Source organism: Cucumis sativus, chromosome 2 (genome assembly GCF_000004075.3).
Source record: "Cucumis sativus cultivar 9930 chromosome 2, Cucumber_9930_V3, whole genome shotgun sequence".
Lineage (NCBI taxonomy): Eukaryota > Viridiplantae > Streptophyta > Magnoliopsida > Cucurbitales > Cucurbitaceae > Cucumis > Cucumis sativus.
In genome coordinates this window covers 22,705,066-22,774,025 of record NC_026656.2, presented here as the reverse complement: position 1 = coordinate 22,774,025, position 68,960 = coordinate 22,705,066, and the positions used below count along the sequence as shown (strand labels likewise).

General features: G+C 33.9%; 9 protein-coding genes and 1 long non-coding RNA gene across 25 annotated transcripts in view; 7 read left to right on the top strand and 3 right to left on the bottom strand.

Annotated features, from left to right (window-relative positions):
- LOC105434683 (protein NUCLEAR FUSION DEFECTIVE 6, chloroplastic/mitochondrial) overlaps positions 1-2,200 on the top strand; it is a 6,454-nt gene extending 4,254 nt beyond the window's left edge. The window contains exons 3-4 of one of the 4 annotated variants that reach the window (XR_968795.2): positions 264-317; positions 1,814-2,200. Coding sequence is in view for 2 of the 4 variants with exons in the window: in XM_011651671.2 (XP_011649973.1) it covers positions 1,814-1,833 (20 nt within the window). In the remaining 2 variants the exon portion in view is untranslated. Of the gene's footprint in view, positions 1-263; positions 318-664; positions 1,010-1,813 lie in introns of those variants that run through there. The other 3 variants (XR_968794.2, XM_011651671.2, XM_011651670.2) reach the window with 3 other exon arrangements.
- Positions 2,201-4,193: 1,993 nt separating this feature from the next.
- On the top strand, positions 4,194-7,563 carry LOC105434684 (protein NUCLEAR FUSION DEFECTIVE 6, chloroplastic/mitochondrial). Of its 6 annotated transcripts, XR_968797.2 has the most exons (5): positions 4,194-4,477; positions 4,673-4,794; positions 5,504-5,559; positions 6,654-7,130; positions 7,213-7,563. XR_968797.2 is itself a non-coding variant. In XM_011651674.2 (3 exons), the coding sequence occupies exons 1-3, from the start codon at positions 4,329-4,331 to the stop codon at positions 7,218-7,220; spliced, it is 279 nt and encodes a 92-aa protein (XP_011649976.1). In that variant the 5' UTR covers positions 4,200-4,328; the 3' UTR covers positions 7,221-7,563. The 6 variants fall into 6 exon arrangements, 3 of the variants coding, with proteins under 3 accessions (XP_011649976.1, XP_011649975.1, XP_011649974.1); XR_004214305.1 differs by lacking the exon at positions 6,654-7,130 and having other exon boundaries at positions 4,200-4,477; XR_968796.2 differs by lacking the exons at positions 6,654-7,130; positions 7,213-7,563 and adding an exon at positions 5,913-6,278 and having other exon boundaries at positions 4,200-4,477.
- A 7,108-nt stretch (positions 7,564-14,671) lies between these two features.
- On the top strand, positions 14,672-18,891 carry LOC105434685 (protein NUCLEAR FUSION DEFECTIVE 6, chloroplastic/mitochondrial). 3 transcript variants are annotated; one of them, XR_004214304.1, is made up of 3 exons: positions 14,672-15,050; positions 15,242-15,363; positions 15,792-17,945. XR_004214304.1 is itself a non-coding variant. In XM_011651676.2 (3 exons), exons 1-3 carry the CDS (start codon positions 14,902-14,904, stop codon positions 18,636-18,638), a joined length of 279 nt encoding a protein of 92 aa, XP_011649978.1. In that variant the 5' UTR covers positions 14,688-14,901; the 3' UTR covers positions 18,639-18,891. The 3 variants fall into 3 exon arrangements, 2 of the variants coding, with proteins under 2 accessions (XP_011649978.1, XP_011649977.1); XM_011651676.2 differs by lacking the exon at positions 15,792-17,945 and adding an exon at positions 18,631-18,891 and having other exon boundaries at positions 14,688-15,050; XM_011651675.2 differs by lacking the exon at positions 15,792-17,945 and adding an exon at positions 18,102-18,547 and having other exon boundaries at positions 14,690-15,050.
- Positions 18,892-19,430: 539 nt separating this feature from the next.
- Positions 19,431-23,660, bottom strand: LOC101207821 (putative BPI/LBP family protein At1g04970). The gene is made up of 6 exons (XM_004138556.3): positions 23,109-23,660; positions 22,165-22,304; positions 21,514-21,862; positions 21,173-21,421; positions 20,041-20,166; positions 19,431-19,943 (listed from the first exon to the last, which is right to left on the bottom strand). The coding sequence occupies exons 1-6, from the start codon at positions 23,634-23,636 to the stop codon at positions 19,740-19,742; spliced, it is 1,596 nt and encodes a 531-aa protein (XP_004138604.3). The 5' UTR covers positions 23,637-23,660; the 3' UTR covers positions 19,431-19,739.
- A 447-nt stretch (positions 23,661-24,107) lies between these two features.
- On the top strand, positions 24,108-29,852 carry LOC101208062. Of its 3 annotated transcripts, none has more exons than XM_004138557.3 (10): positions 24,108-24,319; positions 24,577-24,716; positions 25,056-25,137; positions 28,120-28,190; positions 28,283-28,384; positions 28,481-28,570; positions 28,963-29,037; positions 29,139-29,252; positions 29,342-29,395; positions 29,477-29,852. In XM_004138557.3, exons 1-10 carry the CDS (start codon positions 24,262-24,264, stop codon positions 29,633-29,635), a joined length of 945 nt encoding a protein of 314 aa, XP_004138605.1. In that variant the 5' UTR covers positions 24,108-24,261; the 3' UTR covers positions 29,636-29,852. The 3 variants fall into 3 exon arrangements, with proteins under 3 accessions (XP_004138605.1, XP_031736731.1, XP_031736732.1); XM_031880871.1 differs by having other exon boundaries at positions 24,121-24,319; positions 28,054-28,190; XM_031880872.1 differs by having other exon boundaries at positions 24,122-24,319; positions 28,150-28,190.
- A 10,212-nt stretch (positions 29,853-40,064) lies between these two features.
- On the top strand, positions 40,065-41,366 carry LOC116402198 (late embryogenesis abundant protein M17-like). 2 transcript variants are annotated; one of them, XM_031881394.1, is made up of 2 exons: positions 40,065-40,235; positions 40,851-41,366. In XM_031881394.1, exons 1-2 carry the CDS (start codon positions 40,133-40,135, stop codon positions 41,150-41,152), a joined length of 405 nt encoding a protein of 134 aa, XP_031737254.1. In that variant the 5' UTR covers positions 40,065-40,132; the 3' UTR covers positions 41,153-41,366. The 2 variants fall into 2 exon arrangements, with proteins under 2 accessions (XP_031737254.1, XP_031737253.1); XM_031881393.1 differs by having other exon boundaries at positions 40,845-41,366.
- A 2,907-nt stretch (positions 41,367-44,273) lies between these two features.
- Positions 44,274-46,532, bottom strand: LOC116402040. Its single transcript, XR_004214394.1, has 2 exons — positions 44,739-46,532; positions 44,274-44,520 (listed from the first exon to the last, which is right to left on the bottom strand). It is a non-coding gene; the product is annotated as an uncharacterized LOC116402040 (long non-coding RNA).
- A 1,129-nt stretch (positions 46,533-47,661) lies between these two features.
- On the top strand, positions 47,662-49,371 carry LOC105434765 (acanthoscurrin-2). The gene is made up of 2 exons (XM_031881207.1): positions 47,662-47,796; positions 48,740-49,371. The coding sequence occupies exons 1-2, from the start codon at positions 47,691-47,693 to the stop codon at positions 49,369-49,371; spliced, it is 738 nt and encodes a 245-aa protein (XP_031737067.1). The 5' UTR covers positions 47,662-47,690.
- Positions 49,372-53,231: 3,860 nt separating this feature from the next.
- Positions 53,232-56,107, bottom strand: LOC105434682 (coilin-like). 3 transcript variants are annotated; one of them, XM_031880688.1, is made up of 6 exons: positions 55,659-56,107; positions 55,065-55,136; positions 54,648-54,777; positions 54,421-54,467; positions 54,124-54,333; positions 53,232-53,367 (listed from the first exon to the last, which is right to left on the bottom strand). In XM_031880688.1, the coding sequence occupies exons 3-6, from the start codon at positions 54,712-54,714 to the stop codon at positions 53,317-53,319; spliced, it is 375 nt and encodes a 124-aa protein (XP_031736548.1). In that variant the 5' UTR covers positions 54,715-54,777; positions 55,065-55,136; positions 55,659-56,107; the 3' UTR covers positions 53,232-53,316. The 3 variants fall into 3 exon arrangements, with proteins under 3 accessions (XP_031736548.1, XP_031736546.1, XP_031736547.1); XM_031880686.1 differs by lacking the exon at positions 53,232-53,367 and having other exon boundaries at positions 53,873-54,333; XM_031880687.1 differs by lacking the exon at positions 53,232-53,367 and having other exon boundaries at positions 53,873-54,333; positions 54,648-54,771.
- A 330-nt stretch (positions 56,108-56,437) lies between these two features.
- LOC105434764 (acanthoscurrin-1) lies at positions 56,438-58,087 on the top strand. The gene is made up of 2 exons (XM_011651907.2): positions 56,438-56,560; positions 57,579-58,087. The coding sequence occupies exons 1-2, from the start codon at positions 56,455-56,457 to the stop codon at positions 58,055-58,057; spliced, it is 585 nt and encodes a 194-aa protein (XP_011650209.2). The 5' UTR covers positions 56,438-56,454; the 3' UTR covers positions 58,058-58,087.
- The last annotated feature ends 10,873 nt before the right edge of the window (positions 58,088-68,960 follow it).

Below are 68,960 nucleotides of genomic sequence, written 5' to 3'. Positions count from 1 at the left end.
TACTTTCTGTTCATCACGTGATCATAGTTGGTCTGTCTTGCCATTGTTGGAATTTTTCTGTGTTTCAGGTTGAGAATCTTAACACATTTCTCAAGCTTTATTCTTATGAATGACTATTTCTTGTTTCTCCACTCGATATAAAACTTGTAAACATAGAGATACCTGATCCGGTTCCATAAGTTTCTTTATTTTTTTTGTTTTGAAAGGAGAAGTGGATCTGCTTCTAGGCTGTCTAACTAGTGGATTTTTTACTCTTGAATTAGGTAGCTAGCACACTTTATAGGCCCATTGATGCTTCTTGCCTTCTTGTTGCTCTGGTGAGTTGGTGCCTGTAAACTCATATAGAAATGATAAAATTGAACGAAATTGTATAATAACATGTGTGCACAACAAACTCAGTCATTTCCCCACTATTGGACAAGTTATTACATCAAGCTTATACTCTTCAAACTAGGATGCAAACAAGCTTAACAGACAAGATTGATTCATTCTCTTTCCTCCACCTCTCATTACCATTTGTCGATCAGAGTTCAAGTCCTTTTGCTGAACTCGGATGTTTTAAATCTTTTTGTTCTATTACTAGAATGAGTCATTTATGCAAAAGCCTTCCATTTCTGATTCAAATTGTAAATTAAAAAAGCACATTCCCCTGTTTTCAATGTAGGCAAAGACAAGACTAGATGAAGATCGAGAAGCAGGAAGAAATGACTTGTATTGTTTCTTGAGTTTCCACTTTTAAGCCCTAGCGATGCTACCTTACCCCCCTTGGTCCACCCCCAAGACAAAGTAAAGAAAGAAAAAGAAAACATCTCGAGAGGGTTCCATCAATAGGTTAAATGAGATGATTGTATTTGGAATGGAATAATAAACTATGATACTCTATTTCGTTCACTTCGTTTGTAGATGATTGTTTTTAACATGTTGAAAGATTATATATTCAATTTTATTCTGCAACTATATCAGACTACAGCCTACTAGATCGTTGTAGAATAAATTTGACTTCTACATAGTTTAAATATTGTTTTGCAAAATTTACTTTGTTAATCAAGTATTTGGGTTCTGTTGTTTTGTTGTTATCTTTTCATTTGCACAACTTCATAAAGATGGAAGTTACAAATTCATATATTTCTGTCCATAAGTAGCATGGAAAGAAGTTTGAAGTAGTCCGTGGAAAGTTGAAGTCTTCTTTACGAATGTGTAAAGATTCTAAACCTGAAATTAAGAAAGATCTCAACAAAAGGACTAAATAGAGACAATACTCTGTAGTAGTATATTAATAAAATGATACAAGATTCATAGACAAACAAGAATAAAAAATAACAAGTAATATAGGTAACCCAAATGATAGGAATAGTAAAAGAAAAATCCAGCTCCTTCGAGAATGGCCGGCAACTTCTCCTAAAAGCCTATAGCAGCTTTCACCGAAATCCAGACCTAGTTTTCATACCCAAAATATTCCTTATTTATATCCATGTCTCTAGTGGGCTAATAGGTGTTTCTTTCCCTCTCTCAGCTTTCCCTTGGCTATTTCGTGAGTTTCCCCTTTTTACCCTTTCTTTTATATGTATGAAGGACTGGGGATCTAACAGAATGATACACTGAAACATCCTTTGCTTCCAACTAGAATGAATGTTTTGTAGTTTCCATGACCCAAAGTTCGGTCCTAAATTTCCATTTTTTCAAGTTCAAACTTGGAAAATGTCAGTCTACACATCTCTTTGATGAGCATGCTCATCAGCTACCAAATTATTTCTTGTTTTGATTAAAATATCAAACTGTCATTAGTAACACACTGGTCACTTGTGTTCATCAGCATGCAATGATGATAAGTGACAAGAAGAACTATACTGATGGTGACGTCTATTAAGTAGAAGCTTCCATGCTCCAAATGGTGGTTTGTGAAGAAGAGCTTCCGATGAATGGCTATGGATTATTGTTATTTGAAGACTGATTTAATTTTAATTTTTAGTGTTGATTCTCTATTTCGGACCCTTTTATTGTTAACAATTGTATGTGATCATGTTAATTTTTTCGTTGAATATTTCATTGAGCAATTGACAACTTCGTCTTCTTACTGGAAAAATGGGTTTGTATTTTGTATCAGCTTCGATATCAGTGACTTGAAATATGTGCTAGTGATGCGTGGTTGAATACTAGTGTCTTTAAACTTAGTTAAAATATCAAAGTGAAGATTTTCAAACCAGAAAGCACAGGTTTTTCTATTGCTCCCTCATTGATCATTGTAGTCTATATATACTGCTAGCCAACTTTGTTTTTCAGTTGAGGCCTCAAGTCCATTAGGAAACTTGTCTTTACAATGTTGAGTTCTTGCTGTCCGACTGCCTCTTGTTTTGTTTTGTTTTCTAGCATGAAGGGTTACAACTATGTTGAATTTGTCAGTCATTGCTTATTTGTACCTCAAATTCAGATTCTTCATTAGAAACATACTAGTTTTGCCTTGGATTATCTGAAACTCTTTCATGGCTTTCAATTGGATTATTGGTATAATAACCAAAATCAGAATCTAGATGTGAGAACGTTTTGTTAGTGATTTGCCAAGTTTAAAGCATGAGAACAGATATTGTTTGTTTGGTTTTCGCTCAAATCATGTTCTAATTTTGTAAAGGAGTAGGAAGTTTCATGTTGAAATTGGCCTTCACCAACATTGAACAAACTAAACAAATTGCTCGAAAATTTTATCGAAAATAGTAAAATATCTATAAAGTTAGAGTGAAACTACTAGTGCAAACCAAAATGCCCTAAATTAACTCAATTTTTTTAAAAAAAATTAGTCAAATAATCTATAAAGTCAATGTGAAATTATTAGTGGAAATTAAAATGCACTAAATTAACTTAACCCAAATTGGTTCATATATATTTTGTTATACAATGGATAGATGGTATGATTTGCTTGGTTTTCTTCGTGTCTTTTCTTAATAGGAAAAAAAGTTCGATTAAAGTGGGTTGAGAGAGATCTAGACATGTGATGAATAATGTGGTGCAATTCTTTGAGATTTTAGAAATTGTACTTTAAATTTGTGTACGATAGTTACTAAGATATAAATAAAATTTGAACTTGGTAATGTTGACAAATAAAATGGTCTTTATCATTTTTTTGAGGGAATCAAAGATTTTTATTGCATAGTACTTTTAATTTTGTTGCAAGAGTAATAATTGTTGTTAGTGAACGAGATGATGTATTTTTCTTAATGCAACAGATATGACAACTAAATGTGATCAATTGAATTAAACAAGAAGAAAATCATGAGTAATCTAAAGAAGGATAATGGTTGCACGGTGGAGATAGAAAATGTGTGAGATCTAGGGACTTTGATGTTTAAAAATATAAACATATATGTATATAATATTGTTTCTTTATAATACATGAGTATTATTTATAAAATACGTGGTCATGCAAATAATTATTTTCCTTTAGGACCTCAAGCTACAACTCGTTATAAATGCAAATTAAAAAAATGCAGTTTCAAAGCCTTGTGCATATTTTCTTTAGTAAAAATATATAAAAAAAATATTCATAAGGTAGGATTAAAATTTAAATTAACTTTTGACAAATGTAGAGAACTTTTGAATATTTACAAAATATGATTAGATATTTGTTCAAGTACTCATTAATGATAATATCGAATGACATTTTTAACAAAATTAATATAATTATAATATTTATTTTATTGAATCATTTGCTTTTAGAGTAATTGTGCATGGGTTGAAATATATAATTTCACACTTACATTAAAAAAAGTATAATTTTATTTTAAATTATAATTAAAATAAAATATAAATTTTGAGATAATATATTATGAAATCTCTAAATTTACTATTTATTTTTTACTTATTATAAAAGTTAATATAAAAATGTATTGTGAAAGTTAAATTAAAACTATAATTAAAAAAAATCAAAATCGTAATTACATTATTTAAATAAAACAAAGGAATAAAAATATTATTAATTGAATTAAAAACAAAATATTTTTGAGTAATACATTTTCTTTTAAACCTTTTCGTGAAAATAAGTTTAAAATTTAGATTTGATTAGACTTTTTATAAATGTTTATAATTTTCGTTTAAAGATTTGTGTAAAATAGATTATTTTATAAATGAATAGTTAGAATACATATTATTTAATTAGAAAGTGCCATTTTTTTCAAAAGATATTTGGAAATTACGCAAGTATAGTAGTAACCCCTCAGGACCCAAAGTAGGGTTTTAGCTTTAGCCCTCAGCAGCCAGGCAAGAGGCAGTTCTCTCTTGTTCATATTCCGAAACCAAGAAGAACAACCTTCTGAATCTACCATTTCTTCTCATAATCAATGGCCTCAATTGGTGCTCGGTCTGCTTTCCGCTCATTCTCCGGTTCGGCACGCCGTGCTGCTGCTCACATCGGTTCTCAACCCAAGGCCTCATCATCCTCTCCCTTTCGCATGGCAACTAACAAACCCCTCTCTCATCGTACTTTCAGGTTCGTTTCTTAATGCTTTTGCATCCGTTTTAAGTGCGAAAAGTTTCTGAATCTAGAGCTCTTTCAGTTTTTTTCTTTTGTTCTCCCCAGAAGTAGAACAACGAAAACAGTGTTCAATCTTCATCTTTATTTCTCTCTTCAGTGTTTTAGTTGTGAAACGTTTCAGTAAAATAAGGTAATCTATTTTGCTTGAAGGTGTGCGCCTGAGATGAGCTTCTGTTTGGAGTCAATGATGCCATTTCACTCTGTGTCGTCCTCAGCTTTGATGACTTCAATGCTCTCTATCTCACGCCACAGCTGTGGTTGGCTCCCCGAAGGTGCATAACTGATAATTTAATTCTTTACTTTCTTGATCTGTTATGAGCCAAGAAAGAATTTAGACCACATCCATAATTTCAGAATGAATTCTTCCGTTGACAAGAAAGAGTTGATAATTTTCTGGAAGCTGATTTTCTATTTGCATTTGTTTTTCGTTGGATGAATTTTATCTTTATAACTATTTTCTTGAATCAGGAAAAATCAAGTTTGAGTGGGAATAATGATCAACTGTAATTTGAAATAGTGATATCCATATTTAGGTTTAGGGGTCACATTAGCCACAGTGATCTGATGTTTTTGGCGGATGAAATATCTATGCTTGTATTCTATAATTAAGGTAGTTAATGTGTTTGAATCATGAGAGGCTACACCATGAAAAGCTTTCTTTTGCCTAAATTTAAGTACTGATGTGTATAAATATGTCAGTTTTCTGATCACTTCTTGAGCTTTTTTCTTACGAATGACTATTTCTTGTTTCTCCACTCGATATAAAACCTGTAAACATAGAGATACCTGGTCCGGTTCCACCATTTTCTTTATTTTTTGTTTTGAAAGGAGAATTGGATCTGCTCCTTTTAACATAACTTGATGTGATAAATTGTTAATTGAAAAAGCACATTCCCCGTTTTTCAAGTTATTATACAATTTGATAACTTGTGTACAAACAAGAAGGCTATCTAACTAGTGGATTTTTTACTCTTGAATTAGGTAGCTAGCACAATTTATAGGCCCATTGATGTTCTTCTTGCCTTCTTGTTGCTCTGGTGAGTTGGTGCCTATAAACTCGTATAGGACTGATAAAATTGAACGAAATTGTATAATAACATGCATGCACAACAAACTCGATCATTTCCCTCTATTAGACAGGTTATCACATCAAGTAGATACTCTTCAAACTAGGATGCAAACAAGCTTAACAAACAAGATCGATTCATTCTTTCTTTCCTCCACCCACCAATTACCATTTGTCGATCAGAGTTTAAGTCCTCTTGCTGAACGCGGGTGTTTTAAATGTTTTTGTAATGTATGGTACTAGAATGAGTCATTTATGCAAAAACCTTCCATTTCTGATTCAAATTGTTAATTGAAAAGGCACGTTCCCCTTTTTTCAATGTAGGCAAAGACAAGACTAGATGAGGATCGAGAAGCAGGAAGGAATGACTTGATTTGTTTTTTGAGTTTCCCCTTCTAAGTCCTAGCGATGCCACCCCCCCTTGGCCCACCCCCAGGACAAAGAAAAGAAAGCAAAAAAAGAAAAACATCTAGAGATGATTCCATCAATAGGTTAAATGAGATGATTGTATTTGGAATGAAATAATAAACTATGATACACTATTTCGTTCACTTCGTTCGTAGATGATTGTTTTTAACATGTTGAAAGATTATATATTCAATTTTATTCTGCAACTATATTGGACTACAGCCTACTAGATCCTTGTAGAATAAATTTGGCTTCTACATAGTTTAAATATTGTTTTGCAAAGTTTGCTTTGTTAATCAAGTATTTGGGTCTGTTGATTTGTTGTCATCTTTTCATTTCCACTACTTTATAAAGATGGAAGTTGCAAAGTCATATATTACTCTGTCATAAGTACCATGGGAAGAAGTTTGAAGTGGTCAGTGAAAAGTTGAAGTTTTCTTTATGAATGATACGCTGAAACATCCTTTGCTTCCAAATAGAATGAATGTTTGTAGTTTCCATGACCCAAAATTAGGTCCTAAATTTCCATCTCTTAAGTTTAAACTTGGAAAATGTCAATCTACACATCTCTTTGATGAGCATGCTCATCACCTCCCAAATTGTTTCTTGTTTCGATTAAAATATCAAACTGACACACTGGTCACTTGTGTTCATCAGCATGCAATGACGATCTATGATAAATTACCAAGAGGATCTATACGGGCAGTGACTTCTATTAAGTAGAAGCTTCCATGCTCCAAATGGTGGTTTGTGAAGAAGAGCTTCCGATCAATGGCAATGGATTATTGTTATTTGAAGACTGATTTAATTTTAATTTTTTAGTATTTATTCTCTATTTCGTACTCATTGATTGTTAACAATTGTATGTGATAATGCTAATTTTTTCATTGAATTTGCTTTGAGCAGTTGACAACTTCGTCTTGTTACTGGAAAGTAGGGTTTGTATTTTGTAGCTGCTTCGATATTATTGACTTGAAATATGTGCTAAGATGAGTGGTTGAAATACAAGTGTCTTCAATCATCATGGTTAAAATATCAAAGAGAAGATTTTCAATCCAAAAGGCACACTTTTTTCTACTGCTCCCTCCTTGATCATTATAGCCTATATATACTGCTAGCCAGCTTTGCTTTTCAGTTGAGGCCTCAAGTCTATTGAGAAACTTGTCTTTACAATGTGAGTTCTAGCTGTCTGACTGCGTCTTGTTTTGTTTTCTAGGGCGGTGATATTCAATCAGCATGTCTAGCATGAAGGTTTGCAACAATGTTGAATTTGCCATTTCCATTGCTTGTTTGTACCTCAAATTCAGATTCTTCATCAGAGATATCATAGTTGTGCCTAGATTTTCCTATGACTTTCAATTGGATTATTGGTATAACCCAAATCAGAATGTAGATGTGAACGTCTAGTTAGTCATTTGCCAAGTTTAAAGCATGGTAACAAATATTGTTTGTTTGGTTTTCGATCAACCATGTTTTAATTCTGTAATGGAGTATGAATATCATGTTGAAATTGGCCTTTCACGAACATTGAAGAAGCTAAATAAATGGCTCCAAAATTTTATTGAAATTAGTTAAATAATCTATGAAGTAAAATTGAAACTAGTAGAGCAAACCAAAATGCACTAGAGTAACTTGAACCAAATTGGTTTGTATATAGCACACAACGGGTAGATTGTATGGTTTGGTTGGTTTGCTTGATTGTCTCGGTTTCTTTTCATAATTTCCATTTGCATTTGGATAAATAGTTAGACATGCAACGAACATAAAAAAACAAATAAAATTTGAACTTAACATTGACAAATAAAATGATCGTTCTTTTGACAATACAGAGGTGAAGGGAATCAAATTTTTTATTTTAAAATTACTAATACAAATATTACGTGAATCGAGTTATGTTTATTTTTTACAAATAGTTTTTACTATTGATTGCAAAGTATGGAGACACTCAAAGAGGTGGAATCACGTCATTCCTCCTTGAATCATTAATCTAATACAAATTGTTGTGTTGGGTGTGAAGATGTAAAGTTATGCGTTGCGTGAATATGATAAAATGAGTTGGCAATATGTCTTGCAGTACGAGTTTTCCTAATCCAATCCAAGTGTAAACTAAACTAGGTCCTAGTGAGTTCAGAGACGAATACAAGGAAATATTGCTATTGAATTGTGAATTAATCGTCACTCTCTTGCTCAGAACTTGGTGGGAAATAATAATGAAATTGATGGAGAATGGACCTATGTTATGCTACGCAAAATGAAATGCGATGGAAGTAGTTTAGGTGACTTAGAACTTTATCTAATTGTTTACAAGTATGTGGTAAGTCGGGACAAGAGGTTTCTTCAATCCTGTATCTCTAAACGTGATTTATGCGTTCACGTACTAATTAAGACAAGCAACCTTTCAATGCCACATTGCTTGCTCGTTTGGAATTCTGCATTGTTATTACTTTATTATCCAAAATTCGTTCGTGGATGTATCATGAAAGGTTCTAATAATGCAACTAATACATGGATCTAGGCTAGGATTATGCAATAAAAGATGCATGTTCTATCTATGTGTTGCTAATTTTATCATGATCTACGTTGAGTATAAGTTTTCCTCACGCTTGTCCAAGTGTAAGCAAAGCGAGAGGTTTCCTAGGTAAGCCAGAGTTGAACACAAGGAATTGCTATCAAAACTTAGCTATAACGCTTATTTCTCAACTAGGCAGTATAAATTCTATACAGTATGCGTATAAAACTACACTAATCTATTTATTTACACAGAGGAGTTTTGTAGAGGGAAATGGAATGAGATGTTTATGGAATGTGAACTAACTTGCGTTAAGAGAGATGAAGAAAAGCCTTAGTATTCTAGGCAATATAAGTTATGTGGCATGTCTTTGAAGCAATATAGATCACTTTACCATCTTATATTTAAGACAAGCAACTTTTTGGCGCTTAAACACCACACTTGTTCTCCTTTTCGGACACAAATAATTGGAGTTAAAACACCAGAATAGAGTTTGTTTCCAAACTCCCTCATGTATGTGTTTAGCTATGTCCTTTGGTATTTACTCTCTAGAGCAGTTGACGATCAATGCTAGCCAAGCGATTGAGTTAAACTCAACTAAAGACAACGAGACTTATAGCCAAAGAATCCTTATTAAGTACAAAACTTAAACTTAAACTACTTAAAACACATCAACAAGATGGATAGCAAAAGTATGAAAAAGAGACAATGGATAAAAATGTTGGTTTTTTTATTGTGCTCTATAATAATTTTATAGGTTTGTTTTATTATTTAACTATTCAATAAAAGTTATTATTCTCATTATTATGCAATTGCATGTTATTGTATAATAATATCTATGAATATGTTAATATATTATAAATGTTCTTAATCGATTTTTGTTGTGGAAACAATAATAAATTAAGATTAATATGAGATATAATTGATAATCATATGATGATTATATGTAGAGAAATAAATTATAATCATATTTTCTTATTAGAGATTAAGAATTGGACTAACCCCTTTTTTAGATTATTACATGGACATGTGTCCTAAATAATCTCAAATAATTGATCCTTAAATCTGAGATAATCATACTGTCAAACATAAGAATTAATATATTCTGATGCAATCAAATGTTATCTTTAACTTAGATATTTTCATAAGCTCGATCAATAATCAATTCATTTCCTAAAAACTCTCATGTTCAATAAACATGTTCACTCAAATGCTTTTAAACTTAAATCATGCATACTTATTTATAAATCTCATCAAACTCTTTCTAAACTTGAAACTCATGGTTTGTAATGCATTTATAACTCAAGTATAATTCAAATACTTTAACTCAAAGCATGTTATAGATATAACTTAATTAATCAAGTTTAGATATTCATTTGAAAATCATTTTTCTCACTAACAGCTTTTGGCTAGATTCTTGGTTATAGATTTACCTTATTTCTTCTTGCCCTGAAAATAATGAGAAAATATCAACTTACTTTGGGTTACAACTAAAGGAAAGTTCTTCAACTTCTTACTTCTTTTTCCTTTTCTTCTCAAGAGAACTCTTTTCTTACTAATCTCGATTTCTTTGAACACTTTGGGTAGTCTTAGCTTGCTCAAGACCGATTCTTCAAGACCGGTTCTTCAAGTTTGCCCTAGCTCTACACGATTCTCAACTGATTTAAAGCTAAAATGACAAGCCCTAACCTAGAAAACTTGTTCTTAAGCTTCTTAACCAAGGAAGAAGAACTTTGACTTACTTGGATCTAACCTCAAGCTTTACTTTTCCTCTTTAGCTCAAACTCGCCAACATTCTTGCCTTCTTGAATGCCTCTTGATCGAACACCCAACTGAGCTTGACGTCAAACTACCCTCTTACCTTGACTTCTCTCTTACAAGGAACTCAACTTCTCTCAACTTCTTCTCTATACTTTGCTCTTGAAGTGAAAATGGTGAGAAATGAGAGAAATGACGGTCTTTTAGACTTAAAATGCTTTTTATGTTCGAAAAACTCTAGCCTTCATGAGATATAAATTTCTAGAAGTTTGTCTGCCATGTGTCTTTAAGTGATCTCAGCCAAGATTGGCCTGAGATCCACCAAGATTTTTACTCTTCCTAGCTAGACATATTCGAGAACCCTAATAAATTCATTTTATGCTTTCCGTCTCGGTCGAACATGACCTTGAGATGGCCTAAGATCCATCTCTACAACCTTCTATTTTCTATCTTAGGTTTCTACAGCCTCGAGATGGCCTGAGAGCATATCTCCAAACCTCTTTGTTTTTCATCTCGGTCTGCCACAGCCTTGAGATGGCCCAAGATTCAACTCCAAGGCCTTTCTATCTTTTGACTCGGTTGACAAGCACCAAGATACCCCTGCCATAGCACCAAGATTTACTCTATGTTTTCCATCTCACCAAAATTCTTAAGGCTAGCCCCAGATTCTTACTTATGTCTCTTACCTGCCTTTTTTCTCGACTGTACAGGATCGAGTCTTAGTACCTCTACCCCCAAGATTCCTCTCTTAGTACTTGCTTTACTTCAACCTGCCTCGAGATGCTATCTTGAGATCCTTGACTTAGCCTTAGACTTTTGGGCAAACTCTTAGCTTATCTTCTCAACTTTCTAGCAAGCAAATGTGATGGAAGATACATGTATTATAGAAGTATCCAACAAGAAAATTAAGAACATATTGAAGAAAGTGGTAAATTTATCCCACAAGGATTGGACCAAACAAAGACACCAATTGGAATATCACCTTAGTCTTCGGGAAGACATGTCACTTAACAATTAAGTTGGAGCATAAGGCATTATAGGCGTGCAAAAAAGTTAAACTTTAACTATCACGCCGTAGTAGAGGCGAGTCTGCTTCAATTACATGTGCTTCTAGAGTGGTCTTCTCAAGCCTATGAGAAAGCCAAAATTTACAAAGAAAAGACGTAGGCATGACATGACCACCACATCTGTAAATGCGAGTTGTACCCAGGGTAAAAGGTACTACTCTTTATCTTGCATTTAGGTATGTTTTCAGGAAAACTTCATTCATGATGGTCTTGGCCATTTGTGGTCAAAGAGATCTTCCCACATGGTGCTGTGGAGATTGCGTCGCTGAACATAAATAACGTGTTCAAGGTTAACAGGCAAAGACTCAAGGCGTACTATGAAGATGAAGATCGCATCAAAGTCTCTGTGGATTTAAAGTAAAACGTCTTTATTTAAATTTTCTTGACTTGTTGATGCATTTGTATAATTCTCATAGACACATTTTAATACAAGTGTATCATTTTTGTGCATTGCTTTAATACTTTATTTTTCTTTCTTTTCAATTTATTTGTTTGATTGTTTTCTTTTTCTTTCTTGCATCATTTATCGCTTGCTTTACTACTTTCCTTTATTGTTTTCTAGCTTAAACATTTTTGTGTCATACTGAGGATTGATAAAAAGAGAAGCAAAGCCTAAGTTCTAGAATGTGACCTGACAATGAGCATGTGAGATACCTTTAGGCGACATAAGACCAAAATAGTTTTTTTGCTCAAAACTCACGTCTAGGAACTTGTACCTCAAAGTGGGAATCGAAGAGGTGCATTTAATGCAATCGTCATTCCTGATTTCAAAAGGATGCCCTGTCACACCCCAAACCGTACTGCGACGATAACACCGAAGTAGTAGGAATAGGATGCGAGTTTGTTACAACCTAAATTTTCTTATGGCAAAATCTTATTCTCAAACTCCTTTTAAACTATTAACAATCAAAATGCAACGGAGGACAATGGAATGCCAAACATAGTAAATACAAATCAAAACGTAAACTTTATTAATAAGAGACGTTTCATACATTATTACAATACTTTGACCAAATAACCAAGGCTTATCCATTTTCAAAACGCCTTGAATCATCTCACCGCAAATCCTTTAACCTTCTTCTCTACTTGGCCTAAACGTTCAATCCTGGAAGATAGATTTTTAAAACGTAAGTGTAAAATACTTAGTGAGATTTTGAAAACTTTTCGCAATACCTTTTCATAATCATTTCACATAAACAACATCTAATCATTTCATTTCGCATAAACCTTTTTTTGTGCTTAAGAAATACATTTATAACATAACAATTTCACATGTACACATTAGCTAACAGTCATTCCTTTCACCAAGGATCTCGAATCGTTCTCTACGCTCGGTTTCATTACCTTGCATTTGGCTACTGTAACAACAACATCCGATTCATCCTTGTTGCTTAGGTTGCTAAGCTTTATACACTTCTTTCAACCCATAAGTCAACTTCCTATCACCATGTAGTCCGTACATCCCATGGTGACCTTGACTATGTATGTGCACATAAAAGTTAACATCATCTCAAGGAATCAACTAATGATTTGAAAACCATATTTCATAGTATTGAAATTGCAATCATCAAATCAAGCTTTAACATTATAAATCATGCTTGAACACATATAAACTTTTTATAGAAATCTTTTTTTGAAACACTTTCTCGTTGAAATCATTTTTCAAAATAGTAAAGGGAAATCACAAGAAAGATTTTAACATAAAAACATTTAAGAAAGTCACTCTCCAAACTTTACTAAAGAAGCCCTTCTTCTTCTTCTTGCAAGCATTTTCTCGCGTGACTAAACCACTAGCTCTTTAACATTTCAACAAAACTCTCATCATTCTCTCCTTAGTTACCCAAATCATCTTATTTATAGAGCCCTTAAACTAACTTAGTCATGCATAAAGTCTTCTCAATTCGCCAGCTCTTGCTTAAACCTCCGCACGTGTAAATTTAATATTCAACCCAGCCATGCTTAAATCCTTAATCTTATACGTTAACCCCTGTAAAATTAGATTTGACATTTTCATCGCCAGACCTTGCTTCTCGCCTAACCCAAACAGTGAATAACTTCAACCACTTAATCATTTCTCGTGAATAACCTTATCGCGTAGTTATATTTTTACTATAAGAAACCTTCCACGTGAACTAACCAACTTTTACTTCTTAACTTACGCAAAGATTTTTTCTCTTCTTATCGCACAACTTCTTCCACGAACTATCCACTTAATCGCAAAAACATATACTTTAACCATAAAAGATTTTGTTACTAAATTCTTTTTGTGAATTTGTTCAAACGCCAACTTCTTAATACTTAGCCGAATTTTACTTCCTTACCCAAATTAGAAATGGGTCTCACATGCGCCACCAGGGTTGTCAGATCTCATTTAATGCCCCTGAACGCTAATGATGATCTACCCCAATGTATTTTGCTTATAAACAGTGAATAAAACCTTCGGTTTGCGTCATTTGCATTCTCGACTTTCAGGGTTTCTTAGAACTCTCTGTGCGTTCTTGCTCTCACCAGAAAATTCATCATTCTCGCCAGAAAACTCATCCCATCAACCTTACTCATAATGACCAGCCAACAGAAATCCACCCTTGAACTCGCCAAGACATCCAAATTCCTTAAAAGAAAGGAGGAATCCTCATCCACCGCTACCCAGAAACAACCATTCACCGCCCTTGTCCCCTCTTTTAAGAAATCCAACCAATCTTCCTTGTAGAGCACCAAACTTGAGGGCTCTACGAGAAAAAAATTCACTAAGCCCAAACATATTGAAAACCTTTTTACTGTGCGTTTTGATATGCCTAAGACAGTGTCCATTGGGACAAACCCAACTTCCAATTGCATTTGCAAGCGAATTGAGGAGGAGGGAGGACGAAGAAATATTTGGAGACTTAAGTGATTTGGATCACGTAAGAACACGATAAGTGGGAGACGAAGTGATGAATCAGCCCACCCCGAGCTATAGACATTTAAAACATGGAAAAGGGGAAGTGCCGGTGGATGAGGCGTTAGAGGTTTAGGCATCCACGAATTCATTTGAATTACAAGTTGATGATGAAGATAAGGAGGGTCTTGTGGCTTTTCTAAAGGTGGGGAAGGAAAAGAAAGAAGAAGAAGAGAGACAGAGGAAAGGGTCTACTTCAACGAGGTGACCATCGATGAACTCTATAATTTGCCCAATGACATGAAATTATCACCAGGGTTGTTGGTTGTCACATGGCTTGGGGTGTAATGGGAGTTAATGCCTACTTGGAAGGTACTAGTGAAACGGGCATCTCTACAAACACGCCCTCGAGAAAAAAAAATATATGAAAAAGTAAACAAAATCAAACTAAACTAATTTATCCATTATTAAAATAAAAGAAAGGCATGAGTTTTATAATCATTTCGAAATAGCCCTTATTGAAAAGATATTTCGAAATCACCCCAACTATCGTAGAAACCCCTCAGACCCAAAGTAGGGTTTTAGCTTTAACCCTCAGCAAGCCAGCCATGAAGCAAGAGTCAATTCCCTCTTGTTCATATTCCGAAACCAAGAAGAACAACCTTCTGAATCTACCATTTCTTCTCATAATCAATGGCCTCAATTGGTGCTCGGTCTGCTTTCCGCTCATTCTCCGGTTCGGCACGCCGTGCTGCTGCTCACATCGGTTCTCAACCCAAGGCCTCATCATCCTCTCCCTTTCGCATGGCAACTAACAAACCCCTCTCTCATCGTACTTTCAGGTTCGTTTCTTAATGCTTTTGCATCCGTTTTAAGTGCGAAAAGTTTCTGAATCTAGAGCTCTTTTAGTTTTTTTTATTCTCCCCAGAAGTAGAACAACGAAAACAGTGTTCAATCTTCATCTTTATTTCTCTCTTCAGTGTTTTAGTTGTGAAACGTTTCAGTAAAATAAGGTGATCTATTTTGCTTGAAGGTGTGCGCCTGAGATGAGCTTCTGTTTGGAGTCAATGATGCCATTTCACTCTGTGTCGTCCTCAGCTTTGATGACTTCAATGCTCTCTATCTCGCGCCACAGCTGCGGTTGGCTCCCCGAAGGTGCATAACTGATAATTTAATTCTTTACTTTCTTCATCTGTTATGTGCTACATCAAAAGAATTTAGATCATATCCATAATTTCAGAATGAATTCTTCCGTGGACAAGAAAGAGTTGATAATTTTCTGGAAGCTGATTTTCTATTTGCATTTGGTTTTCGTTGGATGAATTTTAGCTTTATAATAATTTTCATGGATCAAGAAAAATCAAGTTTAAGTGGGAATAATGATCAACTGTATTTTGAAATAGTGATATCTATATTTAGGTTCAGGGGTCACATTAGCCACAGTGATCTGATGTTTCTGGTGAATGAAATATTATGCTTTATTCTATGATTGAGGTAGTTAATGTGTTTGAGTCATTAGAACCTACACCATGAAAAGCTTTCTTGTTTTGAAAATGAAACCTTTCGTTGATTGAATGGAATAGGGGCCAAAGTGCGAGCACCCAAAGGTGATTACAGGTAAAGATGCTAATGGGAGACAAGATAAGAAAGACTTAAAATGTTAAAAGGGTGTTTATTTCTACACCAATACAAAGCAAATAACCAAATCACGAAAAAGATCAAAACGAGTAGAATCGTTACGAAAAAGACGCTTGTTCCAACTCTCCCAAAGAAGCCAAAAGAAAGCTTGAATGATCGCCATCCAAAGCATTTTCTTGCGACCAGTAAAAGGGTGACCCACCAACAAGCAAGATAGATTATCAAACATATTATGGGAAAGAACCACTGGCCAACCGAAAGCATCAAGAATATATCACCAAAAATAGGAAGCAAAGTACAATGATTAAAAAAGGTGGGCAGCAGATTCAGAATGAGCTTCACACATATGACACCAAGAAGGAGAGATAACCATTTACGGCGTACGATCTTGAAGGCAGTCAGGAATACCACTATGACTGAGCTCCCACAAGAAAATTTTGATTTTCTAAGGATAACAATCCAACCAAATAGCCGAATAGACATCCGAAGCAGGGCGAATATCATTTCTCGCCAAACCATCCATAAGAGATAAAACCGACAAAGAGGAAGAAGGTCCGGTTGTCCAAATCCAAGAATCAGCAACCTCACGAAAAAGACAGATTGTAAATGCTGTGATAAAGCCATCCTCAACAATTTTAGATTCTGTGAGATTACAGTGAATACGCAAATGCCAAGCAGCAGCATCCTCGACCCATACATCAGCCACTTTGATATCTGGAAAACGAGCCAAACGAAAGAGACGAGGGAGAACATTTGAGAGAATACCACAACTAAGCCAGGGAGCCTTCCAAACTGAGGTTGATGAATCATTGCCAAGATGATGCTGTGTGCGGCTGGCCACCAAATCGGTAGTTTGACAAAGAGTCTCCACGGAGATTTGGATGAACCCCAAATAGGCGAAGGCCAAATATAGTTAAAAAGAGTAGTATTGGGCCACAATGAGTTGTCTCCACAAGGCATTAGATTCCTGCAAAAACCACCAGATCCATTTGGCAAGAAAGGCATGGTTGCGAACACGATAATTACCAATACCCAAACCGGCCATCAGACGATCACGTTGTGTAGTCTCCCAATTAATTGTGTGCATACCATCCATGCCTTGAACACCTTCCCAGAAAGAGCATGAAAAAGAGATAAGTAATAAGTTGGCAAGCAAGAGAGAGAAGCCTGAATCAGCATATGACGAACCCCTTTAGATATATACGCATATTTTCAATTGTGAAGCTTATGATGCATGCATTCAATAACGGGATGCCAAAAAGTAGATGTAGAGTTACCACCTAAAGGCAAGCAAGGTAAGTAGAAGGCCGATGACCAAGCTTGCAACCAAAGGAACAAGCCAAAGAGTCCATGGTGGATGAACCTAAATTATTACCCAACCTAAATTATTACCCAAAAGCTCACTCTTTGAAAAATTAATAGTCAAACCGGAAGTCGCTTCAAAGATATATATCATCTCGAGAAGATGCTGAAGAGCAGGAGTATTTGTAAAGGAAAAGATTAAAGTATCATAAAAAATTGTTAATGGCTAAGCACAAAATAAGAGTCATCAATAGGATGAGCAACAATGAGGCCCTTGGATAAACTATGATCCATAAGACGGCTAAGACAATCAGCAACTAGAATGAATAAGAAAGGTGAAAGAGGATCACCCTGTCTGTCTAATGCTACACGGAGGGATAATCTTACCTTGAGGCCGACCATTACTAATGATTGAAAAACTTGCACTAGAGATGCACCCACGAATACAAGACCGCCAAATAGGATCAAAACCTTTGATTTGGAAGATTATATATTCAATTTTATTCTGCAACTATATTGGACTACAGCCTACTAGATCGTTGTACAATAAATTTGGCATCTACATAGTTTAAATATTATTGTTAATCAAGTATTTGGATCTGATGATTTGTTGTTATATTTTCATTTCTACTACTTCAGAAAGATGGAAGTTGCAAATTCATATATTACTATCCATAAGTAGATGAGAAGAAGTTTGAAGTGGTCAGTAGAAAGTTGAAGTCTTCTTTATGAATGATACACTGAAACATCCTTTGCTTCCAACTAGAATGAATGTTTGTAGTTTCCATGACCCAAAATTAAGTCCTAAATTTCTATCTTTTAAGTTTAAACTTGGAAAATGTCAATCTACACATCACTTTGATGAGCATGCTCATCACCTACCAAATTATTTCTTGTTTTGATTAAAATATCAAATTGTCATTAATAACACACTGGTCACTTGTGTTCATCAGCATGGAATGATGATAAATGACAAGTGGATCTTACGGATGATGACTTCTATTAAGTAAGCTTCCATGCTCCAAAAGGTGGTTTGTGAAGAAGAGCTTCCGATCAATGGCAATGGATTATTGTTATTTGAAGACCGATTTAATTTTGATTTTTAGTGTTGATTCTCTATTTCGTACTCATTGATAGTTAACATCTGTATGTGATCGTGTTGATTTTTTCATTGAGAAATTGACGACTTTGTTTTCTTGCTGGAAAAGTGGGTTTGTATTTTGTAGTAGCTTCGATAAAAGTGACTTGAAATCTGTGCTTGTGATGTACGGTTGAATACGAGTGTCTTGAATCTTGGTTGATTCAAAATATTAAAGTGAAGATTTTCAACCAGAAAGCACTGATTTTTCTATCGCTCCCTCTGTGGCCTATATATAACACTAGCCATCTTTGTTTTTCAGTTGGGGACTCGAGTCCATTGTGAAACTTGCCTTTACAATGTTGAGTTTTTGCTGTCTAACCGCCTCTTGTTTTGTTTTCTAGGGCGGTGATATTTAATCAGCATGTTTAGCATGAAGGTTTGCAACTATGTTGAATTTGCCATTTTCATTGCTTCTTTGTACCTCAAATTCAGATTCTTCATTAGAAATATCCTAGTTTTGCCTAGATTATCTGAAACTCTGTTTTATGGCTTTCAATTGGATTATTGGTAAAATAACCACAATCAGAATCTAGATGTGAGAACGTCTCGTTAGTGATTTTCTAAGTTTTAAGCATGAGAACAAATATTGTTTGTTTGGTTTTCGCTCAACCATGTTCTAATTTTCTTATGGATTGGAAAGTTTAATGTTGAAATTGGCTTTCACGAACATTGTACAAACTAAACAAATTGCTCGAAAATTTTATTGAAATTTGTTGAATAATCTATAAAATCAAAGTGAAACTACGGGTGCAAACCAAAATGCACTAAATTAACTCGAAAATTTTATTGAAATTAGCTAAATAGTCTATTAAGTCTGAAACTATTTGTGCGAACTAAAGTAAAATGCACTAAATTAACTCAAACCAAATTGGTTTGTATATTTTTTGTCGTACAACGGTTAGATGGCATGGTTTAGTTGGTTTACTTGATTTTCAGTGTCTTTTCTTAATTTCCATTTGCATTTGGATGTAGAGTTAGTTGTGTGGGAAGAAAAGTTAAAGTGTTTTAAGAGAGCTAGACATGTGATGAACATGAGAGATAATATGGAGAAATACTTTATAAGAGATTTTAGAAATTGTACTTTAAATTTGTATACCATGGTTACTGAAACAAACTAATTTGAAATTAGTAATGTCGACAATTTATGAGGGAAGGGAACCATTTTGAAATTGACGGTCGAGCTATGTTTATTTGTTACAAATGATTTTTACCATAGTATGGAGAAATTACAAGTTTCAAAATACACTAAAAAGAGGTGGAATCACACCATTCCTCCTTCACTAATTAATCTAATACAAACGTTTGCTTTACCTATTTTACATGTTCATAGTGAAATATATAGCAATCAGTTTATGGGGTGGCTTGGCTTGGAACTATCCTCAACCATAAAATAAACCCTATACAAAGATTCAACGTGCTTTCTTCTTTGCTTGAACTTTACAAAACATTTCTACCTATACGGGTAGTGAAGATAAGCAGGATTACGTTCCTTTGTCCATAACATGTCGGTGCACACCATAATGCTCGAATTTGAGCTGACTAATTCAGTGTTTTGAAGCATGAAACCATGAACGATGGGCAGTGGAAGCCCCTTTTGAAGATATGCATTGGCATTTGGCAACAACGTAGTTTTGACCAGAGTCTTCACAACTGGCTGCAAATTTGTATTTTCAAGAGATGATTAGTTGACTTGAAACAAAAAAATGTTTAGAATGTTCATCATTATGCGGGATAAATGAATAGTAATCTACCTGAATTAGGTCCATATGCAGACTGCCAATATTGCTCCACTTAAGTGATATCTCAAAATGGTTCAAACCGACATTGGCCACGAGGTTGTTACCCACCACTTTAGCTGTACTGAAGGCACAAACCAACTGAAATGCAAAGGGGAAGAAGGTTGAATTTGATTAAAAAAAAAAAAAGAATCACTTCAATGAAAGATGATGATATGCCAAGGAGACATGTAACTATCAAAAGATAATTTTACGCCGACAGGAGACCATCCGTCTCATGTGTTTAAATAACTTTAGTTGGAAACAAATAAATCAAGAAAAAGAAACTTAGAGCATGTTTTGATTGACTTGAGAAAATATTTTTGAAAAAAGTCATTTCTATTTAAAGTATTTGGATAACAACCGCTTAAAATACACTTTGAGAATGCTTAAAATGCTATTTTGAGTGTATGCCAAATACTTTAATTTTGTCTGAAATAACTTATTTTCAAAATCCAACACTAAAAAACAAAGGTAAACCAAACTCAACCTTAGTTATCATGAGAAATCAACTTTCATCTTCATATTAAATGGCCATGGATGTTTTAGCTAGAGAGCAGTTCTTAGGAAAGATAATTCATTGAAGCATTCAAGACCTTCCATCATCTCCTGAGTGGATGCATGTAAATTATATTTGAGAGGTGACATGTCTACGTTTTACAACATGCGTGTTACGTAGCAACTCTTTAGCATCATTTATAGGCATGAACAAAGGTAAAATATGCCTTCGGGATATGTGCACTAATGTAGTTATGGATTTGTAGGTTTCCCGTAAGCCGATAACTATTTGATCAAACTGAATCAATGCTTAACGATTAACACTTCTTCCCCCACCCCTGTTGTTTATAACAAACAAGCATGACCATTTCTCTAGCCAATTGTTAACAGACTCTTGTATCCTAATATTCATAATCTTATCCAAAATCCACCCCCATCAGTTATCCCCTTCCATCTCTGGGACCAGTGATAGCTCACTGTCAAAGTTTGGTTCATTTGAAGTGTGCATCTAGAATTTGAATATTCTCAAACATAAAAGTAAAAATAATAACAATAAACTATACATGCATGCATGTATATAATGATATTCATTATGAACCGATAAACTCACCAATGAGATGCAAGCAACAGGTATTTTTTCACCTCCTTCTACTACATCAATTATCAGGTCTATGTTCGTTGTTGCAAGAATTTGGTGCTCTGAAATGCTTACGACTGGTGGAGAAGGTAAAAAGATATTCAAGCTCATGTCAGCATTAGGATACTTCTTGTACAGTTGGGGAACAATAAATCTCCATCCAGCAGTGTTTAGAAGCGGCTGGTTGGGCACATCATTCAAACTCCATTGCATAAAATTTGCCTGTACATGAAGGATGATTTTAGTTTTGTAGGTGTAGACAAGTAACACAGCGGGAGGAAAAAAGAGGAATATACAAAACAATTTGAACCCACATTGTAGTATAGGGCCAATGCAGAGTTGAAGACTTCCTCATCTATTGTTATTCCAAACATTTTAGAAGGATCTGTACAGGAAGCTGAAGGTGATTTTTCAAAGTGGTACTTCGGTTTTGGAAGCTTTACTCTTTCCCTAAACAGCCCATTGATCTTTAAAGCAATGGAGGAGTTACTTAGTAACGGTTTTTCTGCAAAAGTAATATCAAAAGAAGCATTATCATTCACTTGGACTTCCTTGGGGAGTGCTTGCAAAAAGGAGTCGGCCTTGAGGATTCCTTTTCCTAGTTTCTTACAAATTGCCTTTTCAACAGCAGAACTTATCTGTTCTTCGAATGTGTCAACCAGCCTAATATAGAACATAGTAAAAGAGGATTGGAACATACAGGAAAAAGGTGCAGGTTGTATTCAAAGGCATTATTATCCTATGATGTGACAAAGAAGTATGGGCAGTACCAATGTGTAAAGATGAAAGAACATAAATTCAATTAAGCTACTTTACAGCTAATCATTTGTCAGAAAGAAATGATTGAAGATCCCGTCTTAAACACAAAAAGAACAAATTCAAGGATTTTTAACCATGCTAAAGATGAACGTAGAAGGATCCACATCCAACATGAGGTCCTCTACAGTCATGAAAGAGTAGCATACCCTTGGTAAAGCCAAGATGCTCCTCCATCCAACTTTATAGATATATCTTGGACAGAACAACCGCACCCAAGAAGAAATAGTTTTAGTGTTTCTTCTTGAAGCTCCAATCCTAAAGTAAGTCGAACTTCCATGCCATGGACCTGTTTCACAAGTAATTTTTATCTCATGAATAATTTAATAAATAAACATAAAGGCGAAATGGATGTTCAGATGGTCAGCGAATCAACCTTTCAAGAATAATATGCATTCAAAACACATATGATTGATATGTATAGATTTCTTTTTATCGAATTTATTGATCAGTCTCAAAGCAAAACAGAAAACATTATGCTTATCTTAACGGCCATCAAGAGAGTAGTTGAGATGGATGTTCAGATGGTAAACGAATCAACCTTTCAAGAATAATAGGCATCCATAACTCATATCATCAATATGTATAGATTTCTTTTTATTGAATTTATTGATTAGTTTCAAAGCAACACAGAAAACATTATGCTTATCTTAACGACCATCAAGAGAGTAATCAAAGTAAAATCTAAAAAAACTATTGAAAATTGTTTTCAACTCATTGAAGTTGCAGAGTTCTCCTTTTTTAAGCCATGGATTTACTTGGAACTATTAGCACAGCCAACTCGCATCGTTTAAATACACCACTCTAGGGAAAAATACGCTCTCTAGTCTCCCATGATCCAACATCTTTTTATGTAAATAAATAAAAACATCTCCAAATGAAAAATACTTACCTAGCTGCATTCTTATACAGGGGATCATTTTCCTCCCTTTTCTCATGTGGCCAATCACAATTTAGTGCAAAAATCTACAAAATTCCACCCTAGGAATAAAAAACCTAGACCTCATTCATAACAGACCCAGATCACTAAATTGGGACCGAATAATGACAGCATTCAGAACCTAGTGATAAAGCCTACCAGCAATGCATATACCTGAACAGAAGCCTGTCCTTCATCAGAAATTTCCGCTGGAACAAGCCAAGTACTATAGGAATAGCGCCAATCCATGCTCAAGTCGCAGGTAGTTCCTGAAGCAACAATAGAAACACCCGAATCACCAGGTTTAACATTCGATGAAGGAACATCGAGTTGGTATATGGTAGTGTTAGATAGCACCATATGAACGTTTCCAACAAATGGGATTTTGACAGTTTTCTCGGATTGAGGCAAATTAATCGGAATCACAGAAGAAATTGCCTTGTCTATGAACAAGTCTTTGAGGAAATCAAGACCCTTTTGAGTTATAACCGTAGATGCGAAGGATTGGGTGGGTGAAGAATAAGCATCTCCCGGGATGAGCGAAGACACCGAAAGCAGGAAGAGAAGTATTGGAGGCATGAAGAATTTTAGCATGGAGAAGCATGAGAGAAAATCCGATGAGGGCAGCTTGGAATGAAATGCCACTATTACCACTTTGAACATAGAGTGAAAGTCAATTACTGCCCTCTTGAGTTTTATCATTCATTGTATTAAAACCAATTTGCAAATATAGAGTGATTATGTCTTCACCTCCTATCAGTCTGGTTGTGAGGGTGATAATTTATAGAAATACAAATTATTATAGTATTTTAGGAGAAATAATGAAGTCACGATACAAGATTATTTCATAACCTACAAATTTGTAAGTTCATATCCTTACAAATTTTCCTAAACCTTTTCATAACCCTTCTCGTAACTAACAAATTTTGTAATGCTTTCCCCTAACATAGTTTATAATAACACTACAATTATAATCATTCTCCCAAACACATGTTATCATAACACTACAATAATAATATTTTTCCCAAACAGTACACATCATCATAATACTACCATTCATATTCCTTTCTCAAATCTATATTAACATAACACTATCAATAATAACACTAACCCCAAACACACGTTATCATAACACTAGTATTGTTTTGTGGTCAAAGTTATCACCTTAACTAGTAGCCATGCTTAAGCCTCCTGATGTTTGCTTTGTTTCAGACCCTCCCGTCTGGGCCTGCGTCTGCTACAGCTTAAAACGAAATTTCCCTCTTCGGTCCAATAGAGGGTAATCGACGACTTTCCTTGCTCGCGAAAAAGGAACAGCTTCGTGAAGATGGCATTACAAGCTGCTGGGGTTTCAACGTCTAAGGTTCTCATCCTCGTCGGAGCAGGTTTTTTTCATATTCGCCTTCCTATTCTGATCATTCATCTGTATTCAGCTTTTAGCTTTTACGGTCTTGTTTATAGTAGTCTCTGGATATTGGGATATTGGGAAACCCCAATTTCATTGTTATTGCATAATCCTTGAACCTGATTACACATTTTCAAGTGTAATCGTGTCGTTTTCTTGTAAATCGGATTACAACTTAGAAGTTTCATGCCGTCCGCTGTTCTTCTCTGATTGTTGGGTTTCTCTGTCATTCATTAGGGTTAACTGGTTCTGTTGTCTTAAGAAGTGGGCGATTGTCTGATCTGATATCGCAACTTCAGGAATTACTGAAGGGTGTGACTGAGGAAGAACTCTCTCCTAGCCCTTACAAGTATGATACTGCTGTTCTTGCTGCACAGGTTTGTACTTTATGGCATGTTATTATTTTCGGGTGAAGGAAACAAGTGAAATTTTGTTTCTGTTTGGTAATTGGGGTTAACGGGAAGGTACTGACAGAAGATCTATTGATAATTGATGTACCAAAAATGTGGAGACGCAAAGTGAATACGAACTATTCCTCTGGTTAAGCTCCAAAAGAATGTAAATGGCATTCTTCTGGTAATATCAAAATAATCAACAATAATCAGAATTTTCTGTTTTTTTTTTTAATACGTAGTATCTGTATGTTGGATCCATTGCTGTAAATGCTTCCGTTAATTTAAAGTACATTCTGGTTACTGATTTGTAAACTCATTCAGATTCGGCAACTGACACAAGAGATCAGGGAGTTGACATTATCTGGTCCTGTAACCGTCTTTAATGGGAACTCTTCTTCTAGTGGTATGGACATCTAATTCTGTGGATTCTTTGTCTGAAAGTTATGATTTTGTATTTTTTTTTTTTTTTTTTGAATGCTCTTATTGAGAAACCTCAAGATCTTGTTTGTTACTACTTTATTCCTATGTTGATTTAATGGGTACCCATTGTTAGGGAAAAAGAAAGCAATGCATTGTTTGAGAAACAAATTAAAACAATGCAAACATTCCTAGGTAGATATTACTCTGGTTTCTTTTTTGCCTTTTCTTTCTTTTTTAGGCAACTATACTCTGAATTTGCTACTTCTGATTTTGCCTTATCCTATTCATCTTTTATTAATTCCTGAAACTTGGCTCTTTTGAGATCTCAGTAAAGATGTTTATGTAAAAATAAACTTTATGAAACTTCGCTTCAAGACATCAATATTTCTTGAAATTCTTAACTGTTTGTTTGATTTTTGGAAAGAGAACTGTTGGTTTCATATTCTCATACCCAACACATCATGTATATTTGGAGTCCAAACTTCTAGGCTTCTTGGACCCATATTGTAGAATTTCACATAAACTTCATAAGGGGCAAGCTGTGAATGAATACTGGGATTCTATTAATGGAGTCTCTAGATGGAGACTCTAGATAGCATTCAAGTACTTGATTGCAAATTAAATCAATGCATCTCAGGAAGTTCCATACAAAAGCATCTATTTGTTTCTTTATCTCAAGTGACGCGTTTGACTCATGTATCTTGAATCAAATTTTCCCTGCTCTGATAAACAATATTTACAAACACAGAAAAATTCAATTACTTTCGTAAAAAATCCACTAATAGGAAGGAAATAGGAAGGAAAAAAAGTGTAAAACTTCATTGTAGGTAAATCAAAAAAATTCATTATCAATTGCCTCTGAAGCAGGCTAGAAAGTGAGGTGAACTCATACACGATAAGACAACCAGCATCAGCATTGGACTTGACAGAAAAGGTTCATCTCCATCAACTTCTTCCTCTACTTTTCTCTCCATCTTTTCTCTCAAATTGTGAGAGTTGAAAGGTGAGGGATGGGTAAAATCTCCATTGATAGGCAGTTTTTGGTTGATAACAACGGAAAGGGAAGGAAGATAACAATATCAAGGAAAGACGTGGCAAGAAATCCAGCAAGATTGAAGTGGAATTGGGAACTGTCTCCTTGCAGTGAGGGTCCTTGACTTGCTATAAGGCACATAAATTCTTCCTAGATGGAACGATTCATAATGCTAATAGGATTGGTATTATGATTATTAACAAAGGTTGCCTCCCTCCCCCTTCTAAATGACAGTGTGCCATAGTTGAAGAATGAAGCAAAGGAGAAGCAAACTTGACACTTCCCCCAGTGAATCCCAGACCAGGAGGATAAGAATCCAAAGAAAGAGGACTTATCTGACAAGTTAATTCAACCACACTTACGAACGAACAAGTGAGATGGGATGTTCCACTGTTGAGAGCTAAGTGAGACCCCCGTTGAGCTCAATCCATCCCTAAGGCTGAACTATCACTATATCATTGCCTTTAATCGAGTCTTCTCTCCTGTTAGTAGAAGCAGCCTTCAGGCCCCCTCTTTTGAAATAACGCCTTTTGCTTCCCATTCCACTTTCCTTGACAATTGCCCCTGCCCTCACGTCAAACAGGCCATCTTCAACACCTCCTCTGCTTTCTCGACCATTGGAGTGGAGAGAAAGAGTCATCCTCCAAATACCTCACAACTGAAGGGTTAGAGACGTAATCTTCTTCTTCCACATCCGAATTCAATGCCCCAGCCCTTGAAGCCTGGTCTCAGCCAACCACCAAAAATTATTCAGGCTAAGTCAATCTCTGGGTTTTTAAGTTTGTCTCGTTCAAAACTGGCCCATTTGAGTTGGCGAACGATGAAGGAAGCGGCCTCAAATATCTTTCTTTAGAAGAATCTGTTTGCGGGAAACTAGTTGGAGATGTTAGGCACATCACCAAGTTCAAAACCCTTCTCTAGTTGAACTTAACTGGAACTTTAGCAACCAACCCACAAGACAATCTAGGGTTCATGGCTTTCGAAATCCCCATGTGAAGCACATGAATATCTTTCTCCTTAGTTCTCTGACCACAAGACATGCTTAATGAAGCCTTCCCTATAGTGATCTGATGGGTAAGCAGAGAAACCTTACCAACTTCTTTCTCTTGCTTTGATGATCAAAACCTCACCAACCGACCAAAATAAAACCATCTTCTTTCCTTTAGACAGGGGAGGGAGGATGTTTGAGTGTGGAGTCCTTCCCCCTTAAAGGCTTCACTTTTAGATCTTTCTTTTGGTTTTTACTTGACCCCTCTCCTACGATTAAGTTCGTTTTTTACGGTTTATGGAGGACAAAAATTCCAAAAAAAGGTTGAGTTATTTTCTTGGCAAGTTTTACTTGGGTGTTTGTACAAAGTGGATGGGATTGGGAGAAAGATGCCTTTGCTTTTGGGCCCTTGGTGTTGTATTCTTTGTTGAAAGGCGGAGGAAAACCTTAATCATCTTCTCGAGAAGTATGAATTTGCCAAATTTGCGGGGCATGATTTCTTTCAAGAGTTCGGTTCCGTGCTCACTTGGCAGAAGAATGTTCGTTTAATGATCGGGGAGTTCCTCTTTCATCCACCTTCAAAGAGAAAGACTGTTTTCTTTGGGATGTTGGGGTGTGCTATCTGTGGGATCTTTGGGGAGGGAAACAATAGTGTTTCTTGGTGTGGAGAGAGACCCTAGTGAGGTTTCATGTTTCTCTCAAATTTTTTTTGTAATTATTCTTTAGGTAATACCTTACTTAGTTGGAAACCCTTTCCTAAGGTGTTTTGTGTGCTTGATTTTTTTTTTTTTTCTGTATGCTTTTGTATTCCTTCATGTTTTTCCGATGAAAGCAGCTGTTTGAAAAAATAAAAAAACAGAAGGTAAAGCTAAGTTCAGTGTATCTGGAAATGCACAGAAATTGCTCGTTATGCAGACTTGGCAAGGTGATCTTTTTTCTTTCAGGGAATTATGCTTCTTACTTGGTACCTGCAGCTGCTGTTGGAGCGATGGGATATTGCTACATGTGGTGGAAGGTGAAACTTTTTATTTCAGTTGACTGAAAAAAGGAGTATTTTTGTAGCAAGATTGACATTGGTAACAACATTTCTGCCTTTTGATCTAGCAGGGATTGTCATTTTCTGACGTAATGTTTGTGACAAAGCAAAACATGGCAAATGCTGTTTCGACTGTCTCTAAACAACTGGATAATGTGCATGAAGCACTGGCTGTAAGTGACTGGTTAGACATTGTGTAATGACCTTAAACAGGAATGCTAGTCTATGGTGGATGCATGGCTTTAATTTTAACCCATTTTTGGCTCCAGTCAACAAGGAGGCATCTGACAAAGAAGTTGGAGAACTTAGATTGGAGGCTAGATGAGGAGATCGAAACCACAAATCTTATTGCTAATAATGTAAGAGGAGAGCTACCTTCTTCCTTTTTTCTAATCTTGATAGATATAACATTCCTTTTTATACACAAATATGTAGATATTCCACTAATCATTTTCTCATTGTAAGAAGCATTCTATTAGATCCAATATAGATTTTTTAACTAAGATTGGTAAGAAATCATATTATATTTCTTTTACACTTTTATGGCTATTAAGAAGATCAAGTTGACAAGACCAACGCTTGTCTTTCAGAATTCCCTGTTGATGAAGCTTTCGTTCCTTGTATAAAGCCTTTCATCTAGCTGAAATTTCTCTTAATTCTGATATAAGAGACCATGAACCTTGTGAAATAAATCATATTCATAGAGTATAAAGTGAATGCAACATCCTTTTGATGTCTTATCTGCGTGCAGGTGGAGGAGGTTAAGTGTAACCTTTCTCAGATTGGTTTTGATGTTGAAACAATCCATCAAATGGTCTCACAATTGGTGAGTCACTTACTACCTTAAAACTCTTTTTTAGTGTGCAAGCCAAACCACGGTGCAAGATGTTCTTGAATTTCATCCCCACTGACCCCTTTGACAAACAGGAAGGAAAACTTGAGGTTCTTGAAAGGAAACAGAACGTCACAAATTCTGGTCTCTGGTATCTATGTCAAGCTGCAGAAGGTGTCAAAGGCCGCATAAGCGAAAAACTCTTCCCAGTGAGTAGTTTCCCTCGTCACTATCACTTCACGCTGAAAGCAAATCCTTCTCCCTGTGAAGTGGATTTTGTTTCATTAATATTTGGCAGGAAGTTGAGGCAAAGAAGATTGCAACAGTTAAATATGAGGAGAATCCCCTTAAGGTACGAGAATGCTGCACAAATATTGCGAGATAATTTGTATCTATTTCTGGACAGCATTAGAAATACCCAATATTTGTACAGGGACTGCAGTTCATTGCCGATACTAAAGACTCCATTGTGAAGAGAAATAGCCTCAACGAATTCAACGGTGAAAAAGTTGCGGTAGGAAGAACAAGAGTGCACAGGTCATATCCTGTTGGGATTGCTTTGGCACCGGGCATTATGGGCTGTGATACGTAATGTTTTCCTCCTTAAAAGTTGATTTCATTCTCGGTTTCCTATTGAGTCCATGAGAAGCATTTGTGATTTGCATATAAAGTACTACCTTCATGGTAAGGTTTATAGGTTTTACGATAACACTTATATTTGTTGTATAAATTGTTTGAACAAATGGAACGAAAAATATTGCACATCTCTTTCAATCAATGATCTGAATATTTCCAGATTCTTTCAAATACTGCTGTTTATGAAAAACCGTGATGAATGTAACAAAGTACTCTTAACTAATATTTTCAACTGGCCAATTTTAGTTATATTTCAACTTGTTGCAAAAATCAAGCTTTCTTAAGTTGATTTGTTTTTTCAAATCAAGCTTTCCAATTTGATTTTCATTGAATTTGCTTCTTTTATTTTCTCCTTTTCTTCAATTATCTTTTTTTCTATTTCAATTTTGAAAATCCCAAACACATTTCAAAGCAAATAGAGAGAAAAATGAGGAGGGAGATTGACGACCAAACATGGCCGACTACAAGTAAAGCGGTGATGAAGGATGGAGGTAAGAAGCTAGCAACATCCTTTTTTGTAGTGTAAAATATATCAACCGGTGGCATGAAAGAGATGGATGGGGTTGCAACGTGCACAGTAAGAGATGAGTTTTGTTCTTTTCTTTTTTCTTTTTTAAATTTTAAACTAAACTTTAAAAATTTGTGGGGTGGAGTTTGTATTTTGCATGAAAAGATGTTCCTATGAGCATTCCTAAAATTTATAAAAATGAACTTATTTACAAAATTATCATTGATTTTAATTTAATTAAATGCCTTTAATGTTTAAAAACTGAACCATATAGAAGTTATATGGTAATAAGACGTCAATTCCATTGAGATTGATGATATTTTGGTGGAATAGTTAGACTTATTTATTCACTTGCGTGAAAGATGTATATGTATATGGTTTGAGAAGTAAAATTTATCACAAATAAATATACGAAAATTGAAAAAATTTAAAAGTAGAATGTGTTAATCAAAATGTAATGAGATGGAAAACTAAAATTAAAAAAGAGCATAAGGTAATCAGATGACAATCATAAAGTAATTAATTAAATGATTATTTCAGTATTTTCTTGTTATGGTTAAGCTTCCTATAAATGACAATTGGATGATTGACAATGTTATGTAAATTATAAAAAGTGGATGGTAATAACGAACAAGAAATTATTTAGTAATTGACAATAATAATAATAAAAAAGCAATGCAATCAGATGATAATCATAATGCAATAAAAAAGTCTTTACCAATTGACAAAAAATGAAAGATAATCCTATGACAATATGAATGTAATCAGAAACAACTTAATACTTGATAAAAGTTGAAAGATAATGAGATTATTATCATAAACTAATTAGTAATTATAAAAAACATGTAAGGTATTCAAATAGCAATTTGTATCATTGACAATTAAATAATAATCAATATTAAATTAAATAACAATTAGATGGTAAATCGGTATCATTAACAATGAACATCAAATAACAATAAAATAATAATTATTTACAACAATCAAATAGCAATCGACATAATTGATAATTAGTGGTAATCGGACGAGAATCTGATAACAATCAAACGATAATCAAATGTAGTTATATACTTTTAATTATGAGGGCATTTTGGTCATCTGACTGTTTCAATTGAGCTGAGCTTGTTAATTTGCCATTTCTGCAAATTTTAAAATCTTGGGTTATGGAGTTAATCTTCGTTTTACATTTTGTCACGAGTACAAGTGTCCTAAATTATTATTATTAGTTAATCATTTTCAGTAATAAATTTGAGAACTAATTAACTTTCAATTTATTAAAAGTATGTGGACTAAAATTAGAAAATCGAAAATATAGGATACTAAACCTTAAAGTATAGAGACCATGAAGGTTTAAAGTATAGAGACCATAAATGAAGGAATGTAGGAGTAAATTATATATATAAGTCATTTTCAAATATAGCAGAGTGAAACAAAGTATTTATAAAATAAGTGAAAATTTCATCAATTCCTATAAACGATAAATATGAACATTGATAGAATTTTATCGGTGTCTAGAAATGATTATAAATATAGATTTTTTCTTAGATTTTATCAACTGATGGACTTCTTTCACGTCTTGTTTTATTTTGTAAATATTTCCAGTTTTTGTCATTTACAATAATTTCTATATACATGTATTTATTTGCTTAAAAGATTTTTAACATGAAGTAAATCTTCTTTAGAGCTTTCGACAAGGAGCATGTCATCCACGTAGAGTAACAAATAGACATTGTCCTTATAGGTTGTTGAGTTTATATAGACACACATATCATATGAACTTCTTTGAAAACCCAAACTAGCTATAAAGTCATCAAATCTTCTATACCAATACCTAGGTGATTGTTTCAACCTATAGATTGACTTCTTTAATAAGCAAAAGAGATCTTCCTTACCTTGAACCTCAAAACCTTTGGGTTGAACCATGTAAATAGTTTCATCTAGATAGCCATGAAGAAAGGTTGTCTTTACATCAAGTTGGTCCAACTCAAGGTTGTTTTGAGCAATTGAGGGAAAGCTAGTCTTTTCTGCAGGCTCCAATGGAGCTCTCTAGGTTTTGGCTCATTCAGGTCAACCATTTTCTTGGTAGAGATGAAGTCCTTTTATAAGCTATTTTTGACGAGAAACTTCTATTCTTCTTATCATGTCAGCACTGATTGTAGTCTTCTCTTTATTCTTTTGACTTAGTCTGTGTCAATTGTCAGCACCACTAGCAGCCTTGTCAAGTCACATTGGCTCCAACTATCATTCTTGTCTGCTAGTGAATCTTCCTTGTGTGATGATGTGGTTTCTCTCCTAGAGAATATGTTTAGTTGCCAGACAAGCTTTTTATCGCATAGCTCGCGCTCCTCTGCGTTTTACTTTCTCATTTTCTTCATAAATCTGCGATAAAACACTGGAAAACATGATAAAACATGCGCTGAGACTTATGCAAGTTGTATTCTCTTATATTTATGAATTTGTGATAGAAGTTACACGCTTCAACACATTACCAAGCGTTGTGGTTCCATTGTTCTAGCTAGAAGATTATAATAACTTGTATTTCTACAAGTTAAATACATGTTATTAAGATGTTAAGGGCTTTGGAAGTAGTAGAGACTATATTTTCTTTATTTGAGAACAAAGGGATTTGAGAGAATGCATAATTGATTCCGATTTTCTATTGACAATGACAAAGGGCTGAGCCAATAATTTCTTTTTGAATAATACGAGGGATTTACTAGAAAGACAACTTCTAAGTGCTTTCCACATGAAGAGTTTTGTTTTACTGTGTGAATATTGATGTTCCATAAATATTTCCAAGATGTATTTGTGGGATGATTGGGAGAAAATGTTGGAAAAGTTTGATGTTGTAGGCTACATGATAACCACCGTCAACATTGTAACAACCAACCTTTGAGTAGTGGCACATCCAAATCAAAAGCAAGAAATAAGAAAAAGTGATATCTCTGAGGGATGTGCACTGTGATAAATCATCAAATAAGGGAAAGGATATCATTGAGCAATTTTTTGGTGCCGCCACACTTAAAAACTCATGTTCTCCTCTTTCTAACTTCAATTTTTCAATGAATATTTTGTTCAAGAAAAGAAAAGTAGACATGTATTAACTTTGAACTGGAGGTGTAGTAAGGGGTTGAACAGGAGCTGAGTACAGATTGGTTGCACCTAAGTTTTTACCGATCTTATTTTTCTCTTCTATAATGTCTAATACTGAACTATACAATACAATGAAAGTGGATAAAAGTGAGACGATGGAAGAAACAACCCACCACCAAATTTGAGAAACCAAAACATAAATTCACAAATAATTAAAAAAGATAAAAACAGACATATTTAAAATCATTTTCAATTAAAATACACTATCAAATCTAGTAGTTAAAATTTATTAAATAATTATTTCCTCCAAATAAAAATTACAAATTTTGTAGCCTTCTAGGAGTGCATCTTGTTCAGATTCACTCGAGAACTGACCTTCTCACCTTCTCTTAATCAAAACGCCAACTTTCATGCTTCCAAAATGGCAAAAAGCCTTCCTCAACAAACTAGACACAATTTCTGAACTTTCATGACCAATTTGAGTGAAAATGTTCGAGTGTGTTATTAGAAACTCCTTGTTGAAGTTAGCTAAAATGCCTAACCTCTATGATCCTTCTTTCTTGCCAACCTCAAACGCCCCAAACCCCTTTCTAACCTATATAGTCATTTCGCCAAACCAACCCAAAACGCCTAGACACATCTCCAAGACACCAAGAGGTTATTTCCTTCTCTTGGCTGTCCCATGCTAACCTCTAAACACCAAATGTGCTATTCTTTGATACTAAGCCAAAAAATTTTTTTTCAAATTTTCTTAACTTTGACTTAAACCTAAATTTTAACATTTCCAAAGAATTTAACTTCCTTAATCTCTTAAATATCATTTTCTCTTATCCTTAATAAATTCCAAACATCCAAAAATTTGAGGTTTCACTCTACTCGTTTCCACAGGTTCTTATGGTGACAACCCTCCTAAAGCTTGTCTACGTTTTAGTCCATTTAGATCTCCTCTACTTGGTAGAGATAAAAGACTTTTTATAGGAAACTTTTGTGCAAGAAGTTTCTATTCCTTTGTACATGTTAGCATTAAATGCAACCTTGTCAAGTCACATCAACTCCAACTATCATTTTTGTCTTCTAGTAAATCTCTTCGCGTGATGATGTGGCATCTCGTCCAGCAATGTTAATCGACAACAGTTTCTTATTGCATTGATCTTTCACACTTTCCTCTTGCAATTTACTCTATTTCTTCTTTTTCTTCCATATCTTGTGATGAAAACACTAAAAAGCATGATAGATCAGGTGTGGAGCCTTATGTAAGTTGTGTTCTCTTATCATTATAAATTTGCAATAAAAGCTACACATTTTGGTACTTTATTCTGCATTCTGACTCCATTGTTTTACCTAAAAGGCTACCAGAACTTGCATTTCTACAAGTTCTCACTGATATATTGATATGTTTTAATAATATATTGTTGATATAATTAATAATGATACATTGAGTTATATCATTATATAATTTATATACTTAATAATACTATAATGAATTGCATAAAATTTGAAAAATGAAAATCACGTAGTAAGTATATCAACCAACTAGTACATATAATATAAATACATCACAACACTGATACAAAGTAAAAACAAAACAAAACCAATGTAAAAAAAAATAAAATAATTTGAAATCAATTAACTCAAAATACACATCGAAGAAAGTAGAGAAAAAACACGAACGAAGTTAAATTACTTCGATCAACAACCATTATATTTCATATTGCAATTAATATACTATTGATATCCTAAAATCAAGAAGAAAAAAATCATTTTTCCTGTATAGAAATGAATTATTAGGGCCTTAAAATGTGGGAGAAGAAATAAAGAATGATTAGGGCATTAAAAAGAAGAGAAGAAATAAGTTATTGAAGGGTAGTTTGTGAATAATAACAAATTTAAGATGGAGGGTATTTTAAAAAGTGATAATTTTTCCATATTGTGAATAATAACAATGTGCTATATTTGCTATATCATATTTTCAAAAGACTACCCACTGCAATTTCCTTATTTTTTTTACCGTTCATATATTATGAGCCCAATTTTAACAATTATAATCTACCATAATTATTATGTGTAGCAATTTAAGGGATAATTAAAGTGTATAACTGTTAGAATTTATGTCCTAAAACTCGTAGTTTATAGTTTAAAATTATATTCTATTCAATAAAGTTGTTATTGAGGACTTATTTAGTGAAAATTAAATACTATAATCTTAAATCAAATAAACTAAGATCCCAAGGGTATCTAGTGCAGACTTGAACTTTATGTAGAGACATAAACGTAGATAAAGTTCAAGAATATATGTAAGACCCGTTTTAAATTTAAGTATAAGAATTTAAAATATGGTTAAGTGTTTTGAAATTTTTTGTTTTGGATAAAAATGGGTGATATGAAATAAGACTTTGAGTTAAGAAGTAAAATTGGGCTAAGTATTAAGAAGTTAGCGTTTGATTAAATCCGTAGAAAGGACTAAGAGATAAAATCATTTATGGTTAAGTATAAGTTTTGCGATTTAGAAGTTAATTCAAGAGAAAATTTTAAGAAAAGAAGGGTTTGCGATAGGATCTATAAGTATAAACGCTTTCAAGAGAAAGAGTCTTCGCGTAAGTTAAGAAGTGAAAAGTTTTCACTAAGTGTTAGACTACGTGTCTCAGGTAGTCTTAGTGAGAAGAACCAAGTGTTTCACAAGCCTTGAAGTTTAAAGTCGTGATAAGAGTTCTATGCGAGTAAAAGCTGGTTAGTTCGGGAGGAAGGTTTCTTGGAGTAAAAATGTAACCACACACTAAGATTATTCGCGAAAAATATTAAGTGGTTGAAGTTATTCGTAGATGGAGTTAGGTGAGAAGAAAGGTTTGACGAAGAAAATGTCAATCTGATTTGATAGGGGTTAACATATAAGATTAAGAATTTAAGCATGACTGAGTTAAATATTAAATTTACACGTGTAAAGTTTTAAGCAGGAGCTGGTGAACTGATAAAAGTTTAAAGCACGACTAAGTTAGTTTAAGAGCGTTATAAATAGATGACTTGGTCATTAAGTAAGCATAAAGATTTTATAAAAAAAAGAGCTAAAATGATGATGTTTTGTTTTGGCAAGAAGAAGAAAAACAAAGTTTTAAGTGCTGCAGTTTGTTCTGCGAGAAGGCTCCATGAAAGGAGAAGGAAGAGGAGAATCTTTGGTAATATGTGGTGAATGCTTTTCTTTCTAAGTTTTTGTGAGTGTTTTCTCTCAAATGAATTTATGTTAAAATCTTTATTATGATTTCTCTTTACTGATTTGAATGGAGAATTCAAATGAGAAGTGTTTCAAAAGATATTTCTATGAAAAGTTTATATGTTTTCAAGCATGATTATGATATCAATACTATAAAATGGTTTTCAAACCATTAGTTGTTTGTTTGAGATGATGCTAACTTTTATGTGCACATAATAAGAGTCAATGCCACCATGAGGTATGCGGGGCTACATGGTGATAAGAAGCTGCCTTACGCGTTGAAAAGAATATATAAAGCTTAGCGGCGTAAGCAACAAGGAGAATCTGTATGTTCTCGGATGTTGTTGATACAATAGTCTAAACGCGAGGTAATGAGACCAAGTGTAGAGAACGATTTGGGATCCTTGGCGAAAAGAATAATTGACTAATGGGTATTTGTGCGAAATGAATATTGTTGTGATTCGTGAGTTGATCTAACTTTATTGTAAAAATAATCACATACGTTTTGATATGTTTTGCGAAATGAAGTGTTTATTGATATGCTGATTTGTGTTGGAATTTATGCTTTGGCGAAAAGGATTTATCAAAGAGCATTGCGAAAAGAATTTAATAAAATGCCTTACTAAGTCTTTTAGACTTACGTTTTAAAAATCTCATCTTCCAGGAACAGACGTTTAGGCCAAGTGGAGAAGAATGTTGAAGGGGTTGCGGTGAGTTGAGAAAGCTACCAGCCGTTTAAGAGTTGTTATTTATGTTTGGTCAAAGTGTTGTAATTGTATAATCTTACCAAACGCCTGTTATTAATGAAATGTACATTTTGGTTATGTTATTTATCATATTTGGCATTTAAGGTTGACTACCGTTGTGTTTTGAGTTTTTTGATAGTTTATAAGGAGTTGAGAATAAGCTTAGCGATAAGACTAGTCGCAAGGTTTAAGCTAATTCTTATCCTATCTGCTCTACTTCCTTTGTTTTGGTTGTCTTGCGGATTGAGGTGTGACAATATAACTCAAAACGGTGTATAGTATATGAATAAGATTGGACGCCATATTTTGGGGACGCCATATTTTGGGGACACTATGGATGCGACCTGCTTTATAGTTAGCATAAATGATTTGATCTTGAATCGTTCATGTACAAACATGGAAATAGGATCATCCTATGTAAAGAGTATAGAAAACTAGAACCATGATATATTCACTTTTACATTATAACATCGTTGACTATTTAAAACTAACTATTTCGATTATTGATGACCTCGGTAACTTAGTCTTAATCTTGAGCTAACTATAAACGTCTGATCACACAAATTACCTTTAGATTTATATAGGTGAGAGCAGCTCAACAACCCTGACCCAATAATCCTCTTATTTTAGGGATAAAACCTAGTGGATAGCTAGGGACATAGAGTACAAAGTGAATTTCACTTCAATCCGCTTTAGGGTTAATAAATAGGTTGTTCCCTTAAGGACTAAATCCAAGTCTTGAACAAGGGGCCTCACACTTTCATTAGCCCGAGAGAGATTCAATTTATAAGGTGGACCTAAAACAAATTGTTAAAAGTGGATCACTGAGACTTAAGGAGCAAGATGAAATCTTGGGGGTAAAACAACTTGTGAATGATTAACTTACTAATCATGGTTATATCAGTTGGACACAAATATATATCTACAGTGAGGGGAGTGCAACTATGCGACTTTAGTGGAATAACCTGTTAGTTAATGAACGTTGATTAGCTTGGTTTAAAAGAATTTAGCTAGTTAATCTCAAATCGTTGAAGCCCATGATCTATAGGTATATTAAGTTCCGCTACTACCTCATATGAAATTAATTTAGAGTAATATGTTGGAGAAATTTAAATTGTTCAAATTAGGTAAAGAGATAAAAATCGACGAATACATATGATATAGTCGTCGATTATTAGTTTGATCAGATAGAGCTTTACGTTTAATTGTGATTTAAATATTAGAAATATGAATGCATATTCATATTTGGAAGCTCAAAATTGATGGAAATGGTCAAAGTCGAAAAAAGCTAAAGTGTTAATTTTTTACTTTGGAAAGTCAAACTTTGACCGATTTTTATTCAAATGTGATTTGAATTATGAATGCGGTTTGATGCTTAGGAAGTTAGAATTAGTCAAGATGGACAAAATGGTAACAAGTCAAATGTTTACATTTGACTTGAAATGACCGTTTTGTCATTTGACTAAAAGTTAGTGGGCAAATCCAACATTTTGTTGGATAATCCCACTAACACTTAGTGGGATAAGTGACGACTACATGGGGTGTAAACACCTAGCCTATTCACAAGAAGTGGAATGTGAGGTGTTGGACTTAAGTTAATTTTTCCATGCAATAGTGGCATGTCTTTTACATCTTTAAAGGCTTTTTTTTCTTTAAATTGAAAAAGCTTTTGGTAGTTTTAATTTTTAAAACTAAAAATAAAAAGTGGTTTTCTTCCATTTCTCAACTCTAAATCCAAACCTCCAATTTTCATCTCTATCTCAATTTCTTCACTTATCAGGTCCTACAGTACGATTCTAAGTCTGCAAAATAGCAGGTCAACACTAGTAGTAGTTTCGACTTGTGGTTACGAGGAGATTACGAAGAGTTTGGAAGCAATAAAGGTATGTTTTCTTTAATATAATCTTAATTTGTTTAATTAGGTTATTAATTTGTAGTATGTTAACTTCCAAAATGGTTTATATGCAATTAGGGTAATCTTGATCTTATTTTTCGTGCGCACGTCTCTCATTTTTTATTATCAATAACAACATCTTAAAAGTACTACAATTAATAGCAAAGTTTATCAATAATAGACTTCTATCTATATACTCTTTTGATCAATCATTAATAGACTAATATTTGAAATATGGTTTATCGGTAATAAACTTATATTATTGATAAGACTACCGATTTTGTTATATTTACAAATTTTAAAAAGAAATTTGTTATCCATTTAAAGTATTTTGAATGTAACGGTTATATTTACAACTTTAAATATACTGTTTTATTTATTTTTTTTAGAACTAAATTAAAAAATTAGAAAAAGTAATATAAAAAGGAAAAAACAGCTTAAATTTCAGATTTGATGAAACGATGGATACTCAAAAAACTGTAATCATTACACTAATACAAACGAAGGAAGTATCCAAAGAAACACTGTTAGTTGAACTAATAATCATATTCTAGATAAAAATGAGTTTAAAAATGTTTCTATACACAAAATTATTTGATTTGATGTATACTCAAAAGCGTTATCGAAAATTGAAGTCAAATTTAGGGGGCGAATTAGAAACACTTTTGGACGTGCAGGGCAAAAGTAAGATAAGGAAAATAGAAACACGAAATTCGTTCGGTCAAATTCAATCCGATCGAAACATAGAACAAGATCCCAACACTTGGCAAAACTTCACAGCTTTCATTTTCCAGTTGGCACTGTTTGAACCCTTGAGACATCCAAAAACTCTACACGTACGTCTGAGCTTTGTAATAATGGCCTAGATTCTTGCAATCAAACTCAAGTGATATGTCTTTGAATGATAGACCGCTACTGTATATAAATACATCACCTTTGAGACGAACTTAAATCATACCCAACAATACCAACTCATCAACATATATACAAAATACATATACAAAACAATGAACTCCAAGGCTGTTGTGTTTGCGTGTCTGTTGTTGTTAGTCTCAGCTGTCGTTGCTATTGCTGCTGAAGGAAATCAAGAGCAACGTCAGAATGCTAAAGGTATATATTCTTTATTGTTTTTGTAATTTGTATCAATAATAATCAACTACCATGTATTGAAAGTCACCGTGATAAATCAATTGCACCAAAATTCAAGAGTTTGATCTAAATATTTCTTTTTAGAATTTCAAATATGATCATTTATATTTACAATAAACTCTATTGGTCATAATAGACCCAAAAATTTAATGGAAATTGTGTTATATATATATATATATATATTTGTTTTGCTACTAACTCTTTTAGTAAAAAAAATTAAAGGTTATTTTTGAAATTTTACAACGAATCTTAAGCACATAAAACTATCTCTTATTAAGGCTTATAGATCAGAAAAAATTTAAAAACACATAAAAAAAATAGTATTTAGGGGTTTTTTTTGGAAGAAAAGACGGACTACTTGGCCTTGGTAAACAAACCAAAATAACCAAATTGAATTTTGTGTTCTTTTTTAAAAATTTCCCTAGTATTTATTAGGTTAATTTTTAAGACAATGATTACATAAAAAGTTATGATAAAGTTCCAAAAATTTGAAAATATATATAAAGAAGTTTTGTAGACGAATAATTATTATGCATTACACTTCATATATTGATAAAAAGGGTAATGAAGACACAGGTGCAAATGATAAAACTGGAGTAGAAGAGTCAAAGCTACACTGCTACCATGGATGTTGCAGATATTATGGGCATGAATGCGCAAAATGCTGCAGAAATCTTGCAGAAGCACAGGCTGCTGCCGCGGGTGCTAATAATGCTGCGACAGAAGAGAGTGAAATGGAAGTAAGGCCACAGGGATGGGGAGGTCACGGTGGATGGGGAGGTCACGGCGGTTGGGGCGGACACAGAGGTGGATGGGGCGGACATAGAGGTGGGGGTGGAGGTGGAGGTGGATGGGGTAGAGGTGGAGGTGGGAAGTGAGTGGGAGAAGGAAAACTTGTGATGTGTGTGTTAAGTAATGTTATAGAGAATAAGGGTAGAAGGGAAGGAAAATAATGAATAATGAATTAATGGAGTTAGAATAGAAGGGTTAGATCCCTTCACCAATATTTCACTATATCGCACCACTACTTTTATCATTGTCGACCACTCTTTGTATGTGAAATATAAAAACGTATGTCTTTAGTTTACGTTACGCCTCATGTTTTCTCCCTCCTCTAACTTTGATAGGCCAACATGCTTTGAGCTTCAAATAGAAAAGATTTGTTACTTGCCTTATTCTCTTAACCTCTCTTAACTTGGATAAACAAAAATTAGAACAAAAATGTCAATTCATATTATTTTTCACCTCCAATAAGCTAGTCCATACATAACATACAAGATATATAACACACACAAGATGTGGTTCTAGAAAAATCTCTTAAGAGACGTTTTTTTTTTTATTATTTTGTTTATATATTACCTGTATTTTTTATAAACGTCAACAAGTTGTTTAACTGTAAATATATACATTACGGTTGATTTTGTTGCAATTTTATGAATAAATAAAAAGGGGGGGTTAAGTTTTTTTACTTATTATTTATGGATTGAATCAACCCGATATTGTTTATAAATGTCAAAGTATTTTTTACATGTATTTTTTTTATTACATGTATTTTTTTTATTTTGTTTATATTTTACTGTATTTTTTTTTCTTTTAAATAAAAATGGTACAATTTGAAATACTATGGTTCAAAATGTCTAACAATAACATATATCGTTATACAATATGATAATCGATATATACAATATGATAATCGATATATACAATATGATAATCAATTGAACAAAATTTTGAACAAAATGTCTAACAAAATTTTAAACAAAATGTCTAACAATAACATACATTGTTATCGTTATACAATTGAACTATTTACATTTCTTGAATCAACTATTTACATTTCTTGAATCAACCTAAATCTTTAAACATTTCGTTATACAATTGAACTATTTACATTTCTTGAATCAACTATTTACATTTCTTGAATCAACCTAAATCTTTAAACATTTCTTGAATCAACCTAAATCATCTTTAAACATTTCTTGAATCAACCTAAATCTTTAATACGTTTCTTGAATCAACCTAAATCTTTAACACGTTTCTTGAATCAACTTAAATATTATATTTCTTGAATCAACCTAAATCTTTAATTTTTTGAATAACCTAAATCTTTAATACATTTCTTGAATCAACCTAAATACCTTTGTTGAATCAACTTAAATATTTAACATTTCTTGAATCAACTTAAATCTTACGTTTTTTGTATCATCAAACTAACAAATTGCATATGTTCAAAAATCTTTAATCAAAGAATTAACAAATTGCATATATATCATTGAACATATACATATATTTGGTCATTACAATATACTGACAACATAGAAACATATCGTTCTATTATAAAACGAGTTACGAACATCGTTCTTAATCATAAAATACTGTAAATGAGTTATGAACATCGTTCTTAATCATAAAATACTGTAAATGAGTTATGAACATCGTTCTTAATCATAAAACACAAAGTATATGTAATAATAAGTACTGTTGTTCACAATTAATAATAATTGTTGTTTACAATTACAAAAATCACATCATTCTAAGATCTTGAAGAAATCACATCATCCTAAAATCTTGTTCACACTTGAGTTATCGGTCACCAATGTACTTTTTCTGAGTGAAGTATTCAACGCACGACTCTTTCACAAGATCTTGTTGTTTGCCTAAGCCTTGTTAACCTGCCAAATATATAAGCTTATAGTTGTCTAGAGTATTTCTTCTGAAAATAGAATGCAAGTGTTAGCAAAAATCTTACTTTCAAAGTACGTAATATCAATCTTAACAACACCTTCTTTAGGTGCAATAGGGTTGAGCTGGAAAGGATGCCAAATCAACTACAAAATTATGTTAAACAATTAATAAGAACACTACCAACAATTCATTCCAAATCCATTACAAGTGTACATGGCTAGATGTGCTTCGATAATATTTCTTATAAGTTGTAAAGAAGATGACATCAAAAAATTAATTGCATTGATTTAAATGCATGCACATCAAAGAAAATCATCACAAGCCCTACATCCAATTAACTAAAGATAAACAAAACGCTTTAGGCTGTGTAGCATTTTTGTAGTTAATGAAGACAATAAAATATTAAGGTGTTATAGGAAAATTTCAATGGAGCCTACGAACATAGCCTAAGAAACCTATAACCAATCCTTCTAAGTTCTTAGTGCAATAAGTTAGAGAGAAACGAAAAAAGAAAACAAAAGGAATGAGAGCCATTCTTCATAACCACGAATGTGCAAAACTCAACTTCAGTCAAATAGTTAAAAAATAAACGAACAATAAACGAAGTATGGAATGAAACAAAATCACAAATTGAACAAGAATCAAAGATGGTAAATGGAATTATTACCACCAATACACGAGAATGTGACGTCAATAGGAATGAAAAGCATCCATAGATAAAAAAAAACGCTACAAGAAAAGTGGTCTACGACGACACTTATTTTCTATCGCGAATAAAATCTGTGACAGTTATTTACAGTCATAGAAGCAGGAGTCATGGAAAGTCATTCTATGACACTTTTCAAAAACTGTCGCAATAAGTTTTTTCATGACAGAAAATAAATGTCGTTAATTACTATTTTATGACAACAAATAACTATCATATTTTATGTTATGACAACAAATAACTGTCATCATTTGCGTATTAATGACAGTTTAAAAATGTCGTAAATTTGTTTATTATGACATTTTTTAAATGTCAATGATATATCAATCGTGACCGTTTTTTTAGAAATTAAATATCATTGTTTTGCTATATTGACGACATTTTTTTCCTATCAAATATAGGACAATCGTGACAGTTTTTCCTATAAAAAAATATCATTGTTTTAATATTGACGACAATTATAGAGTGCAACGAATTCATATATTATGACATTTATTTTATGTTGCAAATTCTTCAATTACTACCGTTTTTATCTGTTCTTCTTGTCGCTCCACCATTACACAAACTATTTGAATGACAATAATGTTATAATACATAACACTCATATAGAAACAAATGGTCGACACTTTAATATATATACGCTACAATACACTTTGTAATATTTGTATATTTCTAATTAAGTTTGAACAATTTACAAGCATGTAATTACAACCCTTAATCAAAACCAGTGTAAATATTATCATAATACATATAACATGATTTTTTGTACAAGCATAAACAAACAATCGGTAATCCTTCACCTCTGATTAGCTTCTTTGAAGGAAATTTCATAAACTTTGTTGGCTCCACTAGAACCTACCAAAGACAACACGAATATAAACATACATTACAGGATAAGAGAGTACAACTCGCTTAAAGAGAGTACAACATGAATAGAGCAGACAGTCCCAGAAAATTTAAGAAAGTAAGCTAAAAGGATAGGGTCGAATGGTTGGTGGATGTAATGGAAAGAGGTAAAAGAACTGAAATACGAATTCGTTATGGATTAGCTATAAAGTATAATATGGACAAACCAGGTTCCATATTAGATCCTCCATGCTTTAGAAAGCTAGGTTCCCCAGTACATCTCTTCTAAAACCTTCAAAATTCCATTAAAATCCATCAACAAACAATAGAGCTTATAGTAGACTTTTGAAATTAGAAACTTACCATGGCTCTATTCAGTGCAAGTCCACAGACTTTACACTTTTATACCTTTAAGCTAAACAAACAATAGAGATTTAGGTAGACTTTTGAAATTTGAAACTCATCTAACCAACCATATAAACATCAAATTTAGTATATGAACTATCCTGAAATAAGAAATAAGCTCACCATTCTAACCAAAGTTGAATGTCGCCCTTAGTTCCTACAAGACAAATATGGTAAATAGCACAATTGTGTAGTAGTTTATTTTCTTTGACAAATAGTCGAGAATTGAGAAAACCTCACATAATGAATATTTCTTGTCACTAGTTTGGATATACACATACTGAACTGTACCATCAACAAGTAAGTTCAAGTTCAAAATCTTATTAGACTTTTAGTTTGTGTACTTTTAATAATGTAATAGATCCTAATACTTCGATTATTAGTACTCTTTTTTCATATTTCTTTATGGAGCATTTTTAACATTTCTTTAGGCTTTTCGTCATTGCATTTATATATATTGCCACTACCTAAGTATCTATATAAAATTCATGAAATAAGCAATCTAATTAGTTCTTCTCATTAAAAGAACGAAACATAAAAGCTAAGGTATTTCATATATCTTAATTCTTCAGAAAACAAATCACCTCATTATGGACAGCCCATGATTCTAAATTGAGGCATATTTTTAAGAACACCAATATACTTATTGGCAAATCTATCACCTCCTTGGTCGTCCTTGTTTTCAACACCAAACGTTTCAAATTATAAAAAAAAATTCTATTTGGAAAAGAATGTGGGATGTCAACCTTGTAAACAGAGAAATAACAACAAAATTGATGAATTAGGTAAACACAGAGAAATAAATATATACAATAAAGGAAGGGAGTTTAAGACCATAACCTCTATTTTCATGAAGGACATTGCATTATAAAACATTCTAAGCAACTCACAAAAATTTGCCGCTGCTTCTTCTCTACATACTCTTATCGTAAAATCTTCAACTTCTATCATAATCTTCAACTTCTATCGTAACCTTCTATCATAATCTTCAACTTCTATCATGACCTCAGTAACCAAAAACCACATATTCATCCAAAATTTAAAACTAAAAAGATAATGGATGCATGTTTGAGCAAAAAGAAGAAGACTTCACCTTCACTTTCCTCCACCTCTGGATAAAGTAAAAGCTTTCAATGAACATATAGAGATTTTGAATACAAAATTGGAATTCAGTCAACACAATTATAAATTTAAGAAACTATTAGACATGTTATAGAATTTAAGCACCAATTAGACACAACTTTCAAAGTTTGGAAACGAAGATTTTCAAAACATTATAAAGAATCAAGAAAACAACCAATCCTTAGGAAGACTCCACTAAAGCAGAAATTACAAACAAGAAGACTGTAATAAACCAATGAAAGAATAGAACAAGGAAGGGACTGTACCAATAAGCGATTTAACTTTGTTGCTCTACAAATGCCCAATGGAATGTCATTCAATATCTTGAGGAAGCTAAAATAAAACCATGAGAAGAACACAAACAAACATAAGTTCATAAGGATAAAAATGACAGCACACCCTCCCACCTAACAAAACCAAGGGAAATTTATGAAGTAGCCCTTCATTAAGTTTTCAAAATTTTTGCAACAGTGCGAATTAAGTGTCTATTGAGCCCTTCATTTTTTCAAAGCAACTTGTAAGGCCAAGATTTCAGCCTGCTTTCTATCAATCTTCTCCAACCATCTAACAAGGTAGAAACTTAGATATGATTGAAATAATCAAACAAGTTTGAAACTAAAAATTCTTGGCACTAACAGAAACTCGCCCACGACGCTCCTCAACAAACTTAGTGAGCTGCTTCTTCAGTTTTACTACCTTCTTAGTTTTAGTTATGTACTTTGTGAACACAAAACTAAAATAACGCGAGTTCTCGAAACGCATTACAAAAATGTTACGAGAACTCACATTCTAACGATGCAGTAAGTGACCCTATCGATAGAAGCAATATATAGAATTTCTGACAAATATCAAAATTATTGAACATATTTATTATTGAAAATATTTTTAAACATACCAAATATCCCACACTATTTTTAATAGATGATGTCTACCAATCACATTTGCTATAGTTGTAAATATTTTGATTTTGATTTGTCTTGCTTACTTATTTTTTATTAAAATTAAAATTGAAAAATTAGTTTATCAAAATGGATGTATAAAAATCTTAACAAATATATAACCAAAAAAAAGAAATACTAGAGTCTATCTCTAATAAACATCGGGATGAAAGATAATTTAAGATTATTGTGTTCTTATTCTCCTCTTTCCGGTGTTAAGATTCTCACCCCGTTAAAACTTTTTAGGCCCCAATTAGATAAGTTGGAGATTTGAGAGGAACATATTTCCATAAAGGAGTACTTGGCGAAAGAGTGTGAAGTTTCAGAGAGTTGTTGCCACACCTTCAACGCTTGGACACCTTTAAACATATACACGTACGTCCCATTCAAAACCAAATTTAATTTAAATAAGTTTTTGACCCTAAAGAAATAAGGAACAAAGCGATAAAATTTTCATCAAACGCAAGAGCTAGTCCAGAAAAAAAAAACTCATTTTACTTGAAGACAGCTCAAAATTCGGATCATGATCTTATTAATATATACCCAAAATTAAACATTTCATGTCAGTCCCCTTGTTTGTAATGTAATATAGCATTGGTCTCTATAAATAGCAGGCTAAACCCAAGTCCTTGTTCGAACATCTCACAAACCAGCTCTGTTTTTGTTTCTTTCTTTTGCTTTTCCTTTTACATAAGAGTGTGGGTGGAAGAGATTATGAAGTCCAAAGGTTTTGTATTTGTGTGTCTTCTTCTTGTGTCTGCTTTGGTTGTTTCGTGGGCTATAGAATCCCACACTGAGTCAACCCAGGATGAGCAACAAGGTATATTATTCTAATTCTAACTTTAATTTGTACACTACTTGCAAATTGTGAACATGAAATTACCTTTCTTGGGGTTATGAGGGTGGGGAAAAATGACAAATAATTAGAGTATGTCAAATAATTTTTAACTATTTGGCTAGTATTTAGATTGAAATTTTTTCAATACCATTCTTAGTTTTAAAGAATTAGGTGGATTTAAAAGATATTAATTAAACATTTTTTAGTTTAAAACATTTATTTAAAATTAAAAAATAATCAGTATTCTCTTTTTCTTCTCCCCCTTCCTCTTCTCTCCTCCTCTCCTCCTCTGTTCTTCTTTCTATCTTTACCTCCAAGTCCCAGCTCAATTTTTTTTCTAGAAAAAAGTGGGTCTCGAAAATGTTTCTTATTTTCTTTTCTTTTCTTTTTTTAATTCTTTTTCTTTATTTTCCGAAAATGGTATAAAAACTTGAATACTTTGAAATTGTTGTTGGCCTTTCGAATTTCATTTTATTTATTCATAGAAGTTTGGTATCTTCAAGTTTTTTTTTCTTCCCAAAACCAAGTAATCATTCAAATCATTCAAACTGGTAAGAAAGAAGTATATTAGGATAAAGAAAAAGGAGAAAATAGAAGTCTTAAGACCGTTTGCTTGAAAAAAAGAAGTTGGGAGGTGAAGATGAAAAGTATTCAAGAGAGAACGAAGAAAAGTACTCTAGAGAAAATATTTAATAATGTTTAATTTGCAAAATATTATAAAATAATTAAAAAAGTTTAATTAATGATGTTAGAGACCTTCTGAGCTTCTACTGAAAAAAAAATGAAAATATATATTGATGAATGGCCAAAATAGATTCATGCTTAGGATGCTTTTAAATAGTAATAATGGGAAAGAACTTCCTTGATGCTTAAATTGTATGAATTTTTGTTGCTAATTATTGCATGCGATATTCTTGGCTCCCAGTGAATCTAGCCCATGACTTAGAAGAGCCTAAATATACACATGGCGGCGGTGGCAGTTATGGAGGAGGCGGCGGAGGGTCTAGTGGAGGAGGATCTAGCGGTGGCGGTTATGGAGGCGGTGGTAGCCATGGTGGAGGTGGGTCTGGTGGTGGCGGTCAAGGCAGTGGAGGATCTGGCGGAGGCGGTCAAGGAGGCAGCGGTGGTGGAGGTTCCGGCGGCGGAGGCAGTTATGGAGGAGGTGGGAAAGGAGGAGGAGGTGGGAAAGGCGGAGGAGGAGGGGGTAGTGGATCGAGCGGTGGTGGTAAAGGGGGCGGAGGAAGTGGGTCCGGAGGAGGGGGGAAAGGTGGAGGAGGTAGTGGATCGAGCGGTGGTGGTAAAGGGGGCGGAGGAAGTGGGTCCGGAGGAGGTGGGAAAGGCGGTGGAGGAGGAGGGAAAGGGGGCGGAGGCGGTGGATATGGGGGAGGAGGAGGGAAAGGGGGCGGAGGCGGTGGATATGGAGGAGGAGGAGGGAAAGGGGGCGGAGGCGGTAAAGGCGGAGGAGGAGGAGGAGGGGGAGGGTATGAAGATAGGGAGTATAAAAAGGGAGGAGACGGAAGCGAAGGTGGATGGAAAGGCAACGGTGGTGGAAAGTGAAAGCAAACATATATATGCGATAAATATCGGTTAAGAAAAGGTTTTAGATACGATGCTTTTAAAGTGTTAAAAAATATTAGATAAATAATAACAATAATGATGATGATGATGATGGTAGGGATAAGGGACTAAAGTAAGGATAGAGTGAAACTAGGAAATACAAAAGTCTTCTTATTCTATACCATCTTTCTTCACTGTATAGATGTGTACGGAGTAGTATGGCGTTGTATTTTGAACCTCATAACTATTATTATTATATGTACTATTGATAATATTAATTAATATGTTGTTTAAACTCTAAAATCTTTTTTCACAACGCCCATTTTTAGTAGTATTTGTAGGAATATATAAAAAAATATGTTGCTTCCTTTTATTTGTGAAAAAATACAAAAAATTCTAGCATCAAGAGGAATTGCCAAATCTGTTCCAATTTTAAGATCGAGGAAATTAGAAGATTTAATTATTTAGGTTTTACTTAAGCCAACATTTATTTTGGAAAATTATCGCATTTATATTCATCACGAGTTTAAATTTTAAAAATCTTTAAAGTATAATCTTAAAATCTTAAAGTAAATAAGGATGATAATGATGAATCGCACGAGTGGTTTTAGTAAATTTTATTTACTTATAAAGTTTATATTTGTGAAGTAAGATTTCATAAAATATATATATACACACTTTGCGTGTTACATTTGCATATTTTCTCATTTCTTATCTGATCGACGGATAAATTAAAATATTTATCATTCTAAAATCTATTCATATTAGTGATTACCATTGTAGCGGTTTATTATTCTAAGTATTATAATTAGATGAAAGATACTTATGTAGCGGTTGATTATTCTAAATATTATAATTAAATGAAAGATGCTCAATTAATATGTCCTATCATATTTGTATATTTGCTTTCTTATTATCAGTGGTTCGTGATTAGTTTCTCAAGCTAACTATACAATACATGCATGGCTAATTATATCGTCCACATAGCCAAACTAAACTATTTGGAAGGGTAGTGCACCAAGCACTACAATAACATGTTGCAGCGGAAGTGCTTGAGCTGGTTGCCAGGCACGAGGTTGGAAGGAAGAATAAGGTTGGAAGAATAAGAGAGCTTGAATGGATACATCTTGGGAATGATACTATATAATCATTTTCCAGGAAGAATAAGGTTGGATTTTCCAGGAAGAATAAGGTTGGATCTATCCATCTTGGGAATGATACTATATAATCATTTTCTTAATCATTTTCCAGGAAGAATAAGGTTGGAAGAATAAGGGAGCTTGAATGGATACATCTTGGGATTGATACTATATAATCTATCCATCTTGGAAATGATACTATATAATCATTTTCCAGGATGGGAATGATACTATATAATCATTTTCCTCATTTTCCAGGATGCCATGTTTAAAAGGTCTAGAATGAGTCAAGGTTGCCTTGTTTGGCTAGGACATGCCAATTTGCAAGGTGAGTACAAATGAGGTTCCCACGTATTTATAGACCTCCTCAACTGATCTAGGGTCTTAGAAGGTCGACCAATGACTTATCTAGAAGATACAAGATCATTTAGTCTCTTACAAATATGCCTAGAGCATTCTAGAGTGGACTCAATCTTTTATGACGCTTCTGATCGTCATAAAAGCTTTCTAGAGTGTTTCAGCACGTTCTAGCATGTTTATGGGCAGTGCAGCACGCTCATGGACATGTTTGGGGCCTTATGGAAGGTTCTCGAGAAGTCTAGATGTTGGGCAGACACAGGCTGCAAACAGGGGGCCGCGTGTGTGGGCTGCGCGCAACATTGGGCATGGGCGCGCTCGCATGGTATGCCTGTATGGCCTGTCTGGGGCGCACGCGCATGATGTCGCATGCGCCATGCTTAGGCGAGCGTGGGCGACTATTTGGGTCGTGTGCGGGTGCTTGGCTTATCGCCTGGCTATGTGCCTGGGCCTGATGGTGGGCGTTGGTGCCTGGCGCCTATAGCTGTGTCAATATGTATCTAGGCATGCCATGGGGCATGCACATGGCCTGTCATGGGCACTGTGTGGGGCCTGTGAGCTATCCACAAGAGGTGCCCGCCAATGTTGTGTGTGTGGTGGCCAGCTGCGGGTTGTCTTGGGACCATGTTGAGGCTCTCCTTAACCTTTTTAAGGGAGTTGTGGGCATGTATTGACGCAATTTTAGGGGTGATTTTTGGGGTCAAAATTTCACATGTGACAATATGATGCTCATATGTACAAATGTGAAATTCATGATACATTGCTTGAAGTTTGTGTCCTCTAAAACTAGTAACATTTTATGACACATAATACAATATCAAAATTAGGAAAGAGAGTGTCCTCTAAAACCAACACAAGTACACTAGAGCAAAATAAACTTTTTATGACAAACACAATATGAAAATAGAAAGGAGAGAGAAAAATAAACTTTTTATGACAAACACAATATGAAAATAGAAAGGAGAGAGAAAAATAGTACAAAGAGTTGAAAATATGCGTTATAAAATTGAGGTATGACCATATCTAACTTCTCATCAAATTAAGTTGAGGTGATTACTTAATTAAATAATTTTCAAATTAAGTTAAGGTGATTACTTAATTAAATAAAAAAATTGTTAAATAGAGAAAAAAAGAGGAAAAGAATGTACACCGAAAGCAAATGTTTAGCAAAATAATAAAAAAAGAGTTCACAAGTTTCAAATGAAATTCATCCATTAATAGTTATATCATTCAAAATCAACAAATCAAAATAAATAGCAAACACTTCATGTTTAAATAAAATTACGGTCAAATATAGGTTTTTCATAACTCATTTATCCGACCACCTTGATTAACTAGATAAAACTTCCATATTTTCCAAAGTAGATCTTAAGAGTACTCACCTTGATTAACTAGTGGCTACCACCAAATTAGAATTAAGCCAGAGGATGAGTGGAAAATAGCCTTTAAAAGTAATGAATGGTTGTTTGAATAATGGTTAGTCATGGCATTTGATCTCTCTAATGTCGCTAGCATTTTTATGAGATTAATAAACCAAATACTACAACCTTTTTTGAACCAATTCATCGTGGTATACTTTGATGACATAGCAATCTATAGCTCATTTAAGGAAGATCACCTAAAACACATCCCGCTACTTCTTACAACCTTACAAGAAAATGAATTACAAATTAACATTAAAAAATGTGAATTCTTGTGCTATAGCATTCATTTTTCTAGATTTATCAGAAGTTTTAATGGTATTTTTTGGATTTATCACGCAATGAAGAGGCACAAAGTGAGCATCTTACATGCTATGATCATGAGCCATGACTCATCACCTAGAATTGTTGCATGCTATACAGAGTGTTACGGTGACGTATTGCAATTGTGCCACACACAAAACTATTAAGTCCAAACGAACCAATCACATGTCACTAGTTGTCTAAAATGTCAAGTTAACCTCCATGTCTATTTTGCATAGCTTAGTCGCATGGCCTCTAGACACCTAGTCTTAGTGACCTAGCAAACCTCTAAATGTCTAACCAAGCTTAAGCTTTTTCGTGTGACCATGTTTCCTCACCCAAACTTCCTCTCATGACAACCCCCAACGCAAGCCTTCCTCTCCTCGCTTAGCTCTAAGCTAACCACCCAACAAGCGTTCCTTCATGGCCTAAAGAGGTTTTCCATCTTTTGTTTTGCCGCCCATGACACTTACTTGGAGGTTCTTTGACCTTCTTTGTCGTCCATGCTAACCTCCCAATGCTTGGTGAATAAAATTTGACACTTTAACCAAATTATCCCAAACTTTTCTCCAATTCTTAAACCTATTATCTGAATTCCAAATATTTGTTTTTTTTTTTTTTCCAAAAATTTCATTTTACCTTGTTTTTAACTAAGCTTAGCAAACTCCAAAAGTTTAAGAAATTTATGGGTTTCACATCTATTAATAACTAAGCTATCAACATCTTCATACAGTAGTCTGCAGACAATGGTCAGGTCCTCGAATCACGATCTCTACCTGAAAAATAAGAAAAACATTCGAAAAAAGTGAGCTAAAATAGCCGAATGAGTGATGGTTTAATAAAACAAAGTTTTGAAAAGAGTTTAACTTAAACCTGTGGTCTGTTGGATAAACAATACATCAAACAATACATGAAACATAACATTTAAATATTCTTTTCACCAAATACTTTCTTATCTTTTACTTCCAAGTCTAGAATAAAACAATAGTTCCATGAATAATACCTGTTAAATTGTTTATTATACAAATTTAGTTTTCAATTATTAATTGATTTGATAGCCAACTGACGGGTTGCCAGTCTTTCCGCAAGATCCTCTTTTATAAAGAATCAGATTGCGCTTATTCAAGAAATAATGTTTCATAATCATACACAGATAAAATGGCAGCAAATAATAAAAATTTGATAACGAAGTAACATATTATATTAGTTAAATAAATACATTTTTGCAATCAAACACCACATATAGAGTAAAATTCCAATCGGCCCTTTGTTTGGCATGTGTTAATCAATAAGAAGTTTGATAATCATTCGGTTTTTCCTCTTTTTGCAACTATGAAAAGTAGCTGCCTACATAACTATATAAAATTTGAGACTTATGAAATTGGGCCATAAAGAATAAGTTGGGACTTGGGAAATGAAAAATGTAATTTAATGAGAACTGCTAACGTGACTTGATTATTCCACTTCGCAAAACGTGCATGCCCAACTAAACACTTAAGAAAGCAAATGGAAGCTATCTGTGCAAACCAAACCTGAGGCAAGCCAGTGTACGGTGGAAGTTCATCAAAATGTATTGAACCAACTACAGGAACCGGAGTTTTAGGTTGCTCAGTTTCAGAAAGTAATTGAAGAGGTTCGCTGCTACAATCGTTAGAATTGTTCCTCTTCCAAGATGGACTTTTCTCTTTGCCCCATTTTTGGCCCTTCTTCTTGTTGGTGATGCCATTCCAATGCAATGTTTCCTAAATCACAACAAATCAACAATAATTGGCTTCAGTGAACTTCAAGAGACAGAATAAGATATTGCCATATTGGAACATCACGGATACCTTAAGGAAATGGTTTTGCTTTTCCTGCCCAGCCTGATCCGTCACAACTGTAATGAAATATAAGGGCAATCATGAAAATCATAATTGTGTGATCCATGTAAAAGTTGAAATCAAACAAATATAACAAGAAAGCATACACAAGATATCCCACCCCCTTTTGGACCTTAAAAACTGTTCCTATCAATGCCAAAGCATACCGAGTCTAAAATAGAAAGAAATCACCCAACCTTTTCCAACTGGCTCAAATCGAATGTGACCTGGCTTAACTACCACAGGAACAGTGTCATCATCCATATCAACATCATCATTTGGACTTGGCCCTTGTTCTAAACTTGTTTCAAATAACTGTTGCTGTTGCTGCAAAAAATATAGTTATCAGGCATCTACACCTCAAGAGAGTTATGAGCATATTTGCCAATGCTATTCTAATAATACATGAGCATTTTTGTCAATTCAGTAGGACATACACATGAACTATATGTATGATAAAACCAAGTAGAGCTTCAGCTTTACACGTTCAAAATGATAAAAATAAATAATAGATACATGACAGTTGTTTTCAACAAAGAAGAAATTTATACCCACCCCCAGGACACAATACACATATTTGAAATGAAAAACTGCCATTTGGGACATAAATTTACCTCTTCATTTTGAGCTCTTTCCCTCAACCAACGCCTTTTTGTCTTCTTACGGCGAGTACTTCTACTAGGAACCTGACAAGAAAGAAAAGAATACAAGCACAATAAGTTAGATGAATGATAACACAGCCACCAAAATAGAACAATTGAAAACAGTAACTATCTGAAAAGATTGAAAATCCTTGGATCTAGTTATGAATTTCAAAGTATTTCGTTACGTTCTCTGTTGCTAAAATCAAACAAAATGAAACAACAAAGTTGAAACTGAAATTCTATTTCATTCTCTATACTCGCCTAAAGCTATACTTTGATAGCAGCAACAGCAATAAAAAAACAAAACACAAAAATTTTGACAGATCAAAATGAATCAGATCTGATATATCTTTTAGAAGCAAATTTATCATAATTAAAGATACTATACTGACGTATATAACTAATCCAAAGTACAAGCAGTCATTCCAAACGGAAAAAACTACATTCTACAAGTGTAATTAACATCAAAATTAAAAATGGTAAAAACTGCTAACAAATAACCACAATTTTTAACAGCCATATAATGATGAGAGTAATAGTAAACAATTCCCATAAAATACAAACCTTTTTACTTTCACCAGCTGTGTCAGACAACTTATACCATATGAATCACATGGTAGATCCTCTGATGGTCCTCATCTTGTTCACAAGGTGGACCCATTGACGGTCCTCATTTTGTTATAGCTATTTGAGCTAGGTAGGTAACCTACCGATCATCTTTTCGAGAGATGGAATACAATTTGTAGAAGTCTCATCTCACTAAAATGTCTTAGTGTATTTAACCTGACCGAATTACACACGTGACAAAAATAACCCATTTGAAAGGTGGGAATTGTTAGTTGTTGGTTGGAGAGTTTATGAGGTATGAAATGAATAAATAACATGCATGCAAAGAAAAACAGGATTTAACTTGTACAACGTCCACTGTATATATACTACTGAAGATCAAAAGCCGTGTGGATCAAATGACACAAAAACAAATATTGTCACAATCTGCATGCCTTTTGTTTTTGGTTGTCTCAGTTGAGTCATTTAACCATATACTGGAAATTAAGTCGAGGTTATTTAAGGAGATCATTTGTATATATTCCCATAAAGTGGTACTTGGCAAAAGAATGTGAAGTTTCAGAGAGTATATGCCACAGCTCCAACGCTTGGACACCTTTAAACATACACATGTCTTGTTGACAACAAAATTAAATGTGTTTATGCGTTAAAAAAATAAGGAACAAACACATGTATCACTCCCCAACCTCAACTATTAGCCTCTATAAATAGCAGCCAAAACCCAACTACTTTTCCCATCATCACAAACCACCTTTTTTTGTAGAGTGGGAGTTGGTTTTGCTGTGAAGAGAGAATGAAGTCTAAAGGCTTTCTTTTTGGGTGTCTTCTTCTTGTATCTGCTCTGGCCGTTTCATGGGCTGTAGAATCCCGCACACAGCCTATCCAACACGACCAACAAGGTATATTCTAAGTTATTTATTTAATTTGTTTTGGAAAAATAGCAATATGTGGGTATTTGGCGTTTAAATTTTTTAAATCATACTTTTAGAGACTAGAGAATTAAAAAAAAATTAATTTAATTTAAAATTTCATGTAATTATTAAAAATACTAATATTATTAAAAAATATTTAAGATCTTGTATAATTATTAAAAATACTAATAATAATAAAGTAAAAATGATGTAAAGTTATTTGGGAAACTCCATTAGTAACCTACTAACATGCCATTTGTGCATTTAAACTTTTATCCAAACTTCATTCGATAGAATGAGAATGATAGTAAATATCAGTGCATATTTAATAGAAGTCTATATAAGTTTATATTTGTGTACCTATCGTTAATAGAATATGATATTAAATATTTTTTTTAAAACTTTTATCCTCTTAAAAAATTCTCCATCTCTGTATCATTATCTCTTACCCTATGCGTAAGAGAGGAGGATGCACTAAACCATTAGTTCTTTGTGCTGTTTTCTTTGTGAGTGAGAGACGACGATACACCTAGGTGTCATCCATCACAAAATTACTTTTTCACTTGAGTGTCTACACGTACCACGCAAATAATTGTAGTCCCAAAATTACTCTTTTTCTTATATTTTATTCCTATAAAGTGTTATAAATTACTTCACAAATAATTAATTAGAGCAATAAAAACAATTTGTATAAAAATTATAACAATCAATACTTAAAATACATCCATGACTAGCTAGGATGCTTCTATCTAAGAACTCAGGGAATGTAAAACCTTCAACTGCTCAGGGAAAAATTAATGAAAAATTGCTGTGCAGTAATTTATTTTTGAAACAATTATTAAAAAGTTATTTTCTGTACGGAAAGAATGAGATTATGGCAGGTAACAAGTTTTGGTGAAACTTCCAAAAATAAATGCTACCCCACTATTGTTTTATGAATATTTAGAAATACTTGTTTTGGTCCTATTACATTTTCTATGTCCTGTTTACCATATTTGGTATGCAGTGGCCCATGACGTAGAAGAGGCTAAACATAGAAGTGGCAGCGGGGGCGGCGGCAGTTACGGAGGAGGCGGCGGAGGATCTAGCGGTGGTGGGTCTGGAGGAGGTGGGTCAGGCGGCGGTGGCTATGGTGGCGGTGGCCATGGCGGAGGCGGTCAAGGAGGAGGTCATGGTGGAGGATCTGGCGGAGGCGGTCAAGGAGGAGGTCATGGTGGTGGAGGATCTGGCGGAGGCGGTCAAGGAGGAGGTCATGGCGGTGGAGGATCTGGCGGAGGCGGTCAAGGAGGAGGTCATGGTGGTGGAGGATCTGGCGGAGGCGGTCAGGGCGGTGGAGGGTCTGGTGGAGGCGGTCAGGGAGGAGGTCACGGGGGTGGAGGGTCTGGTGGAGGTGGTCAAGGAGGCGGACATGGGGGAGGTGGACAAGGAGGAGGGGGGGGATATGGCGGAGGAGGAGGAGGGTACAAGAAGCCAAGCAAGGATTGAAGTGGAGAACACCAAGGAGAAAGAGGTGTTGGCTTGGTGGTGGACTTGGAGGCGGCCACATAAACTAAAACCGAAGAAATATATAACATAAAAAAACCAAGAAATATGTATATGTGTCAAAATAACTAAAATACAAGGGTGACTAATAATAATAATGGTAAGGATAAGGTGTAAGGAGATGTTGATTCCCCCACAACTGTAGGTCTGTACATGGCGCTGCAGTGGCTACTGCTGTATTTTCAACCTTATAACTATTATTATATATAATGCTAATAATAATAGTATTTAATATTAATGTTAATACCCATAATATCACTATATTCCCCAATACTATTAACATTATGGATAAGTTAGTTTAAAAAAGGATAGTAATTATAAATTGAAAATAAGACAAAGAACTTAATTCAACTCAAACGAGGATAATATCACCAATTCAAATCTTCGAATAGGAAAAAGAATTCAAAGATGTGACTTAAATTAAGTAAGTTAAATGTTAAATTTAGTGGAGGATTTTAATTGTTATGTAAATTGTGTGGTGAGGTATGCATTTTATATTTTTCATAATAAAATCCTACAAATAGGATTGATACACTGTTGATAGGTGTTATTGAAAAGGCAACCGAGTGAAGAAGAATATACACAAAAAGGGTTAGCAGAAGAGTCTTCCAAGTAAGTCTTTCATTTTCTTCTTCCAAGTAAGTCTTTCATTTTCTCTCAAAATGCTATATGGTAATTACTATTTATATTTGGAGTGTCCCGAGTGGGTCTTACTAGGATAGCGAATAGTCCTTCGGACATGTCCAAAACTTTCTTTCTTGACCTTGCAATATTCTTTGCACCTTCCACTCAATTTCATCTCTAAGTTCCATGGAAACTGAAAAATGGAGTTGGCTTTTATGTGAAACTGAAAAATGGAGTTGGCTTTTATGTGATCCTGCATTTTCTGAATTCAGGATTAATAGTTTTTTCTTAGTTTAGGTGACTCAATTGAATCTCGCCTTCTATGCCAGCTGGATCGGAATCTGAATATGTGGATGAAAGACAGAGGATCGGAAGACTTGCTGCCTTTCTTCCTTCTTGCCTCATCGTGGGTAGGGCATTTCTAGGGATCATACATTTTCAACAAAGTGATATTCACACATTTCCAACAAAGTGGTATTAGAGCTTCAGTTTAAAACCAAGTTTTAAAAATTGTTTTTCAATAGAAAACAAAGTGGTATTAGAGCTTCAATTTAAAGTTTCAAAAATTGGTTTTCAAATGGAAAACAGCAATGTAGTTCCTTCCGAGTATCTCGACTTGCAGAAGAAAATTATAGCAATTTGGTGTATTTAAATGAAAGAGCTTCTACTTGGTTCACAAGATGTGTGAGACATTATTAATGATAGTTATGTAAAACTAGAAAGTGATACAACTTTAAGTCAAGAAACTTCGCAAAATACAAGATAGAAAAATCCAAAGACTCACCATAATTTATCAATTGGTTGATGATCCAAATTTTGAGAAGATTTCTAAAGAAGTGTTTCACATTAAGCATGACAAAATTTGGAGAATATGTGAAGGAGTAGATCAAGTTAATTGAGAAGTGATTATGAATCACTATATATGAACGAGTCTAAATCAGTTTAAGATTATACTTCAATATTGCTATCAATAGAAAATGAAATGAAAATATATGGTGATTGCTATCAATAGAAAATGAAATGAAAAGATATGGTGAGACAATAAGTGAGGCGCAAGAAGTAGTAGAAAAGATACTTCTCTTGTTAGATGAGTACATTACAACAAAATATGTACTTCCTGACGCACAGCATGAATCCTAAGATAAGTGATGTTGGGAGAAAAAATTTCTTCTGAACGTCGTAGAAGCTCCGTTGAGAAAGGTTGACAATTTTGACGAGAGATAAAGCGACGTCGGTATAAGATAATATAATAAAAAAATCAAATTTTTCTCGACGTCGTTATGCATAATGGTCTCGGGAAAAGTTTGTTTTTTTAATATATTGAACTTCTCCCAACATCATGCATAACAGCGTCAGAAGAAGTTTAAAATCTTTTATTATATTAAACTTTTTTCAATGTCGTTATGCATGGTATCGGGAGAAATTTATAATTTTTTAAATATATTTAACTTCTCTCGACACCGTTATACATGACATCGGAAAAATTTTATAATTTTTTTAATATATTTAACTTTACCAGTCACCATACCTAATGGTGTCAGGCTTGGTGCATGAATTCTTGACACACCCCCGACCAGCCTTGGGAGTTTCCCTTTAAAACCCATTTATCAGGTATGTAAACTTATTTTCAAACCATTCGAAAATAAGAGAGAGGGAGACACTCCAACGAAAAAAACAAGAAATAGAGGAAGAGATTTTAGAATTCCATTGACGTCCATCGTCTGGTCTTCACCTTCTTCTGTCGTTCGGTCTTCACTTTCGTCTACCGCCCCTTGTCGCCAACAAGTCATTGTTCTTCATTTTCTTTTTCTTCTTCTTCTTCTTTTTTTTTTTTTTTTTTTTTTTTTTTTGCTTTAGGAATTAATTACTTTAAAGATTTCAGAATCCAATTGCCGTCCACTGTCCGATCTTCAACTTCGTTCACCGTTAATTCTTCAATTCCATCTATTGTCCCTCGTCGTCAGTCAGCCATTGTTCTTTTTTTTTTCTTCTTTTGCTTTAGGGATTAATTGTTTTTTTTTCTTTACATATCTTTGATTATTAAATGGTAGTTATTTTTCTTTTAAAAAATAGAGGATCTTCCGACACAGAATGTTGTGCGTTAAAAGAGCCTTTCCCAACAAATTTTTTCTGACCCTAGTCTCAACAGTCATTTATGTGTGAGGAGAGAATCTCTCGTTGCTTTTTTGTGCATCGGGAGATCTCCTTTTTCTTGTTGTTGTAATTCAACTTAATCGTCGTAACTGAAGAGATAAAAGGCCATTGCAGCAGAAGATTTTACAGAACCATTCTTCAATTTAATTTAAAAATCCTAAAATACTAGTACAATGACAAAATAATATAGAAACAAAGTTTCTTATTAAGACTTAAAGGCTAAGGATGCTTTCTAGTTATTATAGATTAGAGAAAGAAAAACTTACTTGTTTATGTTTTTGAATTTACAAAGTAAATCTCCAAATTGAAACACCACCTATTGGAGATCTTCCTATCTTTTGGGATGAGATTGATTTGTGGAAACCAATTGGGATGAGAAAAAGTTTAAAGAGAAACTATTTTCTTTTTGTAGAGAGCAAAAGCATTAGCTTCTCTTTTTATATTAATTCATTGATTAAAGAAAATTTTTTCTTCTAGATATTTATAACTTTTTTTCCTTCTTGGGGTAGGAAAGTGAGTACGAGAGAATCATGAGATTCTATTAATTTAAAAATATTATTTTTAAATTAATAGAAATTTTAAATGTATTAATCAAATCATGTATATTTACACATCTTATTAAGCATATTTTTACAGATATTTGTATCAAATTACTTGCTACTCACTAAGCTTTCAGCTTATGTTTTCAATATTTTCTCCCCCGTCCAAAGTAGCGACCCAAGACCACAGCTTTGTTTGAGCCCCGTCGTTCTTGTGGATCAACTTCTCAGATTTCTTCTAAAAATGATCTTTCTCTCTTCTTTTGACTCAAACTCAACCTTCCTCTCCTCAAATTTAATTAATAGTTGCAACTTAGAAACTACACTTAATTTGTGAACTTTTGGGAGTAGTTTCAGTCAAAACGCACTAGTAAAATGAGAGAAATTCCATCTAGGAATAGTTTGTCCCTTCTTTTGACTCAAATTCCTTTTTCTAATTAGGTTTTCTTTTTCCTTTCATGTATTACTATCTCACCCAACTTCACTCAAAATGCCTAAACAAAATGCCTTGGACCTTTGGAACGCCTTGGTAACCTCCTTTGATATGGTTGCTAGCCTTATCTCGTGTGCCCCGGCCTCCACGCCTACTTCTCTATGCCTCACTAACTTATATGGACAAAGTCTTCAAGCTCTTGCCCATCTAGCTTAATACCTAGTGACACTCTTCGTCCCTCACCTAACCACTCAAGATAAGCCTTCTCTTCTAGCCAGATCATTTTGCCTAGCAAACTTAGAGGTTATCCTACCCTTCTTGGGCACCACTCCTCACTTGTCTTTGGTCACCTCGCTCATCTCAACTCGCCCAAATAACGTCTTTAGATGTTATCTTCCTCTCTTTTGCTCACCTATCAAGCCTAAAACACCTAGTTTGTGGACGTTGTCAAATTTCTCACTTTTGAACTTAACCTCTTTTAACTTTTTAACCACTCTTTCTTAGTTTTCTTTCTTATCACCTACCATGACACACTTAAAATGACATTTCTTAAGATTACATTTTCATCTTAACTTCACTTAAAACTAACCTCTTCACATAACTCGAGTTTCTTAGGGTTTGAAGTTTACAAATTAGCCTGATATCTCATATCAATGGAGTCCATGATCTATACGTCCATTAGGCTCCCCTACTTGCTTATATCGAGCTAACTTAGAACAATATTTTGGAATAATTGTAATGGTTTAAATTAGGTAAAGAGAGAGAAACCAACAAATATATGTGATATAAACGTCAATTATAAGTTTGAGATTGAACTTTATATTAAAATGTGATATAAATATTAAAAATATGAATTTATTCATATTTGAAAGCTAAAAAAGTCTGAAGGTTGAGTTTGACTTTGAAAAGTTAAACTTTGACTGACTTTATATTCAAATGAGATTTGAATTTTGAAAAAATAAACGTGAATTCATATTCGGAATGTTAGAATTAGTCAAGACGAACAAAATGATAAAAACTCAAAATGTTGATTTTTTACTTGAACAAGTCAAAGTTCGACTTTGATTTAAATGATCAAATGACCATATTGCCTTTTGGCTAAAGTTAGTGAAAAAATTCAACATTTTTCTAGACAATCTCACTAAAGCATAGTGGGATAAGTGGCTACATGAAATGTAAACACCTAGCCCACTAAGAATGAATGGAATGTGAGGTGTTGGACTTAGGTAAATTTTCACATGGAATAGTTGCATGTCTTTTGTCTATTTAAAGGCTTGTTTTCAAAATTGAAAAAAATCTTGACAATTTTGATTTTTGAAATTAAAAAATAAAGAGTGCAATTTTTACCTAAGTTCTCCCAACTTTCCTCCAAATTTCATCTTTCTCACTTAATTTTTTCAATTTTTACCTAAGTTCTCCCAACTTTCCTCCAAATTTCATCTTTCTCACTTAACTTTTTCACTTATTAGGACCCATAATCCGTTTCTAAGTTCAAAGAATAGCATGTCAATACTAGTGATGGTCTCGGGTTCGAGTTTGTGAGAAGATTACAAGGATCAAAAGGCTTTGAAGGTATATTTTCTATTAACCCTAATTTTATTTATTTAGAGTATTCATATATGCATGTTAATTTCTAAATAGTTTAGTTGCAATTAGGGTAAAATAGATCATGTGTTTCCACTGTGCATGTCTCGTGTTCTATCTTTGATATTAAAGACGCAAAAGGACTTGCGAGTCGAGTCATAGACAAGTAACTGATCAAGAATTTCTCTATCAAGGGAAGGAGAGCATAGTAACATTAAACAAAAGAGAACAATATAGAGTAACCACGTGTTATTTTGATGGTTGTTTAAGTTTATTGATGTAAATATGTATGATAATGTAAAATACAACTAGGTTTATGTAAAAATATTTCGAATAAAAGAAGCGTTGTCAAATTTCAAGGACAAATTTTCTTGCAGGGATGAGAATTGTAAAACCCAAAATTTTTAAGGACCTTTGGGACTTTCTAAGATTTGGTTATTATAACTCTTATTAGCTTCCACTAGCAAATTGTTTTAAAGTTAAAAGTTAAGGATAAGCTTACGTCATTTAGGAGGGAACAATGTGTGTTGGCTTCACACTATCTCTCAGATCGAGAGTAGGTGATCTAGGAGGGGGTGTGACATCGTGTGCATAATGTATTGTAAAAATGAGGGACAATTGATGTCACACCCCCCTTATAGACCACCTACACTCAGCCTAAAAGATGATGTGAAGCCAATAGATATTACTCTCCTTCTAACAATACATGATGACACTTCTATAACTTAAACTAAATTAACATAGAATATACAACACAACGGAAATGTAAACAAAATCTATATAAATACATAGTGAAGCCCAAGCTTACAACAATCAAAATAAGACTAATATAGACATATAAACAACCGCTACAAATAAACTGAAGTTTAAACAACTTATTGACACTTTATAACCCACAACTAGCACAACTGAACCAAGCTTTTGTATAGACCGGAATACACAATTGAAACAACACATACTAGTACGAAACTTAAGAAACTCTAGCAGATAGGCAAATGAAGTCAAGGGTTGGGTCCACGATCTCTACCTGGAAAGTAAGAAAACATTTTTGGAAAGGGTGAGCTAAAGCTTAATGAGTGACTAGTTTTTTAAACTAAACTTGATTAATAAATCATTGAGTAAGAAACAACTTAAACAAATACTTTTTAAGCAAGCAAAGCAAATAGATAATTTCAAACTCAAGCATCTGTCTTAAACATTTCTTTCTTTTATTATACCCTGAACATCTATACTTTCAGAAACTCAGTATTCATATGCTTCCTCATAAATCATTGTATAAGAAAATATTGTCACTAAACTCATCAATCAAACTCATGCTTTGAAAATCGTGGATGTAAATCAGGTATGGTTCTAAAATAGTTAACTCAAATCATGCTTTAGACATAAATTTAGTAAATCATGTTTAGAAATCACTTTTAAATTCATTTTTGTCACTTACAAATGGTAGCTAATTCCTTAGCTTATAGAATTTTCTAATCTCCTCTTGCCCTGAAATAAAATAATTCAAACTCATTTTAAACCTCTAAAATCAGAAAATATCAAGACTTGGCTAAAAAGTCTTAAAAACACCAAAGTTGCCTAAAACTAGTGTCATAACATGACTGGCTGTTGGGCATGGGCGACGGACAACACAAGCGCAAACAGACCTTCAGAACGTCTTGTTGCATGCTTGCCCAATGGGCTCAGCATGTCGTGCGCCTTTGGTTATGGACATCGCGTCGCGCCCCCTTTGCGTGCTTGTTAGGGCAAGTTTATGAGAAAGACATGTTTGAGCTGAATTTCTAAAGCTTTAAATTGAGAAATATTTCTTTAAAAGTGAGATTTATTAATATGTGATTGAGTGCTAAGTTATAAAAGTATTTGAGCAAATAAACTATTTAAGCAAAGCTAGATTTGAGACTTGCTTGATTCAAAAGGTTTTATGAGCATGCTAACTTAATTGAGCGAAAGCTTTAGCATGAGATTTCTGAATATGTTTTAGTCTATATCGAGATGTTCTGAGTTGATAGCAACCCTACGGGGGAGATTTTCCTATCACATAGATCATGTGATGAGGGTATCTAGTAGATGTGTAGAGTTTTTATCACATAGACTAGGTAAGAGATGGGGGCCTCTATGAACACCTAGATTTTTCATCAAATGATAGCTATAATGAGATAGGATGCTACTGGCGCCAAGAGTTTCATGGTATAGCAAGACAAAAAAGAGAAAGGTTTGAATATTAAGTTGAGAAAAGAATTACTTTGCTAAGTTCACTTATTGCTCACAGTTTTCAATAAACATGTTTTGTTTTTAAAAGTTGTCACTCACAAGGCTTTATAGCTTACCCTTCAATGTTTCATTTCCCTTATAGGTAGAGATCGTGGTTCTGGTGCCTGTTAGAGTTTCACCTACTCTGTTCGAAGTTTGACATGGCATTTTGTGTATGGCTCATTCCATTCATGCAGTTTTTGGGTTGTAACTAACTTAGTAAAAGATTTAGTTGTTTTGTCTGAAATAAGCTAGTTGTAAGACCTAAACTTTAGGTACTATAGATTTTCCAAAGAGTTTAAGATGTTAAAAAAAAAAAAATTAGGTTAAGTATCAAAGAATAACACTTTAGGTGTTTTGGCTTGGCAAAATAGTTATAAATGTTAGAAAGAGTTTTTGAGTGTTTAAGGTTGGCGAGAAAGAAGGATCATAGAGGTTGGGAATTGTAGCTAACTTGAAAAAGGAGTTTCTCACAACACTTGAGAATTTTCACTCAAATTAGTTTTGAAAGTTCAAAATTTGAGTCTAGTTTATTGCATAAGGCTGCTGGGCATTTTGGATATGAGAAAGTTGGTGTTTTGGATAAGAGAAGGCGAGAAGGTCTATTCGCAAGTGAATCTGAGTAAGACGCACTCCTAGAAGGCTACATAACGCATAGTTTGACATTTTCCTCTACAATTTTGCGGTAAGAAAATTAACTCATTTTAGAGAAACTTTGCAGAAGGAAGTTTTATCAAAAGAGTTACAGATTTTATGTTATAACTTTTTGAAGTTGGGTTATATAGTCTGGGCAAGAAACTAGGTTAGATGGTCTTGGAAGATAGCTATGTGGTTTGGACAAATAAGGTTTAAGGTGAGCAAGGATGAGGTGTTAATGTAAATTCATGCAATGGACTCTAAAATAGGCAAGTTTCAATATTGGATTTCTCATAGTTCACTCGTGCGTTTTGAATGATATTACTCTCAAAAGTTTCCATTTTGAGTTTATTTTCTACGATGGGGCTGCTCGTTTAATTTGAGTAAGGGAGGGCTGAGTTTTAGTTACAGAAAGCAAGAAAGGTTAGAAAACAGGTGTTTCTAAACAACGTATACTTCCAGAAGGCTGTAGAGTTTATCTATTGGAATCTGAAGCTGAAATTTTGAGGACAATAGAAAATCAAGCAAGCTTATCAACCAAGGGTTTGATCCGCGATCAGTGAGTGAAAAATAAATGATTTATGAGTAACAAAATTACTTTTAAATAAACAATTCTAAATGTCTTTACAAGACATTATTTAATTATGCTTTGAAATAACTATAAAGTTGTGATAAGCCTTATTTCTATTCATCAAGCATGTTTATGAAAAGTGTTGAAACATGATATTTGGAAAAATTGTATAACTTTTGTTTGGTCTGTAACTAAAGTTTGTAATCAATCGCATTTAGCCTCGATTACAAAGTGTTTCAAGTTTATTTCTCGTAGCTTCTGCTGCATAAATTTTATTTTGTCTAAGCTATTTTAGTTGTTAAGAGTTATAGTTATTAGGGTCTGCTGATGTTATTCAGAGAGATAATGACATCGGTTGGCTTCACCCTACGTCTTGAGTCGAGTGAGCAGGTGCTCGGGATGGGGTGTGACACTAGTAAAGAACTTTTGAGTTATATTATGGAATAGTGTTGTGTAGATAAAACTCTAAACTTATTCATGTCTATGTAAGACTTGTTTTAAACAGGTTGTCCATAGGTTGGATAAATCTAAAGTTGCTTTTTAAAGGTTTATTTATTATTCAAGTTTTAGATGTTTTATTTTCTTCAATGTTTATGTTTTTACAAGAGATAAATAAGAGTTTAGGTTAAACAGGATCGACAGGTGTCATTAGAAGGAGAATGATGTTGGTCGGCTTCACGTCATCGCCTTGGGTCGAGTGATGAGGTGCTCCTGGATGAGGCATGGCATGTCCTCCACTCAACCGTCTGCCTTGAACGCCTGAGAGACTTCCAAAACGCCTAGCAACTTGGCTTCTCTCCCAAAGTCTCCTAACAAGACCATGCCACATAGCTAACCTCACAAGCCTTGGCCACAAGCCTTCCTCGCATGCTCTTGGCTGCATGGATCGTCATGCATGGTCCTCTTGGCTTGACCCAACACTTAGCTTGCCTTGCCCTTGATGCCTAGTGTTCTCACCTAGGTGTGCCTTGGCCGCCTAGGACAATGTTCTGAGAGGTTCTCACATGCAATAAGCATAACAACTTGCCTTGAAGCCTAGACACGTTCTTAGAGGTTTTCAACACCTTTTGGTTGCCTAGCATGTCCACAACGTCTAGTCCTCTAATACTTAGCCACAAATCGACTTTATCTTTCTTTCTTTCCTTCTATGGGCCGCCCAACCTCTCAAAACCTCAACACTTTGACTTTTCTTTAACCCTTTCTTCAATAAGAGCATCTAGCTAAACAACACAAACAACAAATTAACATTAAACTTTGGCTTCCTTTAACACTTAGATATTATTAAAAAATGTTAGGTTTAGGGTTTACAATTGGGACACAAATATTGGAGAAATATAATATTAAAATAAATAATAATTAATTAAGAAAATAAGGAAAGAAAGAAAAGAAAATTATCCAATTTCCTCCACTTTCTCCAAGTTATTTGGAATTCCACCAATATGTATGATAATCCAATCTCATCAAATGCCAATTTTTATAGGCAATTTGGCAAGCATGAGGTGAATTACATGAACACTAAGAGCTGGCATCTTCAAAGATACGTGACATAAGAGTTGGATGAAAGAGAGAGTGACACTGAACATAATGGATAAGGGATATAATACGAATATCTATTATAATAATATTTATAAAAAAAATGCATTTTTAATAAACATTTTTTCTGTAAATTATTCCAAATCCACTTTAAGACTTTATTGGCTTAGCATGTAGTTGTATATATTCAACAATATTTGATAATTAATTAAAAAAAACCATTAGTTGTGAAAACTAATTAATGTAGAAATCAATACCTCTAACCTAGCTCTTTGCCTACTTGCAATTTAACAACTACGAATACAATAATTTTAAGAAGAAATGCAAATCTGACAGGTCGCATTTTCTATATTTTTCGAAGCAATCGCAAAATATTAGCAATTAAGTTCATATCACAATTTTGTGAATGTTTTAGTCTAAATTAATGTTGGTCCATATTGGTATTTAAGATTAAATCAGACACCAAATCACATTTGATTATATTCAAGAAACAGACTTGTTTGATAATGGTGATTGTATTTT

Bases quoted from the DNA above. Each gene is read 5' to 3' on its own strand.
- LOC105434765 (XM_031881207.1), top strand. From the start codon at position 47,691: ATGAAGTCCAAAGGTTTTGTATTTGTGTGTCTTCTTCTTGTGTCTGCT. The intron at 47,797-48,739 runs GTATATTATTCT...CTTGGCTCCCAG, and splicing joins AACCCAGGATGAGCAACAAG to TGAATCTAGCCCATGACTTA.
- LOC116402198 (XM_031881393.1), top strand. From the start codon at position 40,133: ATGAACTCCAAGGCTGTTGTGTTTGCGTGTCTGTTGTTGTTAGTCTCA. The intron at 40,236-40,844 runs GTATATATTCTT...AGGGTAATGAAG, and splicing joins GCAACGTCAGAATGCTAAAG to ACACAGGTGCAAATGATAAA.
- LOC105434685 (XM_011651675.2), top strand. From the start codon at position 14,902: ATGGCCTCAATTGGTGCTCGGTCTGCTTTCCGCTCATTCTCCGGTTCG. The intron at 15,051-15,241 runs GTTCGTTTCTTA...TTTTGCTTGAAG, and splicing joins CTCTCTCATCGTACTTTCAG to GTGTGCGCCTGAGATGAGCT. The intron at 15,364-18,101 runs GTGCATAACTGA...TGTGTTCATCAG, and splicing joins CTGCGGTTGGCTCCCCGAAG to CATGGAATGATGATAAATGA.
- LOC105434684 (XM_011651673.2), top strand. From the start codon at position 4,329: ATGGCCTCAATTGGTGCTCGGTCTGCTTTCCGCTCATTCTCCGGTTCG. The intron at 4,478-4,672 runs GTTCGTTTCTTA...TTTTGCTTGAAG, and splicing joins CTCTCTCATCGTACTTTCAG to GTGTGCGCCTGAGATGAGCT. The intron at 4,795-6,653 runs GTGCATAACTGA...TGTGTTCATCAG, and splicing joins CTGTGGTTGGCTCCCCGAAG to CATGCAATGACGATCTATGA.
- LOC105434682 (XM_031880686.1), bottom strand. From the start codon at position 54,714: ATGGATGATGACACTGTTCCTGTGGTAGTTAAGCCAGGTCACATTCGA. The intron at 54,468-54,647 runs GTTGGGTGATTT...ATTTCATTACAG, and splicing joins ATTTGAGCCAGTTGGAAAAG to TTGTGACGGATCAGGCTGGG. The intron at 54,334-54,420 runs GTATCCGTGATG...GTTGTGATTTAG, and splicing joins AGCAAAACCATTTCCTTAAG to GAAACATTGCATTGGAATGG.
- LOC101208062 (XM_031880871.1), top strand. From the start codon at position 24,262: ATGGCATTACAAGCTGCTGGGGTTTCAACGTCTAAGGTTCTCATCCTC. The intron at 28,191-28,282 runs GTGAAACTTTTT...TTGATCTAGCAG, and splicing joins ATTGCTACATGTGGTGGAAG to GGATTGTCATTTTCTGACGT. The intron at 28,571-28,962 runs GTAAGAGGAGAG...ATCTGCGTGCAG, and splicing joins CAAATCTTATTGCTAATAAT to GTGGAGGAGGTTAAGTGTAA.
- LOC105434764 (XM_011651907.2), top strand. From the start codon at position 56,455: ATGAAGTCTAAAGGCTTTCTTTTTGGGTGTCTTCTTCTTGTATCTGCT. The intron at 56,561-57,578 runs GTATATTCTAAG...TTTGGTATGCAG, and splicing joins TATCCAACACGACCAACAAG to TGGCCCATGACGTAGAAGAG.
- LOC101207821 (XM_004138556.3), bottom strand. From the start codon at position 23,636: ATGATAAAACTCAAGAGGGCAGTAATTGACTTTCACTCTATGTTCAAA. The intron at 22,305-23,108 runs GTATATGCATTG...CTTGTGAAACAG, and splicing joins AAGGACAGGCTTCTGTTCAG to GTCCATGGCATGGAAGTTCG. The intron at 19,944-20,040 runs GTAGATTACTAT...ACAAATTTGCAG, and splicing joins TGCATATGGACCTAATTCAG to CCAGTTGTGAAGACTCTGGT.